The sequence below is a fragment of the Puma concolor genome, chromosome B4, assembly GCF_028749965.1.
Source record: "Puma concolor isolate L17-30 chromosome B4, mPumCon1.1.hap2, whole genome shotgun sequence".
Classification (NCBI taxonomy): Eukaryota; Metazoa; Chordata; class Mammalia; order Carnivora; family Felidae; genus Puma; species Puma concolor.
This window is the reverse complement of record NC_141673.1, coordinates 63,641,937-63,709,121: the sequence shown is the minus strand read 5'-3', so window position 1 is coordinate 63,709,121 and position 67,185 is coordinate 63,641,937. Positions and strand designations below refer to the sequence as shown.

The 67,185-nt window shown below is 49.6% G+C and overlaps 3 protein-coding genes across 3 annotated transcripts; all 3 read right to left on the bottom strand.

Moving 5' to 3' along the window:
• Positions 1-12,552: 12,552 nt before the first annotated feature.
• On the bottom strand, positions 12,553-19,642 carry KRT2 (keratin 2). The gene is made up of 9 exons (XM_086713303.1): positions 18,953-19,642; positions 17,747-17,961; positions 17,340-17,400; positions 17,005-17,100; positions 16,169-16,333; positions 15,743-15,868; positions 14,712-14,932; positions 13,471-13,505; positions 12,553-13,376 (listed from the first exon to the last, which is right to left on the bottom strand). Exons 1-9 carry the CDS (start codon positions 19,565-19,567, stop codon positions 13,018-13,020), a joined length of 1,893 nt encoding a protein of 630 aa, XP_086569429.1. The 5' UTR covers positions 19,568-19,642; the 3' UTR covers positions 12,553-13,017.
• A 20,701-nt stretch (positions 19,643-40,343) lies between these two features.
• Positions 40,344-45,925, bottom strand: KRT1 (keratin 1). Its single transcript, XM_086713302.1, has 9 exons — positions 45,250-45,925; positions 44,103-44,317; positions 43,729-43,789; positions 43,212-43,307; positions 42,884-43,048; positions 42,626-42,751; positions 41,838-42,058; positions 41,288-41,322; positions 40,344-41,196 (listed from the first exon to the last, which is right to left on the bottom strand). The coding sequence occupies exons 1-9, from the start codon at positions 45,856-45,858 to the stop codon at positions 40,838-40,840; spliced, it is 1,887 nt and encodes a 628-aa protein (XP_086569428.1). The 5' UTR covers positions 45,859-45,925; the 3' UTR covers positions 40,344-40,837.
• Positions 45,926-54,168: 8,243 nt separating this feature from the next.
• KRT77 (keratin 77) lies at positions 54,169-66,553 on the bottom strand. Its single transcript, XM_086713301.1, has 9 exons — positions 65,897-66,553; positions 61,801-62,015; positions 60,624-60,684; positions 60,003-60,098; positions 58,883-59,047; positions 57,017-57,142; positions 56,681-56,901; positions 56,211-56,245; positions 54,169-55,734 (listed from the first exon to the last, which is right to left on the bottom strand). Exons 1-9 carry the CDS (start codon positions 66,455-66,457, stop codon positions 55,448-55,450), a joined length of 1,767 nt encoding a protein of 588 aa, XP_086569427.1. The 5' UTR covers positions 66,458-66,553; the 3' UTR covers positions 54,169-55,447.
• Positions 66,554-67,185: the final 632 nt, after the last annotated feature.

Genomic DNA, 67,185 nt, shown 5'->3' with positions numbered 1-67,185 from the left:
AGGTGTTTGCAGGGCAGCACTCTGCCAGGACCCATCAGCAGACAGTAAGTGGGACACGGAAGACCAGATACCTACCTCCTTGCTGGGCTTCTCTTTTGTCCACTTTCATAATTTATTATGGAAGATGTGCAAATATAGAAAAATAAAGAAATAAGACAATCTATCTTAACCCGACCCCCTCAAAAGCTACCACTGCCACGCTGGTGTCCCACCTGTTTCTTGAGGTTGGTGATTTCTGCTTGAAGTCTCTGGATGGCTGGGTTGACCTCCACCTTAATCACTTTGAGGTCATCACCCTTTCTCCCGGCAGCTGCCTGGAGCCCCTGACCCTAAAACCAGGAAAAGGCAGGAGTGAAAGGTAGCACAGGGAGAACCAAACCCAGGGCAATTCACCCCAGACCTCAAAGCTTCACCCAACCAGGACTCCTGTGCCCTGCTCCGTCTGGTCATTGTGGACGAAATCAACCCATAGAGGAGACATGTTCCTGTCTGCTGGTAATGCAGGGTCTAGCTGAGGAAAGAACATTCCTACCACCATAGATATGCAACTGCCAAAGATCACAGAGCCAAATCCTGGACAGGAACACATCTCTGGTCTGTCCTTCCCAGCCAGACTCTGATAGGGGAGTTGCAACAGGCAACCCACAATAGGAAGAAGGCAGCAACTATTTCATGTGTGGACCTGGAATTATTACTGATGTTAAGGAACTGCCTTCAACTATGTTCCACTAAGGGAGGTAGTCGGAAGATCAGGCTCCCTGAAGATGTGCTCCCACAAACATGTGGCAGGAAAGGCAGTGGGAGCATGTGCTGGTAGAAAGAAACCAGCCTGGGTGAGACACGGGCTACAACGATGCATGGATTGAAGAGCTGGCTGTGCAAGTTTGAAAGCCTTGGTGTCTCTAAAGCATCTGGGTCTGCAATGTTGGGTCAGCTCCCCCAACATAGGAATGGTAAGACCCCAGGAAGCCTAGAAACTTCCAGTGATGGCTGAGTCAGAGATTTCATGGGCTCCTTCCCCACTAATCTCCAGGACAGGACATATGAAGGCAAGTGGCCCTACCAACCACCAGGCCAATGGAGCAGGTCAATCTCTATTGTCAGGGATGAGGATCCTACATGCTCTCTGGGCATAACCCAGCACAGGACAGTTCTCCAGGTGGGCATCTTGGTCTGGTACAGTGCTGGGCCTTGACATCAGAGAGGATGCTGTCCAAGTCCAGGTGCTGGTTATTGTCACCACATTGGTACCATTAGACTGTCTGCTGTTCCTGGGCCAGTTCCTGTCCAGCAGAACAGGGATCAGTCCTCTGGAAAATCTCAGTACCCACATTAAGAGGTTCCCTGAGTGCCCTCGCCAGCAGCCATGTCCTCAGGGGAAGACCAGGGGAACTTTTCTCTCTTTCTAAGTTTTCCAACTATCCCAGGGGCTCCCAGGGAGCTCAGACCCCAAACTCATAGCAGCATAGAAGACTTGGAGGAATTCAGTTTCCTGCTGCAGGATGTCCACTTTGGCATTGAGGTCCACTCTGACCAAGCAGCCACTGTCCACATCCTGAAAGAAAGGAAGCAATGGGTCCAGTGGCCTCAAGATGCCAGAGGGAAAGTGACATTGACAGGGCAGGCACTGGGGGAGACTAACGAAGTGGAGACAATGCCAGGTGGATTTGATATCCTATGAAATTGAAAAACAAGACTTTGGAGCCAGAAATCAGGGTTGCCTTCATTCTTACTACTTCTGACAGTCTTGCCTGAAGCCCAGTGCTGACTTGGAGGTCATTTGCATTGGCCAGGGATGCTTCACAGCTGAGGAAAGTGAGCCCAGTACAGACAAGGTTGGAGAGCATAATGTTGCAAGAGCCCTGTCCCTCAAGACCTGAGGGACAAAGCCAGCTGCCTCTCACCTTCTTCAGCACCATGGAGTCACCCTCAGCCTTTGTCCTGCTGTTGACCTCTGCTTCACATCTGGCAGGAGTCTATAGAAGAGGAGACTGTTAGTCTCAAGACATTCCCTTTTCTCTGCTTTCCTACACTCTGAACCCACATCCACAAACAGATTCACAAGTTCCTGGAAGGAGAGGCCAATTCTATGCCCTAGCACTGCTCTCACACCAGACCTGGGATCCACACGCATTTTGGCCCAACACCAAGTGTCCCACCTTCCCCCCACCACTCACTTCTCATATTCTTCCATGGAACCCTGGGTGACCCTCAGCTCTGCTTCCTGCCTCATCTTCTCTGCTGTGAACTTGTCCACCTTGACTTAGCCCTCAAAGTTGGGCTCCAGGCTGGAGGTGCTGTAGCGGCACCCACCTGGTCTCCAGAATCTTGGTTTCACTGCTCAAGGAACCGCACCTGAAAACAGTGAGTCCAAGGGCTCAGCTCCACAGGACAGCCACAGTGGGCTTGGGCTTGGTGAGAGTGACAAGTGACTCCAGTTTGGTGTTAATCCCAACATGCTATGCTAGAGATTAGTTCACCCCATTATTTGTAGAGATTTCTGGTATGTTTACATAGAGGCCCAGGTTTCCTGATGTAGGATAAGGACTGAGCCTTTGGATGTTTACCAAGTTCCCTAGTTGATTCTTGTTTGCACCAAAGTTTGAGAACCACTGGCCTGCATCATTTGGAAGAGATGTCAGGAAAAGACTCATCAATGAGCCAGCAAAATAACTCACTTTCGGGAATATTTCCTTTTTCCCATGATTCTGTCTGTATTCCTGACATTGCAAGTGACAGCCACAATAAGTAGCAAAAGAGAAAAATTTCGCTGATAATCAGTATCTTGAATTTGAGCACCTTCTTGGTAAAGCTCACGAGACACTGTCTCCCTGCAGCAAACCTCCTCCCCTATTCATCCCTCAGTTTCTGCCCCTACCTCTCATCCCAGCAGCCCTTATCAGGCAATGAAGGAAGAACATAGTTTAGTTTAATGTTTTCCAAGATGGAGGTTTAATCACGCAGGAGCCCCATACAACTTATCACCTTTTTTTTCAACTTCACAGAGGTATAATTGAGATATAATAAATGGTAATATATTTAAAGTGTACAACATGATGATTTGATTTATGTATACATTGTGAGAGGATTTCCCACATTTGAGTTAATGAACACATCCTTCACCTCACATGTTTTCTTTGTGTGTGTGTGTGTGTGAGAGAGAGAGAGAGAGAGAGAGAATGAGAGAGAGACTTAAGTTTCACCTTCTTAGCAAATTTCAATTACACGACATACACAGTGTTACCAACTACAATCATCAGGATAGAACATAGCTCCTTACTGCACCATCTACGCTGGTAAGGCAGCCTTAAATCCAGAGCTCTGGGCACATTCACCAGTTCTACTTTACTTCTTACTGGCTTCTTCTTATGTTTTCCCAGCTCCCAGTCTATGCAGTAGTGCTAATCCATAGTTGTTCCTCCCTAAGAAAGAGCACCCAGAGAAGGGTGGGGCCAGGCAGAACCACAGCATTCTTCCCAGACAATCCTGAGCGTCCCATTGGCACAAACCCAAGATGCAACCTCCCTGCCTGCCTCATCTTTCCCAGGGCTATTCACAATAAACCTCAATCCAAGGTTGCTCTAGGAGCGCACTGTTTGGTGCAGTTAGTATAAGAAGTCTGACCTCCTTTTGGTGCTAAGACGAGATGAGATCTGAAGGTCAGGATTCCTCTGGGCTACGAATATAGTTCACCACTTACAGCCTGGCCAACAGAATTTGAAAAACACCTGGTCAAATCATTTGCAATGGCCCTGTGCTCCTTTTCCAAGAGCCCATTAACTGGACAACATCTGATTTTTTGTGGTCTCCACTCACTGGCTTTCAGAGTGGAAATGCCGGTCTGCAGAGAAAGAAACTCCAAGACCCAAAATCACGTGGCAACTTATGGGGAAGAAACCATTTGCCAAAGTCAATGTGTCCACTTACAAGATATCCATTGACTATTTTTGACTTCTTTAAAACTGAACCTTGGGGCGCCTGGGTGGCGCAGTCGGTTAAGCATCGGACTTCAGCCAGGTCACGATCTCGCGGTCCATGAGTCCGAGCCCCGCGTCAGGCTCTGGGCTGATGGCTCAGAGCCTGGAGCCTGTTTCCGATTCTGTGTCTCCCTCTCTCTCTGCCCCTCTCCCGTTCATGCTCTGTCTCTCTCTGTCCCAAAAAATAAATAAATAAACGTTGAAAAAAAAATTAAAAAAAAAAATAAATAAAACTGAACCTGTCAGCCTGTTCTGATTCAGTATACATGCAGAACAGATTTGCTTTATTTCAGGGTAACACCATAAGGCCCTAGTTTGATGGGGTGGTGACAAGTAGCTGAAGGTCAGATCCAACCTCTTAGGGAGGCTTGGAGAACATGAAGAATAAAGTAAACACCTTCCTCCAGGGCCAATTAAAAGAGACAGAAACTGGGCTATCTGACCTCAGATAATCTAGACCAGCACAGTCCAATATGGTAGTCACTAGCCCATTTCTGTCCTAGGAGAAAGATCTTTCTGCAGATCCCTGAAGCTATCAAGGGCTGCTTGTCTGACCCCCCAGGCATGAGCCCTCACCTTGTCAATGAAGGTAGTGAACTTGTCATTGACTTCCTTGATCTTCCCCTCTCCAGCTGCTCACCTCCTGGGCCTCAGGGGCAATTTGCACATCCAGTGATCCATTACAACTTCTTAGATGCTCCCAGGGCAGACTGTTGGACATAAAACCTCAGCCCCTCAAAACCACCACCAAAGCCAAACCCAACAACACCAAGGCTGCCCACCCCATAACGCCTATCCCCATAGCTCCCCAGACTGCGGCCATGGCCCAGACCTCCAGCTATACTGATGGAGATGCTCTTGCTCCCACCAAAGCTAACGAGATTCCAGCTACTGTAACCTTGCAGACTGGCATGGCCTTGGCAACAGCCACCACTCTTACAGATGGACAGTGAGCTTTCTGTCCCTCTCTAGCACCATCTTGGCAGGATGGCCAAGCCTCTGCCAAAGCTCCTGCTCTGACACTTCAAGGCATAGACCTGCCAGCTCATGGTGACACAAGGGACGTGAGTGGCACTGAAGAGGCAGGAAGAGGCTGCCTCAATGTTTCTCCACTAGGGTGCAGAGGGATCCCCTCATATATCTCCTCGAGTTGCCAGCTGGCCAAGGAAAAGTTCTTCGATTTGGTTCCCCTGAAGCTGAAAGTGACAAGAAAAAAACCGATACCCTCTACTTGGGGACAGTATGTCAGATAATTATCGCTTAGTGAGCAGGGGTTTCTTATTATTTAAGTATCAGCTATCTGTTGACCTATGCAATACAAGGGGTGTATGATTACATCCAAAAAGCTCTCAGATAAGGTGTTTTCTTAGACCATTGTGTTTCAACCTTTTAGTTTTTAGAAGAGTGGTATTGAAGCTCAAGGTACATCTTCTAGAGGTTTTAGACAGTGACACTGAATTAGAAACTGACCTGGGGCGCCTGGGTGGCGCAGTCGGTTAAGCGTCCGACTTCAGCCAGGTCACGATCTCGCGGTCCGGGAGTTCGAGCCCCGCGTCGGGCTCTGGGCTGATGGCTCAGAGCCTGGAGCCTGTTTCTGATTCTGTGTCTCCCTCTCTCTCTGCCCCTCCCCCGTTCATGCTCTGTCTCTCTCTGTCCCAAAAAAATAAATAAACGTTAAAAAAAAAAAAAATTTTAAAAAGAAACTGACCTGGAAAGAATGGTGATTCAGAGAGACCTATTCGATGGAGTTTTCGATAATTGGTGGGAATCACTTCTGCTTCTCCACCCACCCGGCCAGATGTGTGTGTGTGTGTGTGTGTGTGTGTGTGTTCCCAAAACAGATGTGTCCAAAACAGAATAGAAAGTAGTTAAATAAACTGCATCCATAAATGGAATATTATTTAGATAATTTAAATGATGGTTACAAGTTTTATGCAAAAGAATATTTTTTTTCTGTTTTATTGTTAACTGAGAAAAGGGGCAATCAAGATTGAATAATATTGGAATTAGACCTGGAATAAGATTGGAGATAGAGTCTGAGAGCAGCTATATATATATATATATATATATATTTTTTTTTTTTTTAACTAACTAAAGCTAAATACATTTATTATTTTTTTAATGTTTCTTCATTTATTTTTGAGAGAGAGTGTGTGTGAGTAGAGGAGAGACAGACAGAGATACACAGAATCCAAAGCAGGCCCCAGGCTCCGAGCCGTCAGCACAGAGCCTGACACGGGACTCGAACCCATGAACCGTGAGATCATGACCTGAGCCAAAGTCAGACAGACGCTTAACCAACTGAGCCACCAAGGCACCCCAAAGCTAAATACTTTAGAAAAATATGTTCAAAATATTATACCTATATTTCAAAGTCTCAACAATAGTTATTTCATGTAAAGGCTGGTTTAAAATTTCTTTCACCTTTTACATTTCTAAGTTTGAAATAATGAGCAGGTGTTATTTTTGTAATACAAAGTATCAAGCGCCGTGATGTTCCAAACCCCTCTGCCGGGAAATGAAACAGCTCTTCCTTTAGCAAATGCTCAGGCAGGCCAAGGACACTGGTCTCTTCTTTTGGTCACCCCGTAATTATGAGGGCAGCCACCCAAGGGCATATGTGGACTCAGGCTCCTCTTACTACCTGTCACCCAGGCCAGGAAAATGCAGGTTACCACACTGACCAGCGGCCCCATCTCAGGCCCTTAATTCCCCTCTCCCCCCCTGAATCTGCAGGTGTGACAGCAGGCACCTAGCACACGTGAGCATTCACACATGCACAGGCAGGGCTCAGCGATCTCTCCCAGTTGGCTTCCTCTCCAGACCCAGACTGAGAAGCTGAGATATCTCCCCCACCTTCTAACCCTGTACCCTCCCTGCTCGGCCAGGCCCCACCCATTGTACAAACAACCCTAATCTGATCACCGGGAGGAGATCCAGGCAAAGGAGGAAAACAGAGTGAGGTATAATGGAAGTGACGTGGGATGTAAGATCTATACCTCCGGTTTTTTATTCCACTGCCATTACTTCCCAGTGTCGTGTCTGTGGGCTTTTCGGCTTCGGTTTTGTCACCTGCCCAAATGGGGTGATAATAACATCTGTCCTTGCTACTTAACTAAGGTGTTACATAAACCATTCAAGAGAATGGATGGGGCACCAGGGTGGCTCAGTTGGTTGTCAGGTCATGATCTCATGGCTCATGTGTTCGAGCCTCACGTTGGGCTCTGTGCTGGCAGCTCAGAGCCTGGAGCCTGCTTCAGATTCTGTCTCCCTCTCTCTGCTCCTCCCCTGCTCGCGCTCTGTCTCTCTCTATTTCTCAAAAAATGAATAAACATTAAAAAAAAATTTTAAGATAAATGTTACGCCCACATGTTTCTCCAGCAGCAATAATAGCAGCACCCCAACACTTACTGCCTGATTATTGTGCTCCAGAGGGTGGTAAGCGCTTTACAAAGATAATTTCATTTAAGCTTCACAACAGAGCTCTATGGTAGATAGTACCATTATGTCCAATTTTTACAAGTAGAAACTAAGGTTCAAAAGATTAAGGGGTTTGCCAAATAATACAACTATTTAAGAGGCAAAGGCAGGATTTGACCAAGGCTGACTGACTCCAGAACTAAATATGTACATGTCAAACTGATTCAGATATTGAACCCATAAAACGCGAGGAGGCGAGGATTGGGAGCCCTGCTGGGAGGTGGTGCATTTTGACCAGCAGCCCAGCCCAGGCCCACTGGACGTGAGAACTGGAAACGAGGGGGTCTGCAGTGGAGGGACCGGGTTTCCCAGGCAGAGGCAGAACATGGTTGTGCAACCCCTTCTGTTTTGTCCTCTTCCCTCATAGACAAGGCCGGGATTCTAAAGGAAGTTCTTGAGCACTCCAGGTCCATTTGACCCTGCAGAGATCTCTGTGGAAGGTCATGAGCTGGAGAAAGTGCCCTCCCAGCCCTCAGGAAGTTTCTAGTCAAAAGAGTCAAAGAAAGAGCCAACTGCAGTGGGTGCCCAAACTCTCTTCTGCTCCCAGCCTCTCCCCATGCACCTTAAAGCGCCCTCCTCTGGACCTCCCAGGCTGAAATCCCATCCCTGGTCCAGCCCTTTCCCTGCGGCTACTGGCTTCGTCTCCCTTCAGACCCTGCACAGAGTCCTGCATGTTCCTCATGCTCTCCTGCGATGGGTATTTGGAGAAAAAGTAGATCTTCTTGGCTTTTTTTTAATTATGAAAGAAATGTATGCTTTGAGCAAAAACTCAAACAATGGGACAAAGTATAAAGTACAGAGTAAAAGTTAACCCTCTTCACACCCTTTCACTCTCTCCTGTCACAGGGTCACTACTAGCCCTTAGAGCATACTATGAAAATTAGACACCCCTCCTGCCACACGGATGCAAAAATACTCAGCAATCTGGCAAACCAAATCCAGTAGTATATAAAAAAAGGCTAACATAGCATAACCAAGGGGAGTTAATTCCAGGAACACAAGCTTGGTTTAACATCTGAAAGTCAGGCACCTGGATGGCTCAGTCGGTTAAGCATCCAACTTCAGCTCCGGTCTGATCTCATGGTCTGTGGGTTCCAGCCCTGCGTCGGGCTCTGTGCTGACAGCTCAGAGCCTGGAGCCTGCTTCAGGTTCTGTCTCCCTCTCTCTGTTCCTCCCCTGCTCACACTCTCAAGAATAAATAAACATTTTAAAAAAAAAAACCTCTAAAAAATTAAAAAAGAAAAATCTGAAAATCAATCAGTATAATTCACCGTATGAAGAAAAAGGAAGAAAAATTATATGATCATTTGAAAAATTTCAAAAAAACACTAAACAAAATTCAACTCTCATTCAAGATTTAAAAAAAAAAAACCCACATTTAATATTATAGATAATGGGGAACACATAAAAGCTTCCCTGTAAGATTGGGAACAAGGTAAAAATGTCCACTTTGCTACTTTATTCAACATTATACTGTTGTACCGAAGGTTCCAGCCATCGCAATGAAGCAAGAAAAAGAAATAATACCAAACAGTCTGAAAAAGAGGAGACAAAAATCTTTATTCATAGACAACGTAACTGTGTACATCTAAAATCTTAAGGAATCTACAAAAAAGCCACTAGAACTAATATATGAATTTAGCAAGGTCAGGGTCAATATATTTTTTATTGTATTTCTGTATACTAGCAACAAATAATAAATTGAAAAGTTTAAATGTTATCTGCAACAGCATAAAAACATGAAATACTTGGGGATAAATGTAACACAATATGTGTAAGACCCATACCGTGAAAACTACAAATTGTTGCTGAGGAAAATTGAAGAAGATGTATTAATCACGTGTTTTATTTTCTGTGTTGTATTATGTTTCAACATCTTCAGGCTGAGGAGAGCCTGTTTTCCTGGGCTTGGCCCAGAACAAGTCTTTCATATGCAAACCAACCAATCCTGAGTCTGTAGCCTCTACTACATCCTTATCAAACTCTCCCATCCCAGAGCCAACATTTCCTTTGCCCTAAATCATCCCAGGGCCAGATACCAGGGAGCTAGAGACCACCACTATGCCCCAAAGCCCACGGAGTCATTCAAATTAGCCAGTCCTAAACGGTTTCATCTGCCCTGCCTTGCCTCGCCCTGCCCATGGAAACTGCGATCCCATGGCCTTGATGTTGCCCTCCTATCTGTTTCCTGATTGACACTGTGACTTCCCCCGTGACCCTATGTGGTCTGCAGTGACCCTGCCTCTGGGACCTGGGAGTATAATAGCCCTTTGCCTTCCAAGCTCCAGTCTTATTTCCTCCCAGCCTAGTGGGAGGCCAACTCAACAGCACAGATGGGGCTCTTTTATCCTGAGCTGGAGAGATATGCAGAGATCATCTCATTCTATCTCCTTGGAAGGAGAAATGACCAGTCTGATACAGCATAGCAATTCCCCCCAAGGTGAAGGTCAGCATTAAAGTCTCCCAACTACTGGGGCGCCTGAGTGGCTCCGTCGGTTAAGCGTCCGACTTTGGCTCAGGTCGTGATCTCGCGGTCCGTGAGTTCAAGCCCCGCGTCAGGCTCTGTGCTGACAGCTCAGCTCAGAGCCTGGAGCCTGCTTCGGATTCTGTGTCTCCCTCTCTCTCTGACCCTCCCGCATTCATGCTCTGTCTCTCTCTGTCTCAAAAATAAATAAATGTTAAAAAAAAAATTAAAAAAAAAAAAAAAAGTCTCCCAACTGCCAGTCAAGGGCCTTCCCCTCCTCACAGCAAGTAGGAGCATGAATGTCCTGCTCAAGTGGCTTTTCTGGAGGTGGTGAGCTGTCCAAGGACTGTCATTTGAGTGGACAAGGAAGGAGTGTGGTAAAGGGGTAAAAGAAGGAAAGAAGTTCATCTGAATTCATACGAGGACTCACAGGTAGAGAAAAGGAGGGAACCACAGGCGGGAAGGTGTCCTAAATTGTCTGCCACATCATCAGGATGTAAATATTTAGCCCAGTTCCCTATGGAAATAGAGCTTGTAAAACCCTTCTGCCTGTGCCCATCTCCCTTTTGTAGCCCAGGACCTGATAAGTCAGCTACCAGACCCGGTGGAAGACGGGCAGAGGCCCTGGTAGGAGGGGTGTGACCCAGATTCTAGACTCTCCTAGATACTAAACTCTCCTAGATTCTCTCCTCCTGTGACACTTAGAAGGAAAGGAGAATCTGTCCCCCAAAGCTGGTCACTCATTCCATTACCTGCTTAGAGCCAGACTTTGTTCAGGCTTCAGGCCTGTGTCCCCTGAGCTCATCTACACAGCTCATTTTGCTATTGGAGTCCAACATGAAAGTAACCTGTGTTTGCGTGGATCTGAAAAGAAGGGCTACGTCTCAGATAGAGTAGAAGCGAGGAGAGTGAACCATAGAAGGGGCTGGAAATTCACGGCACCGATAATCTGAGCAATTAAAGTAGCTGGGAATAAAAGCTGTCGCCTTATCTGCTTCACCTTCTTTCCCCTCAGAAAGTTATCAGAACAGCTCACCATTCCCAAAGCCTTGAAACAATACAAGAACTGGGAAGCAGAGGCCAAGTTTCTATGCCCACCCTGGACTTTATCTGTTTCCTTCCCTAAACTGACGATTCAGAATCACAGCCCTAAATGGGTGGGACACTAGACCCTGTTTAGGGCCTTGTTCATGCCTGCATAGTAAATATACCCTAAAACAGCCAGGTCCCCACATTTCTCCTTCCTAGTAGGCACCCTCACCTCCACAGACCTCTCCCACCTAACCAAGCTCCGGGAGCTCTCAGGGTCCATCTCCGAGCAGCACATCAGCCATGACTGGCCATCCTCATGTATTATCACCTTGCCCCCTTCAGCCTTCAGACCTCTTCCTGTCTCGTACCCTCAAACCTGGGGCCAGCTGGTCTGGGATCAGGAAAAAACATCTATTCACTATTAACGCCTCCCCTACGTTGTTCAAAGCCATCTCGACAGCCTCTAGGGATGCGGAAGAGTCTCACAGACTCAACCAAGGCCTCACCAAGGTTTTGGAGCTAAAGTAAAAATGAGAGAGAAAAGAATCCCCCCAGGATTTTTTTTTTTATTTGAGTTATTTTAAGACACATCTGCTACATCTGAATACCCACACGTATATCTCGACCTGACCCAATCAAAGACACCAACTCCCATTTTGGCAACTCTGACTAGTCTAATACCAACCCCAAGAGCCCAGCCCTTCCTGAGTTCCCAGGAAGCTGCAGTCAGATGACAAGGCCTTTGTGGGGAAGAGGCTGAAATCGTCTCCATGACCACAGGAGAAGGCTGCCCTGATTGGGGTGTCCAGGGGGAGGGGCTCCCAGAGGGCTATGGCATGGTTGGGGGCAGGGGTGAAGGGGGGACAAAAGGGCCCATTATCTGCTGAATGCGTTGGAGAACTTCTCTGGTGGTAGTGGAGAAATGTTCTGTGAACAAAAGCAGTTTTTTGTTTTGGAGATCACTTTATAGTCCTCCAGAGACTTCCCCAGGTCCTCTCCTTCAGCCTTTGTTGAGAACTCCCACTGGGTACTTAGGTCTGGGTACTGGGTACGTAGAGCACCCAGTGACCTAGGTTGAGCTAAGAAAATACTAATTCCGCCTTGGAAGCTTAGAGCTGCAGACAGCCTGGCTGGAACTCAGGGGGGCCAGCTGATTTGTCCTGAGGAGCAGGGACATCAGCTCGGAACTCTTGTCAGAAGGTGGGGGTTGGGGGTGGCATCTGTGGGAAAATGCTTTTAAGAAGAGTGGCTTTTTCTGGGGAAGAGAATTTTCCACAAATCCCCCTGTCACCCTCCTGGCAATATCCCAGTCCCCAGATCTCACACTTTTCTAAGAACATCATATCCACACCCTGACTCCAGGGCTAGTCCCTCCAGTCTCTGTTCTTCAAGACTTCCAGAAAAAAAAGAAAATACACTGCCCTTGGCTTCTCCCAGCCACACTGCCTCAGGGCCATATGTCCCTGCCCCAGGAAGCTTCGCTTTTATATATTTCCCAATCTCTCCCTTTTCCGGTGTCTTAAATTAGACAGCAATGAGTAATAACAGCTCCTGACTGCCCATTTCTGCCAAGGCTTGACATTAAACGCACATCACATGTTATAAATTGCAGATGAAGTTTATTGTGCAGACACCCAGACCACAGCACTTTAGATGCAAAGCCAACAAGACGGGCTATATACACAGAAACATGTTTCCCTGGGGGGCAGGCCCACGAGAAAGACGCAGGCTTTGAGATGGGGCCTTCAACAGAGTAGTCCTCAGGAGGAGGACCACCAAAGGGGCAATGCAAGGAGGGACCAGGCAAGGGGGCATGGCTGGAAGTACAAGCCTGGGCGATGCAGCTCCTTCCCGGGGGGTGGGGGGGGGGGCGGGGGGCAGAGGGTGTCACTGGCTCCAATCAACTGGTTCGGAGAGAAGATATTTCAAAAACCATATGTGAGCAACCCTTTCCCCCAAAATGTCATCAGGGGTGGAGGACAAGGTTTGATTTGCTGCCAATGGGATGTACAGAGACAGGCTTCTACATTCTAAAGCGGCAGAATCGAGAGTAGGACTCCATCTTTATCTAAAAGAGAAGGTCACGCTGGAACTATAACCTTCACCTGAGCCAGTACCACCCTTTTCAGAGCCGGAGCCCCCTCTGGAGCCGCCTCCAGAGCCATAGCCCCCTCCAGAGCTGGATCCGCCTCTGGAGCCCCCTCCAGAGCCATAGCCCCCTCCAGAGCTGGATCCGCCTCTGGAGCCCCCTCCAGAGCCATACCCCCCTCCACTGCCCCCTCGGGAGCTTGATCCTCTGCCTCCAGAGCTGTAACTGCCACTTCCAGAGCTGTATCCTCCTCCTCTAGAACCGGATCCTCTGCCTCCAGAGCCAAAGCCGGCCTTAGATGTCATGCTCGAAGACACGGTGCTGCTTGTCACAGCTGCGGGGAGAGATGGCATCCCCGTGGAGAGTCTGAGTGCCTCGGCATCCTCCCGACACACCACCCACAGGGCAGGAACACCCCCACTACTTACACACAGTCACGTTGCTACTGAGGTCTCCAGACATCCTGTCAGAAAGAGAGAAAATAGCTTATGGCAGAGCCCTTGGGTTCTGGGTGGCTCAGTCCGTGAAGCGTCCGACTTCGGCTCAGGTCATGACCTCATGGTTCGTGAGTTCGAGCCCCGTGTCGGGCTCTGTGCTAACAGCTCGGAGCCTGGAGCCCGCTTCTGATTCTGTGCCTCCCTCTCTCTCTGCCTTTCCCTCACTCACGCTCTGTGTGTGTGTGTGTGTGTGTGTGTGTGTGTGTGTCTCAAAAATAAACAAATATTAAAAAAGAATTTTTTTAAAGAAAGCAAATTCCCTTCTGATTTGCAACCCGTGTTTGTATTTAAATCCATCTGAGGGAGTCCGCTATTCAGAATCCCAACCACGCTAGAAATTTTGAAACAAGGCTGCACTGTGAACATTCAACTGGGAAAGAACTGTAACCCTGTACAGCCTCCCTATTCTCCCCTCCTGCCCCGCCCTCCTCTGCTTCGTCTGAAATCTGTCCCGCTTCTTCTTGAAGGGCATGGCCTCGAAGACAAGTCCAGAGCAACACCCTGAGCAAAGCGGCTCCTTCCCCACATACTGGCTTGCTGCTGGCCTGGGGTAGCTTGTCCCCTTCCAGCTGCTTCAGCCAAATAAAACCACTGGGGACGCTGGTGACACTGACAGAGGGCTCAGACAGCATCGTCAAACAGAGGAAGAAAAGTTCCCTTTGGCGGGTTAGCAAAGGGTTCAGTCTGTCACTCCAGAAATCTGCAAAGAATCGGGTCTGGCACCTGCTGCAGGGGAGCTGTCAGCCAGTCAGCATGGTCCAACACGTGATCCCCCTGTTCTGGGTCGCAAGGTGGAGGCAGACAAGGCCATCCACCCAGCAGACCCATAAACCAATGTCTCGTACTCTCTAGGACCAACATGATTTCACAGCATTTTAGTTTCTCTTTCAGAAAAGACCAAGATTAATGTACTGCTTAATCTACTTTGATTTAATTTCACTTAACTGGGTGTAATTTAATCTGACTTGTTAGTCATGCCATATTGATAAATCTACAACTGTACGTTAATGCTTTGGGTCCTGAATGGCTGCTTGGGGAATGTGGTGACATCAGCTCTCACCTGTCAGAGGTCCTGGCCCACCCCTGCTTTCCCTGCCTTTGCCTCCAGCCCCGGTTCCAGGAGAGAGGGGAGGGTGGACCACGTGACCCTCCTGCTTCCCAAGTGTCCCCACCTGCACTCCTCGCCCTCCAGCAGCTTGCGGTAGGTGGCGATCTCCACGTCCAGGGCCAGCTTCACGTTCATCAGCTCCTGGTAATCCTTCAGCAGCCGGGCCAGGTCCTCCTTGGCCTGCTGCAGGGCATCCTCAAGGTCAGAGAGCTTGCCCTGAGCATCTTTGAGGGCATGCTCTCCTTTCTGCTCCGCATCCGCAATGGCTTCTTGCACACTCTTACACTGGGAGAGAAGGAGAAAAGGTTTCTGTTAGTCTGGAGAGCTGAGTCTGCCTGGCAGAGGGGGAGGGGAGCAGATGTGTTTAGGGCGTGAGAAGCCAGACTCACTGGCCCCGGAAGTGTTGGGTCCCCCTGGAGCTGACGCAAGTCGCAAACAAGGATGCTGAGACTTGCTGCCATCTCTGGGGCATCGCCTTCCAGCTGCCTCTGACTGGACCCTGATGCGTTGCCCATAATGACCCTTACTTCACAGCACAGGGCCAGAGGCACTGTCCCAGTCTATAGTCGCAAATGAAAACATCCCATGTGGACAACTTCACAGAACCCCTGCTGCCTCTGGAGTCCATTCTCTGCCCCACGTTATCTCTCCCAAGCCACCATCCACCCCCCGGCCAGCTCCCTGCCACGGCTGCTGCCCCACCACCGCACCGCCACTGGTGTTTCAGGACAGTGCCAAGCATGGAGGGCAGGCTCTGTCTGCCACCCCCACCCCCCTGCCACCGGCCAGATGACTTCTTGCCTTATTTATTATCACTCCCTTCCGCTCATGGAAGCAATCCAAAAGGTAGCACAATTCTTTCCCTGCACTAATCCTCACTTTGGAATGTCTCTTATACCACCGTAAAAATTGTGATAAGCCTTAAATTTTGTTACACTCAAGGTGGTTGGGATCGACATATGCTAGATCCGAATTCCTCAGTTTCTCCTCTCTCTCACACACACGCAGTCGCACACACTCACCCGTACACAACCTCCCACCCACCCGAACCTCACTTGACCCCCAGAGGCGCACAGCCTTGGGGGTCACGCCCACCTGCTTCTTCACATGGGCGATCTCCCCTTGCAGCCTCTGGATCATGCGGTTCAGCTCACTGATCTCCATCTTGACCTCCTTCAGGCTGTCTCCGTGTTTCCCTGCAGTAATCTGGAGCTCCTCGTACTGTACGGGAAGAGGGCAGTGGCAGCGTGGAGGAAGCTTGGCCCAAGCCAAGGTAAGTCTGATGCAGGCTGGGTCAACCAAGCTGCATTTGTGGGAGGTGGGGGACCGTCTCACGTCCCCTCAAGGACTTGGTGCCATTGTCAGTTGAGGGCAGTTGAGGCACTATGGACACTTGCTTGGGAATGATGCCCAACTTCCATTAGACAAAAGCACCAGTAATCTCACGGGACACGTTCCGGCCGGGGTGAAGCCCAGCTTGTTAGACAGAGCTGAGGCTCTCTGTGCTGTCCTTGCACTTGCCTTGCTGTGGTACAGGGCCTCGGCCTCTGCCTTGCTCTTCTGGGCGATCTCCTCATACTGGGCACGGACCTCGGAGATGATGCTGTCCAGGTCCAGGCTGCGGTTGTTGTCCATGGACAGGACAACGCTGGTGTCGGTGATACTCTGCTGCATCTGGGACAGCTCCTGCAACACACGGGGAGGTCTGGCCATGGCTTCCCTGCCCACAGCCAAAGGCGGTGAGGAGACATTCCCCTCCCCGGTGTTGAGGACATATGGGTTCTCAGACTAAGCTGGGTGGGATACACTGGGTGAGATTAAAGCAAACATAAACACCAATCCCAAGCTTCTGCCGAGGGTGACCAGAGAATTATGGGAGTCGGCATTTGTGAGCCTCCTAGTTTATAGCTTTGATCACTTACGCAATGTTGATAAGTTTGATGCCCCCAGAAGGAAGCCTGTGGATGATAAATGTCTTACATTTTACTTCCTGTTTCAGAAGATATGTGTGCGCCTGGGCAGGGAGGGAAGGTCTGCTGCATTTTGATCTCTGAAGTACATTAGACGTAGGGATGGGGACAGGATAGATCTCTTCCTAAGGGGAGCTGGACACTTGAGGAATGGAGTGAGGGAAGTTGTCCTCTGTTTCCTGAGCCTTACTTCTTGTGACATCAGAGGAGAAAGCTCCTCTCTTCCAAGACCTACGTCACCGAAACCCCCTTAGTGGCTTGCAGTGATGGCAGGTTGAAGTCAGCCAGTCCACAGACCCCACTCATCCCACATTTTCACAAATTGGGAAGGGCTTCCTTGGTGGGAAGGGTGGGAAGCCAGGGTGTCTCCAGGAGCAGCCTCCTTACCGCATCAAAAAGGAATTTCATGAACTCGAGCTCCTGATTCAGCACATCTGTCTTGGCCTGCAGCTCCACCTTGGTCATGTAGACATTGTCCACGTCCTGCAGAAAATGTGAGGGGCCTCTGGTGAAACTCATGCACTGCTCAGTGTGCGGGCCCCACGCCCTCTCTCTGACCCTCTCTTCTACCCAGTCCCTGCTAACTGCTCTCCCACATCCCAGGCACCTCAGATGAGTCTTGTCTCCACGGGAGCTCATTTGTTCTCCAGCCTGTCTGCTTGGACCCAGCGGGCTTCCGAAGCCCCCTCATTCCCACCCAGCCATGACATGCTCTGGCTCACCTTTTTAAGTGTCACAAAATCATTCTCAGCAGCTGTGCGCTTGTTGATTTCATCCTCGTACCTGTGGGGACCCGGGGACACGGCTGTTAGATTAGTTCCAGCTTGTTTACTTTTCTCTTTCTCTTTTCCGACTGGACCCACCCTGAATTCTCCATTCTCTGAGAATATTAAACACTCTTTTAACGATCTAAATTGTAACTATGATGTCCCAAATAAGGGTGCTCTTCTACAAATTAACTTGCAAACATGGGGGAAAAGTCACGATCTCTAAAGCCCTACATGTCTTCCTCACAAATGATCGACACACGAATCGACCCCACCGATGCAGTGGGGAGAGGCGTGGCCTCCTGGGGGATGACTGGACAGCTATGATCAATATTGATCTCCATTCGGAGTTTGCCACCTACTTCTTCTTAAAATCCTCAACAAGATCCTGCATGTTGTTCAGCTCTGAATCTTGTGATGTTCTCTCTGCAGAGAGCGTATCCACATATTTCTTCAGTTTGGCAATGTACATTTGAAAGATGGGCTCCAGGTTGGTGGTGCGGGTGCTGACGTCCATTTGCTGTAGCAGCTCCCATTTGGTCTGCAGTACCTGGTTCTGCTGCTCCAGGAACCGCACCTACAGGGTGACCAGAAGGAGAGCACATGAGCTCCGGATCACCCTTCCCCCCAGCGGGCCACACTTGCCGGAGTCCGTTCTGATCCTGCTTCGGGACTTAGAGAAGTTTCCACAGCTTTGTGCTCACTAGCCGGATGCTGGATCCGGCTTGAGCTCCCTGCCTCCACACTTGGAAGGTTCTACAGACTCCTAATGTTATAGCTGGCACTTTCCACGCAGAGAACTCTTTTTCCTACTTCACCGCCCACTGTTTTGTTTGTGGCTGCTCCCAAGACTCCAGGCCATTTCTCTCTCCCATCCTAGTTGAATTTCCGGCAAAAGTCCCATAAGGTCCTGGGCAAACCAAAAATAGGCATCCCCTGGCACTGATCCTAAAGGTGCTGAGTGTGAGAGCACCGGAGGGCAGGGCTCCTCGGTCTGATTTTTACAAGCCTCATAAATTTCTTAGGCAAGTTCATCTGCCTTGAAATAGGGCAAAACCCTGTAATGCTCAAAAGTGACACCAATAAAGACTTTCTGGGTCACAAAACTGAGAATGCTTCTCTTAAAGGCAGGAATCTCTTTCATCCCCAAACAGATGTTTCGGGTGCAGCTTCCCAGAACATAATGGACTAATAGCTTTTCGGGAAGGAAAGACTGTCTCAGAAGACGTCTTACCAATTCCTTCCAAAATCGGCTGGCACGTGGCCTGAACTTCTCAGTCCATTTTACTGGCCTCTATCAGTGTTTCCACGATTTTCAGAATTTTCCATAAATATTACTTATTTGGGCTGAAGCCATAAAGCCAAGGATGCAAATAATTCCTAACTGCAGACTGTCTCAGAAGATGTGGCCCATGAAGCCCGCACGTTGCCCATTTGGGAAATACACCAGGCTATTTGACTACACCAATGGCTCCTGGAAGAAATGAATCTGTGCCGTTGGCTCGTCAGGTAGAAGTGGAAGTAGGGCATCCTGAGCATCAAGAGAGAGCCAGCTTCTCATGACTCACCTTGTCAATGAAAGAGGCAAATTTGTTGTTGAGAGTTTTGATCTGCTCCCGCTCCCGAGACTTCACATTCTGGATCTCTGGGTCAACTTTCACGTTGAGAGGCTGCAGGAGGCTCTGGTTGACAGAGACTTCGTGGATGCCTCCACCAGGGAATCCTCCAGGCCCCATGCCACCAGGACCCCCAAAACCTCCAAAGCCACCGCCACCTCCAAAGCGGCCGCCGCCGAAGCCGCCTCCACCGAAACCGCCGCCTCCAAAGCCGCTGCCTCCACCAAAGCCACTGCCGCCACCAAAGCCACCGCCGCCTCCAAAGCCGCTGCCGCCTCCAAAGCCACCTCCTCTGCCACCAAATCCACCACCGGAGCCGAAGCTTCCACCTCCTCCAGCCACACTAATGGAGATGCTCTTGGTGCCTCCAAGACCAACAAGGCTCCGACTGCCAAAGCCGCCTCCACCGAAGCCCCCTCCGCCACCGCCATGGCGGCTCAAGCAGGAGAAGCTAGTGGCCGATCTCCGGCTCCCACCGGAGACCACGGCTGAGCCACTGCTGAAGCCCCGGAATCTTCCTCCACCTCCTCCTCCTCTTCGAGATTTGCACGAGATCTGACAACTCATGATGCCTTAGCCCAGTGAGGGAAAGTGAAGGTTCCCAGACGAGTTAAGGCTGGAGACTCCGCTCTGCTACTGGGAGACTGTCAGGGCCCCCTTTTATACCTGCCAATGAGGTATTGATGTGCATGGGCGTGGGCAGACTGATGCACAGGTTTGGTCTGTGGCCTGGAAGCTACGCCTGGTTACTATTATCAAGCTAATAGCCATTAAAAATCTACTAATCAGCTCCATCCCAAAACTTGCTTCGACTGCAAACTTCTCCTGTTTATCTGGGCATCTGTCATGCAATTCGATTTTTGTGAAATCATCAAAAGAGGAGATCAGGATGTGGGTTTCTCAATCTGAAAAGAGACCTTCTGCAGAATGCTGTTCCCTGCTCTGGACCAACCCAAGGGAGGGCAACTGCCACTGGGCCTGTGCAGGCTTGCCACCCAGTGAGGCTGATGAAAGAGGTGACAGATTTAGAGACTGAAGGGGCCCCTCAATAGCAGCCTTCGAGTCCTCGCTTTTCCCTCTGCTCCAGGAAGAGTTTCAACCAGTGCTTTTGTAGAGTACAAATGTGACGCGAAGAACTATACATACTCTCATAGAAAGAAGTCAGCCAAGGGTGTGTCAAAAGAGTTGTTGTTTTGACTCTTTCCCATGCCATACCAGGAATGCACAATAGCCAGTCATTGAGGAGAGGACAGTTTTCTTTCCTGTAACCAGAAGTCCTCATGGCCATCAACTCTGTCATCTTTCGACATGAAAACCCAGAAGTTGAGGGGCTTACAGAAAGTGTCTCTTTTCCTGGGTCTGACTCTGGGCACCCAACAAAAGGTTGCAATCAAAAGCCTTACATAACTCCAAGGTCCAAGTGTATTTTGATTTAACCAGTCAGTGATCACATATCGTCAAGTGATTCTGCTAACCAGTCAGGAAGTCCAACTCCACAATGAGCACCAGGGACGGATGAATATCAGAAAACCCATCGAGCCACCAAATGCACAGAGCATCCTAAACTCCTAAACTCCTAAACTCCTAACTCCTAAACTCAATCATAGTCCTTCCTTGGCGTGTGTGGCCGGACACTGTGAGTACTGGAATCGAACGTCCATCTGGGTTTGAGTCCCAGTTTGTGATTTCCTGGCTCTGTGACTTTGAATTAAATGTTGAGGCTCTGTACTCTTAGCTAGAAAATGGAAAATTCACCCCAAGTGTTTTGAAGATCATGACAGGACACAAAGGTTAGGTATCACTATTGTTTTGTATGAAGCAAAGGTATCTCCTCTTATCTTGTGCTAAGACGATGCATTCCGCATAAGCCCCATGAGTCAGAGAACTAGGATTTCCCAGGTCCGAACATAAATTTTGAGTTTAAGTCTCAGTTTCATTGTATTTTAGTTAAGTAACGCCGGATGATTCATAATCCTCAAGCCTCAGTTTCCTCATTTATAAAGAGAACTATTTGTCTGTTGTAAAAACAGAACAAGTCACATACACATGTGCTAAACACAGTTCCTAGTTAATAGCAGAAACTCCAGAAATGTTATTTCCCTTCTCGCATCCCCTCCACCCAAATCTCTAATCCTGTGTCTTCACTACACGGCCGCAGTGGGAAATGAGGGTGAGGAACAGGGAACCAGCTCTTCATGATACTTGATGTGCAGTAAGAGAACGCTGAAGGAAGCAAACCCGTGTGTCTCCTTGATTTTTTTCCCCCAATCTGGTTTATATAATTATAATCATGCAAATAAATCATAAAGCTAAAAGCTTTGGAGAGAGCCCCAATCCAAAGTCAAACGTGTCACTATCTATGGATATCTGAGCAACGCCCTAGTTGGCCATTACTCCACCATGACCGTGCCCAGGCCACGCCAGCTTCAGGAGCAGCTTGGTCCGTCTGTGAAGGAAAGGGATGAACATTTATGGAGCATCTGCTATGCCCCAGGCTGGTGCCGGGCACACAATCTGCATGATTCATCTCTCTTTGGTTCTGCTTTCACACCAAATCTCCCTTCTGATTCTCTCCACTGGGCCCCTTCCCTTTCTAGACTCATTTTGCCAGTTTCTGAAAGGCAAGTCGAAGAAGGAGAGTCATCCTCTTCTCTTGAGATGGGGAGGGTAGAATTAATGCAACTTAGATGTTATATAACGTTTTATTTCCATAGCTTTACCTTTTACATAATCTCCATGTGCTTAAATATTATGTAACATTTTATTTCCATATTTTTAAACTTTACCTCAACCTGCTCGTCCAGACAACATGCTCTGCATTTTTTAAGGGAATGAAATGGGACTTCAGACTAGTTCTGGCTGTGATTTTGCTGCTGACCTCCACTGTGGTCCTCGATTTCTTCACCTATAAAACGGGAACATTGGGGCACTTAGGTGGCTCGTCAGTTAAGCATCCGACTCCTGATTTTGGCTCAGGTCATGATCTCGCGGTTCATGAGTTTGAGCTCCGTGATGGGCTCCACGCTGTCAGTGAGTCACACCTGCTTGGGATTCTCTCTCTCTCTTTCTCTCTCTCTCTCTCTCTCTTTCTCTCTCTCTCTCTCTCTCTCTCTCTCTCTCTCTCCCCTTCCCCTGCTTGTACACACATGAGTGCTCTCTCTCTCTAAATAAATAAATAAACATTAAAAAAATAAAATGGGAACATTTACCCTGGATCCCCACTGTCCCATCAGGATATTAACCTGTTGGTGTCATGAGTCTCTGATAACAGAACAGGGATCCTATAGGACAAAATCCTTCTTTCAACAAGCTGCTGGCAAGCCCAGACCCCTAAATGCTTTTCCTCATCAGGTTTCAAAAGCATCTAGGTTGGCCAGTGGAGAAGAAAAGCAAACCCCAGTGTTATGTGAACTGTTCAGCCAGCGAGACATACATATGGATGCTGACATCAGATTCTCCTGGTAGAAGTGAATCCCCCAGACCCATACTCCCTTGACAGCCTGTGTACCTCCCTCACAGCCTATTGTGGTCCTCTTGTGTTGTAATGAGCCATGTCCCTGGACTCCTGCAGGGCAGAGCCAGACTCACATACATCTTTACCCCATACCCCCAACCCATCACTCAGAGAACAAGCCTAGGACCCAAAAATCATTTTAGGGTTTGGGATGTGGAACTGCCAGTCTTCCCTGACATGGGAATGTGATGCTAGCAGTGTTGGAGCCTTCACTGCCTCCCATGCACCTGTTCCCTAAAGATCCCACCTGGACCTTGTCTCAGGTTTCTGACTCCATCAGGGAGGGGCTTCCCTCCAGAGGCCAGACAGCTTAGTCTCCCCTTCCAAGGACTCAAAGCATCCCTGAACCAAGCTGCTGAAACCAAGTGTTTGGATTTCAAAAACAAAAACAAAACAAACAAACATCAAACCCTCCTCTTCCAGCCCCTGCCGCTGAGTTCAGGGTGCCCTAGGGGCTAATAGCCGTACAGAGACCAATAACATCGAAAAGTTCAGGAACCCCACAGGCCAGAAACAAGCCGTCTACAGGCCAGCCTGCAGCCGAGACCTCTAAGAGGAGCGGATGCCTAATCCTGGTCCCCTTACTGGCTGCTAAGTCAGGCACACTCCATCAGAGCGCCTAGACGCTGCTCCAGAGAGCTCTCTGGTGGCTCCCGGGGCCAAGGGAAGGTGGGACAGGAGACTTCCAGGCTCCCAACAGGAGCCACCTGCTCAGTATCTCCCCTGGGGCACTTCATTGTCAATGATTATCTTAACACTCCTCACTCAGTCTCTAGTCCCAGGGTCGTCCATTGCAGCCCAGGAGCCCACCTTTCTTACCTGATGTGTCCTGTTTTTTGTTTTTTGACTCCTTTTTTTTTTTTTTTTTTTTTTCACTGAGAACCCTACAGCTATTGATTGTAAGGTGTCCTGGCCAAACTGGTTGTAATTGAGAAGCAGGGCTGGTGACCATCCAGGCACTCACAACACTCTGCTGTGTGGACTCCATTTGGAATGTGGAGTCTCTGGAACATACTATGTAACCAGCATATCAGGAGATCGGGGTGTGCCCACCGCTCAGAAACAGCACAGACCCCAGAAACAGAAGAGGGACAAGGGCAGGAACACTGCCCAGGACACAGCAGGGCCTCGACACATGTTGGTTGAACCAACGAAGCAATCCAGCAATCCAGCAATGAAGCCTCCAACACCGTGCCTGACACACAGCAGACACTCAACAAGTCACTTCCTTTCTCACTGCTGCAGCCACAGATGTCACATGCAGTTCTAATTTCCTAAGTGGGAATGTTCTTTTCTTTTTTTAAATTTTTTTAATGTTTATTTATTTTTTAGAGAGAGCGCGCAAGCAGAGGAGGGGCAGAGAGAGAGGGAGACACAGAAGCAGGCTCCAGGCCCTGAGCTGTCAGCACAGAGCCAGATGCGGGACTCAAAGTCACGAACCATGAGATCATAACCTGAGCTGAAGTTGGACGCTCAGCCGACTGAGCCACCCAGGCGCCCTGGGAATTTTCTAATTCCAGTAGATCTGTGGCAGTGGGAAGCTACACATCCCTGCTCTGTTCTCCATGGGGTCGGTCCACAGCTGAATGAACTCGGTCTGTCATGGCTCCTACAACCCACTGGGGCAGGGACCTGAGTGCTTCCATGTGGTCTAGTTAACGATATCACTCCAACATTTCTGCTTCCATGTTCTCACCTGCAACACGCCTTCACTCACACAGAGAGAGCTGAAAACGGGTCTTTGTGGAAAGTTCTTGCCCTTCCCAGCCTCATCCCTTCCTCATTCCAGTCTGTTTCCCAGACCAAGTTTTCCTCTCACACTGGCACCAATATTCTAACTCTTGCCCATTGACCATAAAGCCACCCCAACATGGAAAGACAAGACAGCCAACACAGATATTCATCCCATCTTGGTAGTGATTTCAGAAAAATGGGGGTGTCATAATTATACCACTCAAGCCTTCCTCACAGATCAAAGATGCCTCCAGGCTTCCCCAGATTTAATGCTGCCTCTTTCTTCCCCTACCCCTCACTCTTGGGGTGTCTTCCGGCTGATTCTGTATTACACTGCTGTCATTCACAGCTATCACTCACCCTCAGTGCCTCTACCCGGGCACTTGCCATTTCTTCAGTAGTGCCTCTGTGCCAAGTTTTCAGCCCACACCTTTCCTTCCACCCTCAGCACCCCCCCCACCCTTCCCCATCATTTAAATCTGCCCCCCATGTGACCTCTTTTATTTCTTTCAAGGCTTCCTGTGTTGGGCTGCCTGGGGATAATGGTGAGAGGAGGCAGGTGAAGAAACATGTCCCCCCCAAAAAAGGAGAGAGACAGGAGTGCCTTGGTGGCTCAGTTGGTTAAGCATCTGACTTCAGCTCAGGTCATGATCTCGCAGTCCGTGGGTTCGAGCCCCACATCGGGCTCTGTGCTATCAGTTCAGAGCTTGGAGCCTGCTTTGGATTCTGTGTCTCCCTCTCTCTCTGCCCCTCCCCCATTCATGCTCTCTGTCTCTCAAAAAAATGAATAAACGTTTAAAAAAAATTTTAAGGAGAGAGAGAAAAGCATGAAAACAAATGGAATCGTAGAAGACCAAACAAATCTCCTCTCATTTCAAGAGATTCCCACTCCTTTAAGATGCCTTCAGACCTGTGGCTCAAGGATGCCTCAGTTGGGAGGAATAGCCAAAGGGATTGATTCTGGATAACATGCTAGCCACAGGAAATTTTATTAAGAAAAAAGGATAATTGTTCAAAATTTTCAGGCCAGCTTTTTTTTTTCCACGTCAAAAATCATGAGCCTTTCAAACTCTTCTTTATTTTTTTTAATGTTTTATTTATTTCTGAGAGAGAGAGAGAGAGCGCGCACGCTCATATGTGCAAGTTGGGTAGGGACAGAGAGAGAGGGAGACACAGAATGCAAAGCAGTCTCCAGGCTCTGAGCTACGGGGCTCAAACCCATGAACCAGGAGATCATGACCTGAGCCAAAGTCAGACACTTAACCGACTGAGCCACCCAGGTGTCCCTCAAACTCTTCTTTAAAAACCTTTTAAACCTAGGGGTGCCTGGGTGGTTCAGTCAGATGAGCTTCTGACTCAGTCTCAGGGTCGTGAGTTCGGGGCCCTCATTAGACTCTGCACTAGGCGTGAAGCCTACTTAAAAAAAAAAAAAAAAAAAACTTTTAAACTTAAAAAAAAAAGCAAATGAAATCACTGCTAATTAAACAGTGAATGTTTAATAGGACTAGTGCCATCATTCTGGATGCATTACATTCATGACATGAATTATAATTTTATGAGCTAGAGGCACTCTCCATAGTGTGTCAGATATTCAAAGTCAGTGTATTTGTTTCTATTTAGCAGTACTTTTATAAAGGAAGCTTTGTGATAAACTGAGAAAAGCATGGTTAGTTGTAAAGGTCGAGTCCCCCTGCCAGAAAGTAACTGTGTGACCTTGGCTTGTCACCCCTCTTGCCAGGCTTACCTTTCCTGTGGACGAAAGTGCTTGGAAACCAACAAGAATGGGAAAAACATTGGAAGTGGAGTCAAGGGATCTACATCCTCTTTGCAGCCCTGTGACCGACTGACTCTAGAACCTAGGGGCAGCCCTCCGCCTTTCTGAGCCTTGGTTTTCTCATCTGCAAAATGGAGGCATTGAAAACCAGTCCCAGAAGAATCACTTCAGTTCAGAAGTCAGCTCGTGCTTTGAGCAGACATGAAGAAGTAATGCCCTGGGAGAGGAAGCAAACCCTGGGAGAACCTGGAGAGCAAAACGTGCAGACCCAGACCCCGATTTTGTTTATTTTCTCCCTGAAAATAAAGAAATGTCAGGAGGGAAGGGGGGGAAATGGCAGCAGCAAGGCAGACAGAGGGAAACCGTAGAGGAAGGAGAAGGTCAGACAGGTGTGGCTTCAGCTGAGGGAGAGCTTGGCCAGTGGGCAGGAACTGAGATGCCCCTGCAGGCTTGGGCAGCTAGGATCTGAGAGGCACGATTTCATTACATCTTGGGTACCCAGCCATAAGTTCCTCCAAAGCTTGTGTCTCTGTTTTTCAAAGATGCCTAGAAATAGAGTTGATAATAAATAGTTGTCTCCTAGAACTTTGTTATTTTTTAAGTTTATTTATTTTTGAGAAAAAGAGAGGGGAGGGGCAGAGAGAGAGAGGGAGAGAGAGAGAATCCCAAGCAGGCTCCGCACTGTCAGTGGGGAGCCCATGGCGGGGCTCAAACTCACAAACCCTGGGATCATGACCTGCGCCAAAATCAAGAGTCGGACGCTCAACACCTTGAGCCACCCAGGAGCCCCAATAATTGTCTCTTTGAAATAGCATTTCTCCAGACGCTGACCACAGCAGCTAAAACCCAGGTCTGCTGCTTCTCCATTCATCTCCACTCTTGGGCCTCACAGTTCACTAGCACCACTGGGAGCAACAGAGAACTTTGCCTCTTGCTTCTGGGGCTCCACATTAGCCAGTCAGAAACATTTTAAGTAATGCCTATCTGGCCAGGATTTGGAGCCCCTGGGATGTGAAGTCTCCAGACTCTCTCCCCTCCCTAGGGTGGAAGTAACTTTGCTGTTTCTGGCATTTGTCTAAACCCGGATTGGCTTGGGTTTGCATGTTTTTGTGCTGTGTCTCTCCCACACAGAGCAAGATCCAGAGACGGAAATGTCATGGGGCTTCTCAGTGAAATTCCTTGCAGGAGGAGGTGAGGATGGAGAGTCTGTATGGGCCCCGCCCTCCCCACCAGTTCTCCAAGTCAGCATTTCAGCCCGTAGACACCAGAGGGTCATATGCTGAGAGTTTCCCGGGCATCTTTCAGGGAGGATCCCAGGCAGCCATGCCCTCTGCTCAAGGCCTGTCCTCTGGAGACCCTTTACTATATCCATGGAGTTGGCTCCCTGTCCATAGAGTGGAAGTCCCCAGAAGACCAGGATGATGTCCATGCTTCTCTCGGTAGGCTTAGCTCCACGCCGTTCACTATTAAGCAGAAATACCGCTTCTCTGGTAAGGAGAGATGGGAATGATAGGATTTTATGATGGGGATGCTGTGGTAGAGTTCTCTAAGCAAACCCGTGACACTTCCTGTTGTCCTGTGCCGTGCGGATGCTAGCCAGGCACAAGCCACCCTACCCAGAGATGGCAGAAAGGAGGGCAGCAGTCACCAAGCAGGGCTTCCGCAGGGGACACAGCGGCTGGAGGCACTGACCCATGGAGGGCACAGGAGTAAGGTGTCTACCTTGTTTGGCCTCCTGGGCAGGACCTTAAATATTTCCCTTGTCTGTCCTTTCCTGTGTGTGTGTTTCCCGTTCCTCATCCTGTTCCCCAGGGGTATGGTATGAGATGAGGAAACCGAGGCATGGAAGGGTTTGCTATAGTGACACAGAACCGGCGCCCAGGACACATGTGGTCCGCTCATCACAAGGATTCCCAGAGTCTCTCCAGACACCAGGGGGCCGAGAGTCTGGAAGGGCCACCCTCCCAGCTCCTCTCCACACATCCCCCTCCCCCAAGGAGACCCTGCTCCGAATCCCCCTCTGCTAGAAAGCTTTTTCTGATTGACCCCAGGGGTGCCTGCTCCCCCTCCGCACCTGTGCACCCTCACATCCGTGCAATAAGTAGCACCCCTGCCTCAAGTGGTCAAGCCACGTTGCCCGTCTCAGCCCACAACTCCCGAGCCGGGTTCTGAAACATGAGTCTGTGGAGCTGTCCACAAAGAGACCATAGCTGGGCTCTGGGCAGTTCTTGCAAAACCGTGTTCTTACAAAATCTTCGTATGGGGCTGTGCAGTTTCACTGAAGAGATGGAGTAAAGCTCTCCCAGAGTCTCCCCCGGGGGCCCGTGACCCAAATATGTTGACACACCGCTGTCCTGAATTGATCTCCCGCCTTTGTGTCGCCTGTTGCCTGCCCCGGGCCTTGACTCCCAGAACTGGCTTTGGCACACGATGTTGCCTCAAATGTGCCGACTGGCTCGTCTCTGTTGGGCCACTGCTTCCCAGCTGCACACAGGGGTCCGGGGAAGAGGCCTTTGCCAGGTCAGGATGGTCAGGGTTTCTGTTCACATTCAAGATGGTGGAGATGGTGGACAGGAACGGGGAGGAGGGAGTGTGGATGTGGGCTGAGGGGTGTTGCGGGGAGAGGGAGCATGATAGATTATCAGACAGTGTGAGAAAGAGGCCTGGTCTCATCCCTCCTCCCGCGTCCCAGAAAATGGGTATGTCACAAGCTAGAAAGGACAGGACAAGTCTCAGCATCCTTCTCCTCCCTTCCCAGAGTGTGAATTCAGCTCACAGCCCCTGTGGTATGTTGTTGCAGGAGACAGCAGGGGAAGACCAGGGGTGTCGCTAAGAACAAGTCTCAGACGCCCTCCAGCTGCTCTCTTTGGGCACGGAGATGTCACACAGCAGCGTTCCCTGTGCACTGCTCCAGGGACGGCAGGGAATGAGGAGTAAATCGAGCTTGCATCTGGGGAAGTTGCCGCCTGCCCCGTACAGGGGCCGTCAACCACCCTGAGGGACTGGATCTTAGCACTTGTAGGGAGGCAGGGAGCTACAGAGTGTCCTGGGGTGCTGGAGGGCCGGTAGGGGCAGCCGCTGGGGTGGATGTGACTCAGTGGGTAAATCCCCCCCTGAGAGGAGTAGAGTGAAGCCTCAAGAGAGCAGGGAGTGAGGAGCCCGTCCTGCTGCTAATCTCAGCGCTGTTGAAAGAAGTGCCAGGCTGTCTGTCTACACAGTATTTAATAGCTCCCACACCCTTGGGGTTTATCTCTTACTCACCAACCACCCCCTCTCCGGTATTTTCCACTTCCCTTCTTCCCAAGAGCAGCAGCTGGGCGATTGGGTTTAGTTTGACCCCCAGGATTACCCTGCTCCTTCCTAACCCTTGCCCTTGCAGCCAGTTCCTACAACCCCAGTCCCCCCACGGACCTTGGTGTGGGTCTGGTGTCCTGGCTCTCCTAGGGGCAACTGCTTTCCAGGCAGCAACCTGGAGGATATTGTAGTCCAGCAATCTGGGCTGCTTTGATGGTCGTGGAAAAGCAAGCTTTCCCTTTGCCCTAAACTCAGACAACCACCTGCCGGGGGGGCGCAGTCTCCACCAGCTTCTCTTGGGAGCCGGGCAATGAGCAATCCGAGGCAGCGAAGGGGAGGGATTTCGGCTATGCTACGGAGGAGGCTGGGAGTGGCCAGAGGAGGTGAACTCACTGGGCTTTAGCAGTAGAACCCGGGTCTCAAGCAGCCTCCCCCATTCCTCGGGCAGACCAGGCCCCCTTCAAAGGACTGGGAGGGCACAGCTCCTCATCCACCTTTGTGAGGCTCCCGGTGGGGAAACAGTACGAGAGGGAGCTTCTGAGACCCGGTCCACGGCTGAGCTGCCCTGCTCTCACCGGGTGGCAGAAACACAGGCTTCCAGAACTGGGCCTTTGGGGACTCTTCCTGTCCCCTTTGGTCTTTTCCTTGCCCTCTTTTCCAGTGTCTCAGTGGAAAAAGTGACCGCAGTCTCCCAACAGAAAAAATTCCGAGGGATTCTGTGTTTAGTGGGAGAAAAGCTATGACAATAAATGGCCCTCACACTGTGCCTTGGAATACACAAAGGCCACGTGGCATGCTGGTTAAGGACATGGATTGGTGTCACAAGCCTGGGTTGAATCCCAGCCCCACCATCCGCTAGTTTCGTGACTTTAAAAGGGTTACCTACCTTTTCGTGGCCTCTAGTCCCTCATCTGTAAAGGAAGCATAATGACAGTATTTACTTCAGAGAGTTGATACAAAAATAAATGAAATAATTGAAATAAAATAAATGCAACAATATGCGTAGCACTTGGCACGATTTCCAGAAGAAAGCAAACGTTTCTATTTTTCCATTGTCTGCAGAAGTTGCAGACAATGTCTAGAAATGTCAACATGGTGGTAATAACATAGAAACAACATCACCTCCTAGGCTGCATGTTGTCACCCGACATCGCACCCCTGCCTGAGGCTCTCAAGCCCACCTCCCTGTCCCCCTGCTCCCTGGAGCTCCTGTCCCTTGCCCAGTAGGGTCCCCGCAGCAGTCAGCTCAGCCCTGCTCAGTTATTAACCAGCCTCTCAGAGCTAGAGGTAACGGTGCTAGGATATGAAACTTCCCCCCTGAATGAGTATTTCATTCTTTTTCTTTCCAAGATTTTACTTAAATCCTAGTTAGTTAACATATAGTGTAGTATTCGGTTCAAGAGTAGAATTCGCTGAGTCATCATTTACATATGACACCCCATGCTCATCCCAACAAGTGCCCTCCTTAATACCCATCACCCACCTAGCCCATTCCCCATGCACATCCCTCCATCGACCCTCAGTTTATCGTCTATCATTGATTCTACTCTGGTTTGCCTCCCTGTCTGTTTTTATCTTATTTTCTTTTTCTTTCCCTTTTCCTATGTTCATCTGTTCTGTTTCTTTAAAATTACACATGCGTGAGGGGCGCCTGGGTGGCGCAGTCGGTTAAGCGTCCGGCTTCAGCCAGGTCACGATCTCGCGGTCCGTGAGTTCGAGCCCCGCGTCGGGCTCTGGGCTGATGGCTCAGAGCCTGGAGCCTGTTTCTGATTCTGTGTCTCCCTCTCTCTCTGCCCCTCCCCTGTTCATGCTCTGTCTCTCTCTGTCCCAAAAATAAATAAACGTTGAAAAAAAAAATTTAAAAAAAAAAAAAATTACACATGCGTGAAATCATATGGTATCTGTCTTTCTCTGACTGGCTTATTTCGCTTAGCATAACAACTTTTTAAAAGGAAGACGCTTGAATGCTCCAAGACCCGCAAGAATGAAGCCATGGGGAGGAATGAGGGACAAGACTGCGCCTTGTTCCCCAAAGGAGGAGCCTTTCCCAGGAACCCCCAGTTATGTGGCTACGCACTGGCCCCGCCCGCATTCAAGCACGTTCTCCAGGAAGAAGGACAGTGGTAATGATGTGCCTTTTGTGTAACATTTCAGATCACCCTCACAGAGGGCATTTCATTTTCACAGCCTCCTTCTGAAGGAGGTCGGGCAGGTATCATTATGCCCATTTCACACATGAGCACACTGAGCCTATGAGGTAGTAGGAGAATTGCCTGAGATCACCAGGTGAGTAATGTGGCAGACCTCCCTCTGTGAGCCCCACTCCCGCTCACTCCACCTTCTTCTGCCTAGTGCCTGCTCCCCACACATGTTTGAGAGGGGGTGCTCTGCCTCCCTGAAATTCTCTCTGCTGCATTCTAATATCTGGATTGGCAACTCAGAAACATGTTAGAGACCACCCCAACTGCTATTTGTAAGAAGACACAGAGTTCCATGGCTTGTCAAGGTCGCTTGACAGAGGAGGAAGGAGCCCAGCCCAGCAGCTCTGCCTCCTGACAGCATGGAATTTCCAGCCAGAAAAGGTAAACCAACTGCAAGGGCTTAATAAATACCACAATCAACGCTCAATTACCCACAATTATGGAACACAGGAAGTAAACAGGAGTTGTGTCCTTTCCAGGCTGTTACATCTTTCATTGCAACACTTCCCCCCAGGCTGTTAAGCCACCAGACTGATTGCTCCTTCCTATCACACCTCTGTGGATGGCCAGGGCAGAGGCTAATAGGTTGGGTCCATGGGCAGTATCATCCAATGCTCTCTCCATCAGACCTTCAATCACCACAGATTGGTGATTGTCCTGCCATGGGATGGACTGCATTTCTTGCCCTGGTCCTGCCAGGTACACACCTCTCCATGGTGACATGTGGCAGGTCACAAGTACCAGTGAGGTGGCATGAGACTCCTACCACACTGCCTTACCTCAAAGGCTGATGTCCTCACCATGGAAACCTTGTTTATGCATTGTCAAACCAAGAGAGAAGATTATTGAGGAGAAGGCAGCCCAAACTGGGGAGCATCCCCTGGAGCCTAGGGGAGTTTCTTCCATCCCAAGCTCACCCTAGCAGTGATCACAGTGTGAGTGAAGACATTCAAATGTCAACCTGTAAAGAAGGTTGATTAAGAATGGTTTCAACTGCAGGAACATCTCAAGCTTTCTTCAGGGACACAGAGGTAGCACATTCTGATTTCCACTTGCCCAGAATGTTCTTCCACCTCCACCAGTCATAGGACAAAAGGGAATCAACTGTGCTCACAACAGGTGAAACTTAAGGCTGGTCATAAAAGGGACTAGTCAACTACCCTGTTGCATACAGAGTAGGAATGAGGAGAGTAGAAATGTGTAGGTTGCTGGATCCAGAAACCTAAGCCAGAGGCCTGCCCCTCCCCACACCCCTTCTCATCTTCCAAATAACTGAAATTAATTAAGGACTTATATGTAGATAGAGGAGGGGAAAGATGGTTTCACCTCAGTCCTTGCCTCATGTACACCCATCATGAACCACCGATGCGCAAGGATCGAATTTCAGCATTTTCTCAACTGAACAAACAAAAATGTTCTCCACATCACCTATCTGATCAGTTCAAACCAAGATGACACTTTTATACTTTTTAAAATAATGAGTCAAAATATCTGGAAGTTGATTCTGAGACTTGGAGAAGGAAAAGAGAGGAAGAAGAATATGGGAGATTTGGGAAGATTATGGGAGAAGGAGGTAGGAGGTCTCAAGGATGGAAGTGCGTCCATTCACAGTTGACTCTCTCCTGCAGTACCACAGCCTCGGGAAAGGCCAGCCTACTCATATGCGTCTGGTGGAGATTAACTTTACATTTCATCAGACAACTGGATGGGGGTGAAAGATCTTCAGAGAGACCCCTGTCACTGCCAAGCAAGAACAGGCCTCACCCTCTTCCTTACAACAATGATGCGGTCCATCTTCAGTGGAAGTGACCATCATGCCCACCCTTGGTCATCTTTGATCCCCTCTTAAGTCCTACTTTTGCCCCAGTTCTTGCCCTCGAGTTCACACTAGGTTTTCAGGGGGTCATTCAGACTTTCCAAATGTTCAGGATTGAGCTCAACACGCAGGGAGGGAGACCTTTTCCCACTTCCAGAGACTCTCTGTACCAAGAAGGATTTAGCTGCTTCCTTATGTCTTTACAACTAACAGAACAGAACCAAAAAAAAAAAAAAAAGTCTTTTTATCATTCTCAAGAACTTTCTGATAATACTCAAATTACATGAGCTTCACCCTCACTGTCCCCGGGAACAATTGCCTTGAGGTGACCAATACAGGTCCCACCGTCATGTGTAAAGGAGCCTTTGTACCAGCAGAGGACACTCTGTACTGCTTAGAACAGAACCTATTGACAGATTGGAAACTGGGTGTGGGCATGAGGGAGGGATGGGAATAACCCAAGGTGCACCTGGGAAGGTCATAAGTTGACTAAGACTGTTCTATTTTTCTGATAATGGATGGCAGGGAGTGCCACATTCCCTCCAGCAGATATGGGAGGGGCAACACAGTGACACAGAGCATCCCAGGGCAGCTTGGGTATCCATCCTTCCAACAAACACCAAAAATTGGTGGAGCCACCCAAATGTCTCGTGGGCATCTTTACCCTGTCTTTCATCTGGTCAGCACATTGTGGCTCCAGGAGGCAACTTTATAGACACTTCTCTGGCCTCCCACCATCACCAGCCTATTAGCTGCATCCTCTTCACAAGAGAAGGGGCTGGTAGTGCCCGCTTCACCCCTTTCACCTGACCAAATCCTGACCATATTTCTAGGCTCTTCTCAACTTGCAGCTCCTCCAGGAATCTTCTGCTCGCTCTTAGCTTCTATTCCTGGCTGTTTTTTGAAATGTGCTCCAAGAGGGACTTGGTTTCCATGACATCATGCTCCCATCCGGCTCCAGTACACTCTACTGATTTCTCTTTCTTTGTCTGGTCCTTAGGAAGAATGGTCTAGTGGGTCTGTTCTCGGTTCTCCCCTTTCTCTCCTTTTTTTTAAGGGAGTACGTTTCTTTAATTGCAAATGAAACAGAAACTAATGGAAACAGTTACACAATTCAGGGGGTCCATCTCTGAGATGAAGATAGAGACTTTCCACAACTCCTCTCCTGCAACATGCGCACCCATGCATGCACGCTTACACACACACACACACACACACACACACACACACACAGTTCAGTTGAATATCCATGCCTCCTATTCTCCCCTGGATGCTCTAAAAATATTCCAGCCAAAAAGTATCCTAAAGCAAGAGTACTGCCCTAGAAATCCTTTGGAAATCTGTGGAGTCATTTTTTGCTTGTCACTGTGGTTTAGGGGGCTGTCACTGACATTTCCTGAGCACAATCCAGATTATGCTAGACCTCTTGAACAACTTTCGAATGCCCCACCATTTATGTGGCTCAGCCCAGAACCCAACTCCATATCACACACACATGCCAAGTGGTTTTCCTCAGTTTTCTGTTCTCAACAACTGAGTAGTTGAGGAATGCAACAGCTGTGTAAAGAGAAGACTATATTTCCTTTTCATTAGAAAGCTTACAGGAATTTTCACCTTTTAGGAAAACTGTGTTGGTCATATGGCAAAGCTGCTCATAGTCTTTAGATTACCAGTACAGCAGACCTGCATTGACCTGCATTTGTAGCTGGTTCAACACTTGGCAATTCCACCTGTCAGTGCAAACATCTGATGTGTCTTTGTGTTTTCTAATACAGTCCTGCCTGAGAAGTTACAAAGTGAAATACAGAGGATATTGCTACCAGTTCTTTTTTCCTTTTTGTGTTTCCTTTGTATTGCAGTCAAGTCACTGTGTTGATTTGTTTTAATTATATGTGATTGTTGCAAGGTTTACCATCTATGCTTTCCTTTTTCCTATGGCAAAAGGGTATTATTTTGATTTTTGTTATAAAACAAAGGGCAATGAGACTGATATCTTTACAACAACTGACCTAAAGAAAGAATATTCTTTTTCAAAATAAACTTTTATCAGTGTCCATAAAGCACCTGTCAAAGTTTCCACACACATTTTTGATAGAACAGAGTAGTTATATGAGACTTCCTCATAGTCCCTCCAAAGGACCAACAGAAGGTCCCCATTCCAATGAACAATGTCTGGGAGGTTATGGTTCCCAAAATTCCATACAAAGCCATAGGCTCTAGCTCAAGATCATCTTTTGAATTTTCTCTCCCAAAGGCGTGTGCACAGCCCCTGAGGCTAGTGAAGACCGTCCCCCAGGGAAAGGAGTCGAGATGGCAGACTTGAGCTAAGCTCAATGAGGACCTGAGAGGTTGCAGGCAGAATTACTGGGTTCTGCTGTTTCCCCAGGGGCACTAGATGGTTGTCTGAGGACTGGAATTGTAGGAGAAGAGGCACTTAGTGTGTGGGGATGGGAGAAGGTGGGAAGGCCATTCTTCTTCAGAGTTAGATGAATCTCAGAACTCTGTTAGGGACTTGGCTATGTTCAAGCCACACAGTTATGGAAAGAAACTGGCCAGTTATGGAAGGAAGACTGGCCACTGAAATGACTTCTACAACACTGTGACCATACTAGGAAGGAAAATTGCCCAAAGGGAGCCCCAAGAGTGAAGGAAAGAATTCTGTCCCTCCAGCTGAGACACTAGGGGTGAGACATATGAATCTAGACCCAGGGAGAGTAGTTGCGTGCAGGCAACTTAACATAGGGCAAAATGCTGAAATTGGCTCATATGCTGTGGTATATAGGCAGAAGTCACAGCCAGCCTCCAAAAGGCTTATATGCTGAAGAACATGCAGTTCAAATCCCAATGGAGACAATCAAGTCTACTGGGTGTTTGGAGGGAGGCCGGGGTGGCAGGACCTCTGAGAAAGAATAAATATATATGCATATTTTTGCTTGCGTGTGCATACATACCTTTGGAAAGATGCCTAAGCAACTATGGTTGCCACAGAGAAAAGGAACTCAGTGGTGGGAGATGGGAGAATTTTTATCATACGGTTGTTTTTATAGATTTCCATCTTTCTGAGTATTATTAATTGCATAAGCACCAAGCATCAAATTAGCACTGGGCCTACCCAAGGATGAAATGTGGGAGTCTAAGATTTTGAGAGGTCATCACTAGATCTGGGAGACCTTGCTGTCTTGGTTAGACAGCTCCTGAAGAATTATGTCTGCTCTCGTGGACTTTACATTTTCTCCTTTTGAGCAAGCTTCTCCTGTATATATATATATATATATATATATATATATATATATACACACATACTTTAAAAATAAATTAAAAAAACATTAATATATATATATATACACACATATATATATGTGTGTATGTGTATATATATATATTAATGTTTTTTTAATTTATTTTAAAAAAAATTTTTTTTTCAACGTTTATTTATTTTTGGGACAGAGAGAGACAGAGCATGAACGGGGGAGGGGCAGAGAGAGAGGGAGACACAGAATCCGAAGCAGGCTCCAGGCTCTGAGTTGTCAGCACAGAGCCCGATGCGGGGCTTGAACTCACCAACTGAGAGATCATGACCTGAGCCGAAGTCAGACGCTTAACTGACTGAGCCACCCAGGCGCCCCTCCTGTATATTTTTTACTTTCTTCCCTACTGTGTGTTCTCAGCAATTCTCCCTCTACCCCTTCTTCCTGAGTTCTCTCATAGTTTACTCTTTCAAATTTTGATAAAGTTCAGTTTATACCTCCAGCCCCAGTAATTACATGGAGAGAGTAGAGGCTCCTCAAAAGACCTAAGTCATCATTTCTCCACACTAACCCTCTTGCTACATTATCTGTTATTACCCAAGCCAGAACCGTGGAGCCATCCTCAACTCTTCCCTTTGCGTCACCCATCCCCAACCCGCATACCAATCCATCACCAAGTCCTGATGATTTGAATCCCAACTACCTGTGAAATTCAGATCTTCACCCTTATTTCTGGCCACCCACCCACCTCTAAGGACCTGAACTTAAGGTGTAAGACTTTTTTGTCTGCACCTTTGCCATCATTCCCTATCAAGTCTTCCTATTCCAGTATGGTCCCCTCTAATCTGGCCTGAGTTATTCCTTTAAAATACCCATCTGGCCATGCCAGTCTCCTATTAAATCCCTTCACTGGCTCCTTCTCACCTATCATAGCAGTTTCAGCCCCTAAATACCTGGGGGGAAAAATGGCATTTCCATGAGCAGGCCTCTCACAAGCAGAGCAGATTTCTTACGGGATGTTCAAGTACAAGACAAACTGTGGCTCATGCTCAATTCTTATTCCGCCAGCAGTAAAACAGCCCCTTTGTCTCCCATTATCCCTGTACATAATAGGCTGCAATAAGTCAATAGGTCCAAAACTCCACCTGAGAACTTCTGACTTACAAACTAGAGTCCAGACTCCTTTGAATGCCTACAAGGATGGTCCTTTCTGAGTGAATCTGATGAACTTGTCACCCTCCTTTCTCGTCACCAACTTCAAGTTCCTTCAGATGATCAAATACTTCATGTAATTTCATTCTTCCACACTTAACCCATAGTATCTCTTCTCTCTGGAGTGTCCTTCTCTGCCTTAAATGTCTTTGTCTGTCTTGTCTGCCTGACAAACTCCTGTTTGTCCTCTAAAACCCTGCCATGCACCACTCCCATATGTACCATTTCTATACCTTTTATATTACAATGCACATGGGCTGTGTGCATTGTAATGGCACATTTGCATACATCCCATCACCCAAGTCTCTAAGCTCTATGACAGCAAGAACCGTTTCTCGTTCATCATAGCCTCCCCAGTGTTTGGCCTTGTCCCTGACACATACTACGTGTGCAGGAACTGTTTGTTGAACCGAATGGAATCCATATTTTTCCTCTGCTGTCTCTCTAGTACTAATGAACGTTGGCACTTCATACTATACAATTTATTTCCCCATTACATACTGACCTACACATGAGTTTCATTTAGTCTGGTGACCTTACAAGTTTTGATAAGTTTCACCGTAAATTGTAGGGTCTCTGTTTCATGTCTGACCTTGCCAAGAAAACTCAAGTCCAAACAAGATGAACAAGGGTGTTACCAATGTAAAATGTAACTAAAGAAAGTTGTAATGTAATAAAGGAATTAGAAAATGTGTGCCAGAGTACTAGAACACTCTCACTGGTTCATTCACTCAGTAGTCTCCCAGGTGCTGCATCTGGTGGCGCCAGAAGTCTTCTTTCCTTTGGAGGAAAGTAAACCATCTCCTTCAAAGCCACTCAACTCCTATTTCTCTAAATCAACAAGCACCAAGCCACTTATTATGATTAACTCAATTTCCCAGGTATCTTGGTAACAGGATGGGGAGGCTCTGGTATTTCAGTCTCTGAAAATGTAACAAGCAAATACATGGACATTATGGCTCATGCATCCATGACTTACGTGTTTGGTTCACAAATATTAGTCCTTAGGAGCAGATTCAAATTGGATACATTAACAAAATCAATTCTATGTCACTACAGAGCTGTCACTGGGCCACCGTGACCATGCCAAGGTACTTCCCTCCTTGGTGGCTTTGACTGCCTGCTATCTTCTTCTACTTCTGAGTCACTCCCTTCTAATTTCATTTAACTACCTCTGGATAACATATCCACAGTTCCCAAACATTTCACACTATTTATTTTATCCTCTTGATGTCCCCAAGCAAATATTCTCATCCCCATTTCACCTATAAGACAACTGAAGCTCCGAATGACCAAGTGATTTGTCCAAGGATCCACACATGCAGTAGGCTGTGGTTATTTTCCTTAGCCTGCCCCTTAAACACCACAGTGGCTTAAACCCAGTCTCTCTGAATTGAAGCTTGTTATTTTTATCCACCATAAGGCTTCTCTTTCACATCAGTCCAGACAGGTAGCACCTCTAGTGAAGGAGTGATTAGGGAGGAGAGATAGAGCTCATCAAGTTGTATTTACGTAGTACTCTTGTTGACTTTTATCCTCTATTCCCCTCAGTTCTGCTTGAGACTGGAGCTAGGAAGACTTTTCCTAATTGAAAGCTAAGAAAATTGAACTTCAGGAAAGTTGACTGACTTTTTCATGGTCATAGAACCCCTGGGAATCTGATGTTCATTGGTCTTTAGAGTAAGCATCTACGGAGCTATCTAGAGACCAACAAACAATGCTATAATAGCCAGGTCATCAACAACAGCAGCATTATTATCAAAAATGGCATCCACCAAGTTCTTACCATGTGCTAAACCATGTTCATTCATTATCTCATTCAATCCTTACATGATTCCCACAAGGAAGGCATTGTTACCCCCTTTTTAGAGATAATAAAACTGAGGTACAGAGAGACCTGTAACTTGCACATTATCACAGAGCTAGTAAATGGTGGTGGTAAGATCTAGCTCCAAGCATATCTGAGTCCAAATGCCCATGCTTCTGATCACTATTGTACCCCATTGTACAACTTTACGAGTACAAGCTATATGTGCACGAATGAACTTAGATTAAAGAGCTCTTAGATTCAGTGGCCTGACAGAGGAAAAATGGATATCTGGCTCTCCATCACCACTCTTGGTTCTTGAGCTACCTAGCCAAAGTCTGCACTCTGGCTATAGTAGCTGCTGACCCTGTGTTACCCACACCGCCCTCATCACTGTTCCACGTGAAAAATTACTTTTCCATGCAATACTTTCCTCTCTTCTCCATGCCAGACTCCTCTTTCCCAAACTGCTTGCTCCCTGCCCTTTCCATGAAAGACTTCTCAAATGAACAAAAGCTTCCATTTCTCCACGACATATGTACACTCTGGGAAAGAGCGCATTGTGTTTAAATGTCAAATGCTTAAAGTTAAATGGTGCCTGACAGGCCTCCGCATCTTGCCCATCATTTGCATGTGTCCCAACTCCCCCATAGACCATGTGGCTCTAAGGTCTTCTTTCCCTCCCACAAAGCACCCATCCAGGACAGACAGTGCCATGAACAAAGGAAATTGAGACTCAGAGAGAATTTCAAATGCGGTTTATTGCAGCAATACAGGGAAGCGGGGAATTTAAGGCCTCTCCACAAAAGACAATCAACTTGCTCACACCTTATATACAAAACCAAAGCAGCACAGAGCTTGCTCCAAGAAATAGGATACTAAGGAAGTGTCCAGAGCATGTGCTCCATGCACAGCAAAGAAGCCGTGGTTCTAACCAGCCCTCCTCTGGCCGACTTAAGGAGGTGCTTTGAAATGTAATGTGTGCAGTGGTGATTGCTGAACTGTTTCTCAGGCAAAGCACACAGCAGGGTCATAGCCAGGGGGACTGAGATTGCCACTGGTCTAAAAACTTCTTTGGGAAGCAGAGAAGAAAGGAAAGAGCCTGGGAACTAGGGTGAATCAGTGTAACTCATGATAGCTCTTTTCTCCAGTAAGGCCGGGGGCAACTGACCTTGGTCTTGCCAAGCGTGTTTGGTAGTGATGGAGAGGGAGCGCTAACAGGACAGAGGACGCCTCTTTATCTGATCACTCTGGAATAGCTGGAGGAAACAAACTTCACACTGGAACTGCCACCAGAGGTCTTAGTACCCCCAGAGCTGGATCCCCGGCCTCCAGACGAACTGAAACTGCCTCCAGAGCTCCCGCCGGAACCCCGGCCGCCCCCTCCAGAGCCGCCTCGGTGGCCCCCACTGCTGCTACCGGAACCGAAGCCGCCGCCACCTCCAGAGCTGTAGCCGCCACCTCCAGAGCCGTAACTGCCACCTCCGGAGCCATAGCCGCCTCCAGAGCCATAGCCGCCGCCTCCGCCACCGGAGCCGAAACCTCCGCCTCCTCGGCCACCACCTCCACTGATGGTGGTGTGGCTGGTGTTCACCGCTGCAAAGGGACACGCGGTTATCACCACCCCAACTCCTTTTCCAACCGGGCAAAACCTGCACGCGCCCCTAAGAAAGCAGCTTGTACTTACACACGCTCACATTCGGGGAACACTCTCCAGACATCCTGTAGGAGAAAGAAAAGAACATCCCTCAGGACCCTCTGGCCGCACAAACCCTCTCAGCCATCTTCAAGATTCTCCCCATTTGGGGCTCCTCCTACCCACCTGATCTGAAACCTGATCCAGTCCCCTTGGCCTCCCAAACCTCTGCCATTTTCCCAGCATAAACACAAACAGGGAGACATGTCCGTATAAAGTAGACAAGAGTCTTGCCGTGAACGCAGGTTAACGTTAACAGTGCCATTGACTTCTAGGCCAGATGACACCTGAGCCAGCCCAGATGGAGAATAAACTGTGCCATCTCGAAGCACTTCATAGAGATACCACAACCTTCCGAAAGAAGTTGGGCACCCTGGGTCCCAAAGCAAAGCCAAGCCTTTCCTCCTGCACCCTGTAGCGTTCCCCCTTCCCCATACCCAGGACCAGCTGCAGTCACATGGCTGCGTGTCCAACAGCAATCAGTCTACCAGGGAGGAAGCACCAACAGAAGTGGCCAAGCCACCCGGGGTTCTGTCCTCACCTGCTTTCCTCTCCTTCCAGAAGGGTTCTGTAGGTGGCGATCTCCATATCCAGGGCCAGCTTGACATTCAGCAGCTCCTGGTAGTCACGCAGCAGCCGGGCCATGTCCTCCTTGGCCTGTTGCAGGGCATCCTCCAGCTCGGCCAGCTTGTTCTGGGCATCTTTGAGGGCGTTCTCACCACGCTGCTCGGCATCGCTGATGGATTGCTGCAGCGCAGAGATCTGAGAAAGAGAAGCTCACACATTACACACTCTGCTGTCACCTAATCCCACCCTGGCCTTCTTATCTCACATCCAACTGTCCATCTCCATGAGGCTGGTACTCTGGGTCCAAGAGAATGACAGCAAGCTCTGGATAACCCATCACTGCTTCCGGATAGCACGTCACTGTGTTGACTTCCTTGAAAGCCCTTAAAGGGGATGCAGGAGCCTCTCTTGGCCCTGAGCTGAGGCTTCTCCACCCCTTACAGACCTGACATTCTCTACACTGAAACCTCCTGACTGCCTTTCCTCTCACTCACCACGTCTGTGCATCAGGGGCTAGGTCACTCATGACCATCACGTCCATTTCTCTACTAGGTCGTTGTCACAAGTTTCCCTAAAGAGAACCCAGCATGGTAGCTGCATTGTGGAAACCAGAATAATCACCAGAGGAACTAGGGACAGTAATATAACCTTGGAGTGGATTGCAAGATTCAAAACGAGGAACATGTCCTCCAGTTACCCGAGACCCTCACCCCACACCAATTCCATATAGCTGAACAGTAAGGAGAAGGAAAGAGCATGTACCTGCTTCTTGACACTATCGATCTCAGATCGCAGTCTCTGGACCATCCGATTCAGTTCAGAAATCTCCATCTTTGTACTTTTCAGGCTGTCCCCATGTTTGCCAGCAGTGATCTGGAGCTCTTCATACTGAAGATGGTGGATCAAGTCAATTAGATGTGGCAGAGCATACCGTGGTTCACGCATACACACATAAGAGAAAACACAGGACAGGAAGACAAGACATTTCAGGACAACTGGCTAGACATTCAGTTTATTCACCTTGGTCTGGTAGAGCGCCTCGGCCTCGGCCTTGCTCTTCTGGGCAATCTCCTCGTACTGAGCTTTGACCTCAGAGATGATGCTGTCCAGGTCCAGGTTCCTGTTGTTGTCCATGGACAGGATGACATTGGTTTCGCTGATATGAGTCTGCATCTGGGCCAACTCCTGCAAGATATAATAGTTCAATGGCTCTTACAGTGTTAACACAAAAAACAGTTTAGACAGAGGGAGGAGTCAGGAGATGGAAGGTGTATCTTTGTTCTCCTGGTTAGTGATGGGCTCAGGCTCCAAGCTCTCCATCTGGGTAAATGTTGAAAGCAGGACTTACTGCTTCATAGAGTGCTCTGTAGAAATCAGTCTCCTGCTGCAAGTTGTCAACTTTGGCCTGAAGATCCACCTTGGCCATATAAGCAGCATCCACATCCTAGAGGAACAATGGACATCATGAAATCATGTTCTTTCCAGGGCAAGTCCCTCTCACTGGTTGTCAGGGGCTTCTCCAAGTAGGACCAGTGTTTGGAATCTCCTCCACACCTTTCTACCCAGGCAGATCACAATCCTTAAACTGCACCACCCCTCAGAATCACAATCACAAGAGAGCTTGCCTGAGTGGCTGAGAACTTGCCCCCCCGCCCCCCCCCCCCCCGCCACCCTCCTACATGAAGTGTGAGAGAGCTGGAGAAGCAAAGTGTGCCTGGGTAAGCCCAGGTCCATGATAATGTGGCCGAGAGGCTATTCATCAGGCCCATCACCTGGCTCTCCACATCATGCCTTCCCTCTGCTTAGTAATTGGAGACCTTCTTCTACTATTTATTTCAGATGTGAGGTCCTACAGCTTTGCTCACCTTCTTAATGGTCACAAATTCATTTTCTGCATTTGTCCGCTTGTTGATCTCATCCTCATACCTGCAAGGAAATCAGAGGGATTCAGATGTTTGGCGCAGGTGACACCCTAAGTTCAGCTTCCTGGACTGAAATTGGCATCGCCCATCATGGCCTCTTACTAGTAGCCTGGGACGGTGTGGCCATCCCTTTCTTCTGAGCAATAAAACTGCTAAACTATTTCCAGCTGCTGAGAAAATGAATTCTGGAAATGCCAAATTAATTGGCCTCTAACCTAAGAAAAGATATTGGCACGTACTGTTCATGTATGTAGCTTGCCACTTTCTGGAAATATCTTAGAACGAAAGTCATGAATTTCCCGGCCAGTGTTCCTTACTTGTTTCGGTAGTCTTCCACCAGGTCCTGCATATTCTTCAATTCCGAATCCATCCGAGACTGGTCATTCTTCAGCTGGTCCACTCTATTTCTAAGACTGCTGATGTAGGACTCAAAGTAGGGCTCTAAGCTGTGGGTCCGCGTGGAGGTATCAACCTGCTGCAGCAGCTCCCATTTTGTTTGCAGCACCTGGTTCTGTTGCTCCAGGAACCTCACCTAAGAACACACCCCATGACCCACTGGTGCAGAAAGGGAGTCCCCTGGCCCCTGGGTGCCATGGACTACCACACAGTAAGACCTGTGCCTCATTTGGAAAAAAAAAAAAAAAAAAAAGAAAGCTTGTTCTTTCTGTTTTCCTGGCCATGAGGGAGTGACCAAATACCAAACAGCAATGCCCGTGCAAAATTATTGCAACTACACTTTGAAATAGATACATTATACTTAAAAGATCCACCTTCCAATTTTTTTAAGGTAGATTACCATAAACATTGGTATGCAGTCCCTGAGCACACACATGTTCCAAAGGATGGTGGAGAAACCCAAACTTGAATTTGAAATCTCTTCTGGAAACTTTGAGTTGACATTATTGATGATTAAGCAGTAATTAGACATGGTTTACATGTTTTTCCAGAGCGGATGCTTGGAATATAAGTATAAAAAAAAAAAACCTCTACCCTGATCTGGTACCATTGTAAATTTCTCAGAAGGCAAAGCTCCCCTTCTGACAGCAAAAGATGTTTGAGACTGGCTTATTACATCCTCTCTGCTACAACATCACAGTGCACTCTGTTCACCCTCAACTCCCTTTTTAAGGTTAGGAAGACCTTTCCGGAATTCTCATTTGCACCCTGGAAAGCTGAGTTAGCCCCATTTCTATTGTCTTTGTCCACCATATGTAAGTCTCAATTTAGCTCAAGGACTGAATAAAAAACCATTTCAAGGTGATGTCACACTGACTCACATCTCTGTAGACCACCGACCTCTTGGTCCAAGAGAGAGTGTAGTCATTTGAACCACCCACAAAAATACTTATAACATATCTCCTGGGAGACAAGTCCACAAAATACCCAAACAGCCACTTGAGGCAGAAGGCCAATCTCAAATGGACCAAGAGCAACTCTCCCACTGCACTGAGCAGATAAACTCACCTTGTCAATGAAGGAGGCAAATTGGTTGTTGAGTGTCTTGATTTGCTCCCTTTCTCGAGACTTTACTTTTTGAATCTCAGGGTCAATCTCCACATTGAGCGGCTGCAGAAGACTCTGGTTGATGGTGACTTCCTGGATGCCACCGGGGGGGCAGACAGGCCCAAAACTCCCTCCACCAAAACCACCTCCACCGAAACCACTGCCACCAAAGCCACCTCCACCGAAACCACCTCCACCGAAACCACTGCCACCAAAACCACCTCCACCGAAACCACTGCCACCAAAACCACCTCCACCGAAACCACCTCCACTGCCAAAACCACCCCCAAAGCCACCACCACCAAAACCACCACGTCCTCCTCCGGCCACGCTTATGGAGATGCTTTTACTGCCACCAAGGTTAACAAGGCTTCGACTTCCAAAACCACCACCACCAGCACCCCCACTGCCACCACCACATCTTCCCCCTGAAAATCTCCCGCCACCTCCCCCACCATGGCGGACGGAGCTGCTAGTCATCCTGCGCCGGAAGCTGACCACTCCGGCAGAGCCAGAGCTGAAGCCCCCTCCACTCCGGAACCCAGACCTAGAGCTAAACTGTCGACTCATGTTGACTAGGAGAGAGTTGGAGCCAAGTCAGGAGAGGAAAGGAGCCCACACTCCTCTACCCCAAGCACAGAGACTGTCCCTTTTATACAGAGAGCACATTTGGGCTTGGTCCTCAAGTCAGCGGGACGCAGAGCCATGCAAGGGTTTGGCTTGCCTGCAGCCATACAAGATTTTTACGAGCCTCAGCAATGCTATAAACAATACACACCTAGCTCCCAGGATGGCTCTCAAAATTGCTGTGAGTGCAAGATCGCCTGTGTAGCAATCATTTTATCAGACCAAATCTCTCTTCAAGTGCTTGTGACTTTGGGAAAATAGGACCCTGCATCTGCCTCCTGGTGTTTCTTGGGAGGATTTCATCACCTCCTGTCACAAAGATATGTATGTTTCCATTCTCGCCTTGCCCATGTAAGCTGCTAAGCACACTGTCCCCTCAGGCCCGGCAAGTGCAATGCCCCACTCTTGAATCGGGGGAAGAATTCTCTGGCCTGCTTCTGAGCTTGCTCTCTAGAGCCCAGGGCTCAGCAAGTCATATCTCCGGGCACAGAACAAAAGCTTTAATAAGTGAAAAAGTAAAAGAACGTGTTTTCATTAAATGGAAGCTTTACAAACGTGTGTGTTAATATTAAAGGAAGAGACACCGGCAGAGAACAGGATGGATGGGTAGGTGTTCTGGAAGGACCAGAGGGAAAGACAGGTTCTTCTAAGTTTACCAGCTGTTCCTTTTCCTCAAAGACAGGCCAAGACAGGAGACAGAGGCACCAGCAAAAGAAAACTGGTGGAAACGGAGGGCATGACTACACTCTCTCTGGACAAAGAGGTCTGTGGTCCACATAAGGGTGGGTAAAGTGATATCACCTTGAAGTATTTTTTTATTCAGCTCTTGAGCTGAATTGGGACTTACATAGGGTCAGTGAATACAATAGAAATGGGGCTAACTCAGGGGCGCCTGGGTGGCTCAGTCGGTTAGGCGTCCGACTTCGGCTCAGGTCATGATCTCACGGTTCGTGAGTTCAAGCCCCGCGTCGGGCTCTGTGCTGATGGCTCAGAGCCTGGAGCCTGTTACGGATTCTGTGTCTCCCTCTCTCTCTGCCCCTCCCCTGCTCATGCTCTGTCTCTCTCTGTCTCAAAAATAAATAAACGTTAAAAAAAAAATTAAAAAAAAAAAGAAAAAAAAAAGAAATGGGGCTAACTCAGCTTTCTAGGATATACAAATGCCAGCGGGAAAGGCCTACAGAGCAGGGGGGTAAGAGGTCCAACCTACTTTGTACATTTTGCAAAGCAAAAGGGTGAACATGAGGCTTCACAGGGGCTTCGAGCCTCACAGCAGATGGTATGGACAGATGAATATAGACTTGGCAGGGAAGACAGGATGCAAGTCTGAAAAGCCTGACCCGAGAAGATAAAATGGTTTCTGGACAATACTAGCAGTAATAGCAACAACAATAATAATAGCTAAGATGTATCAAAACCTGACATGCGCCAGACGCTGTTCTGCATATTTTATATGTAGTAACCTACTTCGTTTCACAAATCTGAGATAGAGGCTATTAGGCTACCCCTTTTTAAAACAAGAAAACTGAGGCAACAAAGCTCAAGTTTACAGGGATGGTGAGTGGCATGGCTGGGATTTGAACAGAGGATGCTGAGTTATAACGTGTGAGGTCCTAACCAGCGACCTGCATGAGAGTACAGCACTGAATGCAGGGTGTGCTGCCCACGGTGTGTAAAGCCAGACGATGTAAGCAGCCAGGTGCCGCAGAGAGGTCCAAAGGCAGGAAGCTTTGAATTGTATCCCTTTAAATCCTTGGTCCCAGACATGCGCAGGTGCCCGGAAAAGGTTTCTTCAACTCACTCTGAGAAGGGGAGAAGGCAGGCACGGAGTTCAGGGGGCAGATTTTGCTTCCATCGGGTGCAATAGTGTCTAAACTGCATGGCGACTGGCCAGGAAGCCCCAGGGGCCCTTCTGGAGAGTACCGCTTGATAGATATTCATGGACAGAAGTGGCGTTGAGATCCAGAAAGACCTGAACCCCACATAGGCTTTCCTGCTGAGACTTCTTAGAAGCCGGGCCTGCTCCCCACACCTGTACATGAACACAGAACTTAAGAGTCCGTGGGAAACCAATGCTAACAGCTGGCTCTGAGCAGCTCGCCTATGTGTGGGGGTCTCCACTGGTGGATACAAGGCACACGAGAGAAGGGCGACCAGTGACGATCATCCCACCCTGTCGCCGTGTGCTCCTGAAGCATCATAGCCCTGGTCAGCCCTCCCTGGTCCAGGCCTCACCACTGAGCCCTGCCCCTCCTCTTCTCCCAGGGTTTTTGTACACACCCTCCTCCAGAAGTACCCCTCACCCCTCCACTGATCCCCCTCTCACCCCCTCGTCTTCATAACACAGTTGTCCAGGACCCTGTCCTAACACTAACATCTTTGGGCTGCTAAGCCAGCCATCTCTTGGGGGATGAGTAATTCAGATCTTGTTCCTAGCAAGGAATAATGGGACCTGGGACGGTCTTGGCATGGTAATGACTGTTGCCTAATCATCTTCTGACAGGCAATCAAAATGCTTTTAGTTCAGCATACTCCCTTGTGAGACCTGTCGCTCTGCACAATTGATTCCTTCTAGCAGTTTGGAGGGGTGTGCGTATGGGTACGCACACATGTGTGTGTACATGTGTGTTTATTATCTCACCTCTGCCAGCCAACAACAGCTCTATCAGGGACGCAGGCTTCTATTCCCAAACTGAGAAACTGACAGAAAAAGCAAAGAGGTGGACAGTCGGACAATTGGTGGACCATTTACAGAGCTGCAAAACTTACTATAGCTGCTACCATGAGGAGGGAGGGTCACCCGGAAAAGAAGAAACAAGGAAGCATAAAAATCACCTTCGGCTGACATGTACGCACTTGACCTGACCGAGAGCCTACACGACACTCCCCACGCAGGACCCCTGAGAACTAAGGAATCAAACTGTTTCAACCCGTTTTACAAAATGGAAAACTGAGGCCCAGGGAGATTAGGTGACTTGCTTAGAACTTCCAGCTAGGAAAACACACATCTGGAACACACATATGGTTTCAGTTCAAGTATTCTTGTAAACTGGAGAGGAGGATCAAGGACAGGCAAGTGGAACTGGTTCCAGTACATGAGAGTGCAGAGAATCACAGAATATTCCCATCTACAGGGACTCAAAGACCACACCTATCCAAAGATCACACACATCCCATCAATGCCGGATAGCAGTTAGACACCGTCTAACCTGCCGATCGAACCAGTGAGAAGACAGACGCAGAGAAGTAAAAAAAATGTGTCCAAGAATCTTCCAGTTTCTGAATCAAACTCCTATTCTGTGCCCCCTGCTCACTTTTGAGGGATCCCAGTGGGGCCAGCCATCCGATCTCATACTTCCCTGTGAGGGCCCCAGGACTGTGGTGAGGATGCGGGGTGGGGGACACAGGCATGAGCCACACACCCTTCTTCCTGGCTTCCTCGCATGTCCTGCATTTGTAAAGGCATCATGAAAGAGAGAGACGCTAACATCCCCAGGCACCGACTACGTGCCAGGAGCCGTCTCTCATCCAAACATCTCCCGAAGTCCACACAGTGGTGAGGTCTATTTCTGTTAAAAGATGTGCCCCCAGCTGGTAACTGGCAAGCCAAGCCTCTCAAACTGCAAGAATGTGCCTGCCTTCACCCCAAAGGCCTCCTCTTGTCAAGGGACTGCCCCTGTCGCCTACAGCTTTTTTGCCACCCACTCATCCAGCCTGACACCTTGACCTTTCTGCTCTCATGGTTTGCCCTAACTATTCAACCCCCTTCCCTTTTCCTGTATTCCTTTCCATCTTCCCAGCCCACTCATATTCTTCTCTCCCTGACAGGCCTTCTAGTTGCCTTGGTGACTCACTTCAAACTTCTACTCCTCATCAAGCTCTGGGGCACCCAAAGATCTCAATCCCTGCGCATTTGGACCTGAATCTGGATTTGGTCCCTCAGGCCTCGAGCAACCTCAGTTGAGGCCAGATTCAAGTGCATATTCACATGTGTGTGTGTGTGTGTGTGTGTGTGTGTGTGTGTGTGTGTCTGCGTTTTCCAGTCCCTCAATTGCTCTGTAAGCCCTTTGAAAGCAAAACTAAGTCCTCTGTGTCTTTGGGTGCTCTCCTAGTACCCTCACTTTCCACAGCCTCTCACGCAGTCCCCTGCACCTGAGGGGTACCCCCATCAATGCTGGAGAGCAGAGCGCCAGAGCACCTCCTGTCCCAACGACCCCCCCGACACACACACTGGAACTGATCACTGAGGTGAAGCTGTCACAGGCAGGCCGTGGGCACGGGCAGGCGTGGTGAGGTTTTGAGAACTTTTTGCGGGATGGGACTGAGCAAAACAGCTGGAGAGAGACGTGCAGAGACAAGCCACCCAAGCCTGTGGGACTCCACCAGGGACATAAGAGAAGGTAATTCAAGGAGAGTGGGGAAAGCTGAAGCCTGGGGGGCATAAAAGAGAATCACCGACAATGGGGAGGCGGGTGAGATGTGGAAAGCCCGCAGCCAGCAGGGGAGGGGCCAAGGCTTTTCATGCAGGAGGGAGAGGTGCCCCACTGGGACAGCCTGTCAGAAAATAGCAGGGAAGGAAGCCCCCAGCAGCTTGCTGGCAGTGCTGGAGCAGAGTAGAGGCCAGGAAGGAGGAAGCCAAAGATGAGTGTGGAGGACAGGGGAGGTGGAGGTTGTCTGAGCCATGGAGTCATCCAGAGGCCCACTCGTGACTGCAGATGTCTAGCCGCGTGACTCTGGGAAGGTCACTTACCCTCTCTGAGCCTGAGTTTCCTTGTCTAAAACAGGGACTGCATCTGCCTTAAAGGGAAACTGAAATGGAGTTGATGCTATCTAGAGGGGGCAGGAGGGATTCTGTCCCACCCTTGCCTATGGAAGGACCTAGAAGATGATATAACAATCAGGAGAAGCTTGGGAACAGGCCCCTGTTTGATTGGAAACTGAAAAGACCTGGAAAGGCAGCCTAAGTTCCTGCGATGAGGTCATCCTGTGGGCGAAAGCCTTGCGGGGGAGGTGGGTGCAGTCCTTAAATCTAGAACAGGGAAGCTGGGGCCCCATCACATACAGGAGGGAGTGCTGAGTGCACCTGCAGCTGAAGGGGCTAGACTAGACTGGGGATTACTGTCATTGCAGAATACCTGCTCTGCAGGGTGGGGACAGTTCCCAAGGCTTAGCACACTGGGACAGGTGTCCCCACAAGCCCTTCAGGCCCAGCACCGGGATGTTCAGAACCAATCCTCCCATGCTCAAGCACCTCCCCACATGCCGAGTTCCCAGCTCAGCCTTCAACAGAGTGTTGATCAACCCAAAGACACACAGTTTCCTGGACTGATCAGAAAGCTGATAAAACCAGGGCAGCAAGTCCAACCCAAGAATGGGAGTTACGAGCTTAAAGAGGGACTATCGGAGCACATGGCTCAGAAGTTGAAGAAGCACCCTGGGCCAAAGGTCCAGTAATTGACGGTGAAGAAACCTTCTCGACAGACTTCCTTACATCGAGGACTTTCCTAGCCCAGAAACGTACACCTTGTCCAAGATCAGACACGGTTAGGATTTTACTGAGCCAAAGGTTGCTCCTGCTGTCACCGTGTTCCTAGATGAAAATTGATGTAGATGAGAAGCTGGCGGAATTAAATTTAGATTCCCAGAGTGCCCTGCCCTGCCCCAGCCTCTCAGAGGGAGGAGCAGCTGGCAAATTCTCCCAGGGAGTTGCCTCCAGCCCTCCTCCGTGCTCCCTCCCGCCCGCCCCTCTGTTGCTTGATGGATGGGCCTGCTTGACTCTCCCTGTGAATATCAGCCCTGTGGTAATAGCACTGACCACAAGCAGGGATGGAATGCTTCCTGGTCTCTGGAAGGACCACAGGTGTTCTCCCCACACCCTCCCCCGGGGCCAGTGAGAATCACATGTATGCATGTATACCGCATGTGACAGCATTTTGTACACGGTAGAGGGCCATAGAATTACTCTTTGTTGTCACTGGGGTGAATTAAAGTGACAGGCATTTATTTGCTCTTGATGGGATTTCATTGTCTCGAACAGGAGTATCGTTTATACCAGGAAGCCTCTTCCAGAGGCTGGAATATCATATCCAGGCCTCTCCTTGGGGTCTGAGATCCTCCTCGGCTAACTCCGCTCTCCTTGCACTAGCTTTCTCATGCCCCTGCCCTGCAAAATCTCTGTTCCAATATTCTAGGATTTAGGCACAGGCTTCCCTCCTTCTGTTCCCCAGTTCTCCATGATTGAGAAGGTCAAGGCTTCTGAAGAGAAAAAGCAGGGCGGTGTTTTCTGGGACAATCGCGATTCCTGCCCATAAGGGGAAGGATGGGTAAGATGACTTCTGATCGGCCTTGCCCTTGTTGTTTTTTTCTCCAGAGCCAACTTGGATTCCCTAAGAACATCTTATGCATATGCACACTCCCAGGGATAATCAAATCCACACCCTGGAATAGGTCTGATGGCGTCAGAAAACTCAGGTTCGTTTTACAATCCTTGGCCCTCAGACCCTCGGCCTCTCCGTGACTTTGACCCTTCCTTGGCATCTGACCCTAATTTTTCCAAATATAAAAATAGAGAGTAAAATTCCTTTTTTCTCAGGCTCCATCCTGTGAACTCTTAAGACAGCAAAGAGATGAATCACTGCCCTACACATATTCCCACACACCCTACACTCCCTCCCTTTACCTCCTGCCAGGGGGTTCACCAACCTCTGCTCGAAATGTGCCAATGCCTCACGTGTCTCCCGTCTCAGGATCAATCAAAAGCTGCTACTTATACTGACCTGAATCTGCTGTGGCTCCCATCTGCCCATCTGGGTATCAGCTGGGCAACCTTTCTTTGCCAAGGAAGCACTTCAGACCTATGCATTTAGCTGTCACATCCCCCCCCCAATCCAAACACTTCCAGGATGTCTCATGGTCAGATTTCTGATTGCCCCCCACCTCCATCCTCGCCACTGTCCTCTGCACGGACTCCTACTTAGTAATGTCCTCAGAGTGGTCTGCTACAGAAGAGCCAAAGCAGACTCAGTACCCTACTGTCTTCCTGGTCCCCATGCCTGTCCCCAGTGGCCACCAACCGCTGTTGGCTCACGTGCTGTCACTGTCAGCTGAACACTCTAAATCATGTTTATACCCACTGCCATTTTCTGTCTTCCCATCCTTGTCCCATACTCGGGTTTTTTACTTCAAGAATGACACGGTTTCTGTGTGCACCCTCTCTCTTTGCCTTTGGGCAGCCCGTCTACCCACCTTTCCTTTCCCAGCCCCATCCCACTCCGATCCCAGTGGCCAAGGTGAGACAGAAACTTCTCAGAGAGAGGGTAGGCGTGTGCATGGGAACAGGCTGTCTTATCAATATGGGCTGCAGTCATATGTGAATGAATCCCATATCCAATTACCATCTGTATTCCCTCAGGGAGTGAGAAAGTAGGTCACATCTTTTAGGTGACTCCTTTACACAGGCTCAGAAATATCATGTAGGATAAGATGATGGCTAACCTTGTTGTATTCTTGAATTTCTGCATCTGTGTGTCCCCAGGGGCATCGCCTAAAGACACCCTGCCAGGACCCCTACAGGGTTAATGGGCTCAGTCTCTTGTCTCCCCAGCTCATATCTCCTGGGGGGCTGTCCCTCTCACTCACACATTCACTCCACTCTCTCTTATCTTTCCATCTCCAGCAGGCTACTTGCTTGTCTGAGTTCCAGTCCACATCTACTTCCACTCTGTTCCCCAGTCCTGTTCCTCTTGCCAGCCCTCTAGGAGGGCCAAGCTTTGGGGCCACGCTTCCCTTCCCCAGCATTGGCACCTGCTGCAGGTACCACTGTGCCTACAATGGAGGGTCTGCCTGTGTCCACAGGATAGGCCTTGTTTCCACCCCCAGGCTACAAGATCCACAGGGACACTTCCTTTGAATTCTCCTCCCTCTGGACGTTCCCCTCCCCTATAATCTATCATTTGGGTTGTGAGTGCCTTAAGATTCAGAAATGTGTTCATTCCACATTGCATTCCCCGTGCCTAGACCACTGCCCACACACAGTAGGAGCTACATAAATGCTTGCTGAACAGATGTGTGACTGACTTTGGAATGATTGGCTGCTTTCAGGACTAATAAGATTATGTCTGCAAGGTTTTTTTAGGTCATGTATGACTCATGCAATAAAAAAGAATAAAAATAATAAACCTTACTTCCCAAATACGAATAATTTCAGAGGCCTACAGAAATTTCAAAGGAAATAACTCATCTCTGACCAAACAGCAGTTTGAGATCACAGAAAATTTTATTGTAGAAACACCAAAAATGTCAAGCCCTTCAAGGTACAAGCTTCAACCAGGAAATGATAAAGTCAGAGCACTCCCCAAGGGACCCACGCTGAGCCCATCAGATGCCCCAAGAGAATCATGGACTTGGAGGTTGTATTAGGACACTCAACAAACAAGTGCAGGTGACTTCCAGAAGTAAAGCCACCTTCCCCCTCTCAAGGCCCACTAGGTGGCCGATAGTTTCCCCTTCCTGTCCCCTGCGGCACATTTCAAGCATCAGATTCTCACAAAGTGCTCAGTCACAGAGAACAGGAGGCAGAAGGGACTTTGAGACCTAGGAGAGGGCACTAAGCTTCCTTATAAATAACAGGCAGCTTCCAAACTGGTTCAGGACTGAACCCTCCCAAGACCCATGTCTGACCCTCAAACTCTCCAGGGCCTGGACACAGCCTCCTAGACAATTCTCAGGAGGGCCATTATGGAGCAGAGTTGAGGGAGGGCCAGGCTCCCAAAGAATGGAGCTTTCAGAAGGGCAAGACAGGACAGAACTGGGTTGTTGTCCATCGACTCCTCCATTTAGGGATCATTAGTCCTTCCCGGGGACAAGGACGAATGCCTTCTGAAATACTCCCACCTTGGGCTGTTCACCCAGAAGATAATGCTTCTTAAGACAGAGATTCAGAATCAAGATCAGACATCACTTGCAGGCATCTGATGAGGACCGCAAACCCACACTCTCCAGGGATGGAGAAAATGAAAGTATCAGGCTACCAGACCAACAGGCAGTAACGGGCCCCAGACACAGAGGTTCCCCTTGCCAAGCTACTCGCCCGGAGGCCTCATTCTGTGGGTCCCCTAAGGGGTGGATTATTGCTCACAGAGCAGCCCAGGTGCAGGAAAGGGAGCCTGGGAGTGAAGTACCTGGGGTCCTTGACATTAACTATTATCCGCTTCGTAGATACACTTCGAGGCTCTTTTTCCTCCATCTCTAAACTGGGGCCCTTGGGTGTCCCCAGGGGCAGGGGCAGGGCCAGCTGAGTGGAGTCTGAGTTGAGTGTGCCTGGCTGTGACTCTGCCGCCTGCCAGCCAGCACCCTCCGAAGATAGATCTGCTATTGGGGGTGACCCACTATCCACCTGCTTCCCCAGCTAGAGTGGAACGAATGTATTGGCAAAACTGCTGCGACCCATAAGAAAAAGGTGAGAGGGGTTCAGGAAGGGCGTGGGGGGAGGGGATAGGCGAGAGCCCTGCCGCTGCGGGGCGTGTGAGCCTTCCCTCTACTCCAGGATTCGCCTGTGGGAGGTGTTGGTGGAGGTTTGGATGATCTGCACGCGGGAGGAGCCCCCGCCCCCTCTGCCTCCGTATTTGCTGCTGCCCCTGCTGCTTCCTCCATAGCTCCCGCTGCTGCCGCCCGAATAACCACCTCCACCGCCCCCTCGGGAGCCCCCGCTGTAGCCGCTGCCTCTGAGGGAGCTGCCGCCACTGTAGCCACCGCCGTAAGCTCCAGAGCCTCGGCCACCGCCGCCTCCGCCGCCGCTGACGGTAGTCTGGCTGCTCTGCACCGCTGTGGGGAGAGGGCAGCCCGAAGGAACAGGGGTCAGAAGGACTGGGGCTGGGGGAGGGGGAGGGGGCTACCTGCGGGCACCAGCCTGCACCGCCCGCACCGCCCTGGGACATCCGTAATTGCTGGCAGCATCTGACTTGCAAAACGATACATCGGATGAAAGGCTTCCCGTTTTTTCAAGTATCCCTCCCAGGACAGAGTGACGTCCGGACCCGTTTTCATCATCGCTATACCTTAAAGGGTTCCAAGCGGCTACGGATGATTGTATCATAAAAATTGAAATGAATAAGGGCTAGAACCATAACCGCTTATTTCAGCGAAGTTCCCCAGGCCCTGCAGCTTGTCTGCTCACTCCCGCGGCGCAGAACCCGAAACCACAAGGCTGAAACCTCACCAGTGCCTGCAGCTCAGCCCTCCGGGGCCCTCCCCCCACCCGGCTCCACCCGGCCCGCCGGGGCCTGGGCTCTGCTACTCACAGATGCTGACGTGGCTCTGCAGCTCCCCTGACATCCTGCAAAACCAAAGCACAAACATCAGCCAGACCCCCGAAGCCCAAGCCCGACGAAGCCCGACGGAAGGCGGGTCACAGCCCGCAGACATCAGGAGCAGAGACACCCGCGCGAAGTGACAGCTGTCTCCAGGCTTTGGGGAAAGGTGGGCGCGCAGGCCCAGGCGGTTGGGGAGTACGGGGCTAGAGTGGGGGGGGGGGGGTTAAACAGTTTCTTGGAGGCATTTCGCATTGGCTGCAATGGCTTAGATTGGGGTAGAGGGGCATTCTGTTTGGAGGCAGGGGAATGATGGCAATGACCCTGCCGACACACATCCTCTGCTTCTGACTTGAATGTTTCTGCTCGGCCCGGGGTTCCGGTCTTCCCAGAGAAGCTGGGGTCGTCCTCCCACTGCTCCAGGGGTGCAGCCCGCACTTGTCCCCAGAAGCATGGCCCACCTGCTCTCCTCGCCCTCCAGCAGCTTCCGGTAGGTGGCGATCTCCACATCCAGGGACAGCTTGGCCCCCAGCAGCGCCTGGTAGTCCCGTAGCAGCCGGGCCAGCTCCTCCTTGGCCTGCTGCAGGGCGGCCTCCATGCCTTGGAGCTTCTGCTGCGCGTCCTGAAGGGCCTGCTCTCCTCTCTCCTCGGCATCCGAAATGGCCACGTGCATCTGGTCGATCTGCTCAGGAGACGGTCACCAGGGTGGGGGTTGAAGTTTCAGGAGCCCCTTCTGCCAGGGCCTTGTGGGAGGCAGCAGGCACGTCCGCTCAGCCCGCCCTGAGCCTCCTTCTCACCTGCTTCTTGATGTTGCTGATCTCTGCTTGCAGCCGCTGGATGGTTCGGTTCAGCTCAGCAATCTCCATCTTGCTGCTCTTCAGCTCGTCTCCGTGCCTGCCCGCCGAGATCTGGAGCTCCTGGTACTGAGGGGCAGGGGCAGCGTCATAGTCAGCCAGGAGGCCCTCCAAGACGGCGTGAGTCTGCCCTCCCAGACCCTGCCCCAAACTACTCTCCCCGGGACAGTTCCCAGAGTACGCCCCCACCCCCGCCTGCCACCAGAGGGGTGATACCCCCATACACCCGCTCCTGTGCTATAGCTCCCTCACCTGAGCTGTGACGTCTCACACACACACACACACACACACACACACAATCTTGTTCAAGCCGCCCTCCTTCTCACCAGTCTCTGGGCCAGACTCACATCCCGCACAGATAAATCTGCTCCCGGATACACTTTTTCACCCCCTTTTCCCTCGCCTAAGCCTTACCATTGGCCCTTCCCCACACTGGGACCCCTTCACGTTTGCCAACACATCATAGTCCTCCTACCCTTTTCCAGGATGATTTCCCTGGCAGCCAGGACCCCATTTCCTCAAGGCCCTCAGCACGTTCCTTGTTTATTCCCATTATCCTCCCTATCTCATTTCTGTGTCTCCGTGGCCCCATCTGTAGGAACCCACAGGCAGGGCTCTGGAGGAAGCAAGGGGGAGAGTAGGCGCAGGGGACTCTCTGAATTCCGATGCTGTCACTGTTGACCATCTCCCTCCCCAGTCTGGTGCTGACATGTGTGCCACTCAGAACGACTTGTCTGCAAGACGGCGGGTCACAGGCCCGCCAGGATTGGAGTCAAGAAGGCAGATCTCAAGTGCCAGGAGTTTAAAATGTAGCGAGTGGCCTTTGACCCTTAACTACAATCGTCATCCTCCAAAAAGGTCTGTATTAAAGAAGTGATCAAAGATGTGCCCAAAGACGTGGCCACAAAGATGTTTATTTGATGAGGGCATATTCTTCCCACGGAATACCACGCTGCTATTAAAAATGATGTAGAATATTTAATGACACAGAACGGAATTCATAAATAATAAGTGAAAGAGAAAAGTGCAAAACTATAGGTTAGAAGATGTCATTATGGGGGCACCTGAGTGGCTCAGTTGGTTAAGCGTCCAACTCTTGATTTTGGCTCATGATCATGAGATTGAGTCCTGCACCGGGCTCTGTGCTGAGCCTGGGAGCCTGCTTAAGATTCTCTCTCCTTTACTCTCAAAAAAAAAAAAAAAAAAAAAAAAAAGAGAGGCACCTGGGTGGCTCAGTCGGTTAAGCGTCCAACTTCAGCTCAAGTCACAATCTTGTGGTCTGTGAGTTCAAGCCCCTCGTCAGGCTCTGTGTTGACAGCCCTGAGCCTGGAGCCTGCTTTGGATTCTGTGTCTCCCTCTCTCTCTGCCCCTCCCCCACTTGTGCTCTCTCTCTCTCTCTCTCTCTCTCTCTCTCTCTCTCTCTCTCAAAAATAAATAAATGTTAAAGAAAATCTTTTTGAAGATATCATTATGAAAAAATAAGAATAAAAACATTACAGTGCTTTAGGGCATGGGTTTGTAGACAGGACACCTACATTTACACTCTGCCTTTGCCACTTACCACCCATCAGACCCAAGGGAAAGTCGGAGATCTCAGACTCTATTATCTTCAAACTAGGGATAGTCAAATCCTTACCTCACAGGGTTGTTGTAAGGAGTAAATGAAATTGTATATATGTGTATAAAATGTATATAGATACATATACATATGCATCTATTACCTCCAAAGTAAGAGAAAGACGATACAAGTTCAGGGGGATATGTTTGGTTTGGGTTCCAAGTCTGGGGGGAGGGGAGCAGCATGCTCACCTTGGTCTGGTACAGCGCCTCGGCCTCGTCCTTGCTCTTCTGTGCGATTAGCTCATACTGGGCCCGCACTGCGTCTATGATGCTGTCCAGATCCAGGGAGCGGTTGTTGTCCATAGACAAGATGACATTGGTGTCACTGATGTGTGTCTGCATCTGGGACAGCTCCTGCGAGGCATGGACCACAGGCTGACTCTTTTCACTCTCCTCCCAGGGCCTCAGTTTCCCTCTACTGTCCCCTCAAGCCTCTATGGGGAAGCCAGAAGCCTGGGCCAGATGGGAGTCTTGGGGAAAGCTCTGTGAATGGTTGTGCACCGAGAGGTGACTTAACTAAAGGTAATGGTCCCCAGACCTAGCCCTGGGGAAAAGAAAGGAGCCTAAACTCAGAGCCCCTGTAGGCACCGCCTGCCCATCTTCCCTCTCCTGTGCCCTCTCTCCCACCTAACTCGGCTTGACTGCCATCTTGGATTGGGCCCTCTGACGGGCAGACTTGCTCCCTAAAAACTACATGAGTTCTCAGAGGCAGTAGAAAGGACACCACTTGTGTAACCCGCTCACTCACTTGGGAGCCTGGGCTCTACCAGCAACCAGCTGAGTCACTGAGCTAGAGATTGAGTCTCTTGGCCCCTCAGCTCTCTCATCTGCCAAATGGAGAGACCCAAGACAGGGCAGGCGCCCACAACTTAGACATGAGCCACCACTGGGCCAGAGGTGGCAGGAGCATATTATCCCTCACCCCTGCAGGTGTCGTCTTTGTTCCTTTTAGGATCCACACTGTCCTCTCCTACAGAATTCCCAGTAGCCCTGTTGGCTTCCCAGCACTGATGCTTTCTGGCCGACTTTGCCCCTGTATGTCCCAGGTATTAACCTCATTTCCGGGTAGAATCAAGGGCTGCTCCATTTCCTCTCTCGGGACTCTCCCTGCCTCCCACCTCCAGCACCCCCACCCAGGAATCTAAGCACTGGGGCTTGGGAGGCTAACTCCCATTGCACAGAGTTGAGGTGACTGGGGAGAGGAATCCCTAAGTGGGTCATGTTGGATTTCAGGCCTCCCCCTCTAACAGCCCACACCCCTTGTGAGATGTGAGGAAAGAAAAGGCTTTCTCGTGAGGACTGAACTCACCATCTCAAATAAATACTTCAGGAAATTGACCTCCCCAAACAGAGCATCCGCCTTGGACTGTAGGTCCACCTTGCCCATGTAAGCAGCATCCACGTCCTGAACAGCAAGCAAAGATAGTCTGACTTTATTGCTCAGGTGTTGCCTGCCACCAGCTCACTGGGTGACCCGGACAAGTGGCAAAGCGTCTCTGGGTTCATTTCCTTGTCTGCAAATTTCCACACCTCGCTCCAGTGAGGGATCTGCAAAAACCCTGGCTTTCCTGGCCAGAAGGAAATGTGCCACCAAGGCTCTCATCCTAGTCAGTCACACACAGCACCCCAGGCCCTCCTCAGGTCCCAAGGCTGCACGTAACTGGCACTCAAAAGGGGTCAGTTGATTGAACCTCACTTTCAGGACTGTGGACAGATAAACACTAAAAGAGGCCTCAAGATTCCTACCAACATCACTTTGCAGACTTAAGCCTTTAGTGCAAAGGCTTGGCATTCAGGCCACACCCTCAACGAGCTGTCTGCAGTGGTCACCCTGTCCACCCCTTGGTCACACAGCACCCCACAAGATTTCTTCACTCTGCTCAGCCTCCGGGGCCCACAACGCCCCCCTTGGACCACTCCCATCCCTCACCTTCTTCAAGACGACAAAGTCATTCTCAGTGCTGGTCCTCCGGTTGATTTCTTCCTCATATCTGTGGGGGAAGGTAAGAACCATAGACAGGCTGCAGAGGCTGACCTTGACTCCTTGAGATTTCTCCTCACGGCAGGAGGCTTGGAATTTCCCAAACTTTTACTGTCCTGGACTTGGGCTACCCCCGCCGGGGCCTGCCACTCTCACTGGCAAGCAGCCAGAGCCAGCTCCTGGCCTTCCAGATCAACGAAAGGAACAACAACCCAACGTGGAAAGTGCAGAGCCACACAGAACACTCCCAGAAGTTCCGTTTTTCTTTTGTAAATTTGTCACACTCACTCATTTTTTTTTTGCAGTTGAGAACATAAATATGTTTATTAAATTATTTTAAAGAGAAAAACTATCACCTACATTTTTGCCCCACACACACACACACACCTTGAGGCTGAGTTTTGTCTTTCCCTATTTGAGTCACACACTCTTGACTCTCTGATCGGCATGCCAGGATGATGTCAAGAGTAGCACCCCGCACCCCGAGCATGGGGAGGGCGAGGACACTGCTGTCTGCATGACACAGAAGCCGCTGATCTGGAATCAGACACGTCCCCACCGTTACGATGAATAATAGCTAGTGCTTATATGTGCAGACGCAGTCTAGGAATTTGTTAAGCATAATGTCATCTACACAAGTGGTTCTCAAAGTGTGGTCCCCAGTCCACCAGCACCAGCATCACGTGGGAGCGCACTAGAAACGCAAATACCCCGCCGCATTCCAGCCTCCTCAACCAGCCTACCACACACCAGAGTCGGAGAGCCCAGACGCACCTGTCACGGCAACCCAACAGGAAGAGGGCTTACCATCCCTACTTTACGAAGGCGAAAACTAAAGGCTTAGAAAGACAGGCTTGTAAGCAGCTCAGAAAGGCCAAACCCACTGGAACTTGGCTCCTCGGGGTCCAGCACCACGAGGAGAGTCTGCCCCTCCTCACCCAACACAATTGAGAGCTGCCTGGCAGGACCATCCTACCAGACCTGCCATAAGCAAGATGGTGCCCTCTGTACCTGAGGACCCCGGTCCACCCCTCGCACATGAACACCAATGTTAAGAACGTCTTGCCCCTGAACCAGTTCCCTGCCATGCTTCTCCCTGACCCCCTCGGCCTGCCTGGGGTCTCACTTGCTCTTGTAGTCCTCCACGATGTCCTGCATACTCCTGATTTCCGTGTTCTGGCGCATCTGCTCTGCATTGAGAAAATCCACCTGCCTCTGTAGCTCGCCGATGTAGCCCTCCAAGACGGGCTCCAGGTTATTGGTCCGAGTAGAGGTGTTCACCTGTTGCAGCAGCTCCCATTTGGTTTGTAGCACCTGATTCTGCTGCTCCAGGAATCGCACCTAAGAGCAAGAGACGTCCAAGTTCACACCAGGCAGAAGCACCCCCACGGGTAGGAAGATGGGCAACCGCACAGCGTATCCAGGGCTCGGAGAATCAAGATGGCCCCTCTAGAGAAAGGCAAGGAGCTCACACAAGTTGTCTCAGCTGGAAACACCCCCGTGGAAATGCCAGCCGCCTGGCCTAGTTTGCTCCACAGCGGCTCTGCCGGGAGGCGGAGAAATCAGTCGGACACGGGGTCTCAGCCCTGTGCTCAGTATTGTGGGGACTGAAAGGAAACAGTCTCATGGGCCCATGAGGAATCTCCCCATCAAACAGAGCTGTAGCATCCTCTCCCCCCACGCACACGGTACCTCGGGAGCACACCAGCAAAAGAAACCGTGCCACCCAACCTGCACGGGCTGCAGGGAGTACCAGGCAGTTTTAATGGGATTTAATCATTTGAAAAATCACTGAGAGCTGTTGTGATTTTTTCCCAGTATCCGCCCCCCCCCCCGCCCCGCCTGCCACACAAACCCTCCGGGGCTGTGTCCCATCAGCACAGATGAAACTTAGCATCATGCTAAGCTGAACTTGCTGGAAAAAGCATACCCCCTTGGCCTGTCATGGCCCTCTCCCTCCTGCTCGTGACACTCCAGCCACAGGGACCTCTCACTGCCTCCGGCAGCCCAGCTCTCCCCAACTCTTTGCCTGGCTAACTCCCATGTACCCTTCTGAACTCAATGAAGGTAGCATCTCCCTGGGGTCTCGCCTTCATAGCCCACCCTTCCTTCCCCTTAGCATCCATCGTGATTTGTCATCACCTGGTGCTGTTTGAGCACATCCCTCCCCTGCTGGGGGGAGCCTAAGGAAGGCAGGCCTATGTCTGCCTTATTATCCTGTGGACACAAGGCAATCAGACCCATGAATACACAGTACCCAACACAGGGAAGACAGCTCATAAGTGTCATGGGCTAACGAAATGCTAAGGAATTTGGAATTACCTCTGAGTGTGGACAGCTGTCTCTCTGAATAGAATGGAAACTCCTGGAAGGCAGGGACTTTGTTTTGTTTATAATTGAATCTCCAACACCCAGAAGAGTCCCTGGCACATGATAAGTACTCAAAAAAATACAGGTTGAAATACAAGTCAGCCATTCAGGTGTCAGGCTTGGGCCCTCCCAGAGTGGAAATGGAGACAAAGTCTGTTGTAGAATCAATGACAAGGAAAGGGGACCTCGGGAAGGAAAGGAGTGAGGTCCATCTCTTCCCATGGGAATACCATCCTGGCTTTGTTCATCTGAGCTTGAATCCTCTATGCCAGGGTGGACAGTCTATACTCAGAGTCATGTGAACTATATAGTGTGTCAAATGGCCTGAGGCGCAATGGAGAAAAGTAACACAGGGATGTTGGATAAGGATGCTAGTATGAAGGGGCTACTTCAAAAAGGGAGATCAGGGGCCCCAGGTGGCTAGGTTGGTTGGGTGTCCGACTCTTGATTTCAGCTCAGGTCATGAGATCGAGCTCCACACTGAATGCAGTTCTGCTTGAGATTCTCTCTCTCCCTCTCTCTCTCTCTCTGCCCCTCCGCCACTCACACTGGTATTCTCTCTCTCCCTCTCTCTCAAAATAAATAAATAAACATTAAAAAGGGGGGTAGGGGGGATCAGGGAAACCTTGCTAAGATAGTGGCATCTGAGGAAAGACCTGACAGAGATGAGGGAGGAGGCCAGACCACTCTCGGGAAGCAGGAGTTCAAAGCAGAAGGAATGGTGAGAGCAAAGGCCCTGAGGCAGGCTTGCGGTGCTGGAGGATGCAAAAATGAAATCGTGTGCTGGAAAGCAAGAGAGAAACAGGAAAGGAGGCAGGGAGAGAGTGTAGGGTCACTGCAGACAATGAGTGTGTACCCTGGGGAGCAAAGCTCCAGCCCTCATTCTGTTCACTAACACTTGTAGCTTAACTCCTGTTCCACCCAGTGGTGGCAATGTTGCCTAATTCTCACAAATGCAAGCCAGGGGTTAGCAGCAGCTGTGGGTTGGAGGGCCAGGCCACATAGGGCCTTGTAGGAGCTTGGCTTTTATTCCAAATGAGACAAACATCCAGTGGAGGATTCAAGCAGAGAAGTGATGTGATGGGGTTTTTTTAATGTTTATTGTTTTTTGAGAAAGAGAGAGAAAGAGTGCGAGCAGGGGAGGGGCAGAGAGAGAGGGAGACAGAGGATCTGAAGTGGGCTCCATGCTGTCAACAGAGAGCCCGATGCAGGGCTCATACCCACGAACTGTGAGACCATGACCTGAGCTGAAGTCAGATGCTTAACCTACTGAGCCACCCAGGTGACCCATGATGTGATGTTTTTAAAAGATGGCTCTCCTGTGGTTCTGAGAATGGGCCAAATAGGATTAAGGGTGAGAGCAAAAAAGACCAGATCAGAAACTAGAGTCAGAATCCACTGCAGTAGAATCCTTCTCCCTTTCAGCCAAGCCAGAGCCCTCCTGGATGAGGGCTCTTTCCTCATGGTCATGACAAGCCATCCCCGTAAGGAAGGACAGGTTGCCACGGTCTCCTGCAACTTGGCCTCTGCCCACAGCCCCATGCCATAGAATGAAATAAATGTCATCTTAGTGGCAGGAACCACAATCAAATGAGTCCTAGGGTATCAGTTGCCAATAGCCCATGGCCATCTCATTGACCTCCAGCCCTCTCTCTCCCTGCTCCTCCTTTGTCCTAGTCTTGATCTCCAGTGGTGTCTCCTTCACCTGTTGCTTCCTTGCTCTAGCCAAGCCCTCCCAGTCCCTGCCCATGCCTGAGGTGTGGTGATATGCAGTCAAATTTCCCGTCCAAGGTGATCAGAAGTAGCCAGAAGCACTTTGCTCTGTTGAACTCCTGTGTGGCCATCTTTGGGCCTCACCTCTCTTACCCTTCTTCCCTCCGCTCACACATTCCATCCTGTCCCCAGCATTTGCCCAGATATCAGAGGCTGGGCATACAGCACAATGGTAGACTTTGGCCATGATTACTCTACATTCAGACCACAGGTCAGGCTCTGGCCTCAACACTGAATTCCTCTGGGACTAAGGGAAAGTCACTGAGCATCCAGGGGCCTTTGTGCCCTAGGGTTCTTCCCACTACATCCCCAAGAGCAAAGAACGTTCTGAGGGAGCCTCCAGTGGCTGCTGTGCCTCCACCTGTGGACACAAGGAAATGCTGCAGGAAGATCTTCACCATAGACCTTCTACCAGCTTCTGCTTGCTGCTTTGGGTCTGGACTAGCTCTACTCTGAGATTTAATTAGGGAACTAGGGAGAGGAACTTCAATGGCTCCATCTGGCTCATCCTTGGCCTTAGATGAGCTAAAACAAGGAACTCTGACAGAATCCTACTTAGTATGCTATCACTTTAATCCCCAGTGATACCCCTCCCCAAGGCATTCACCTAGGCTGTGAATGGCTCCTTGAGGACAGGACCCATGTCCTAGTCACCCTGTAGCACCTGGCACTGTATCTGACATATAGTAGAGGTTTAGTAAATGTTTGTGGGATGAATGGATGAATCGGTGAGTGGGTGGATGGATGGATGGATGGATGCATGGACGGATGAGCAGGTGGATGGAAAGTGAATAATGATGAATAACATTGAAGTTACTATACCATGTATTTTGTCTGTGGGTATTTTCACACTTCTTACCTGCTTTCCCATCAAAAGGAAAAAATAAAAATAAATTGCTTCAATAAGTCAAACTGAGGCCTAGTGAGGTAAATGCTTTCCTTTCTCAGCACATATACTTCTGGAAGTGATTGTCACCACCGAACTGAGACAGCACAAGGTGGTAAGAGGCGACAGGGCACAAGGCCCTCTCAGTTACTTGATCAGGGACCGGAGACCCGCCTGCCCCTGAGGTACTCACCTTGTCGATGAAGGAGGCAAACTTGTTGTTGAGGGCCATGATCTGCTCCCGCTCCCGGGTCTTGACTTTCTGAATTTCAGGGTCCACCTCCAAGTGAAGTGGCTGCAGGAGGCTCTGGTTAATAGTCACCTCTTGGATGCCCCCTGGGGGACAGGAAGGACCAAAGCCCCCAAGCCCAAAACTGCTACCCCCAAAAGCACCTCCTCCATAGCCACCACCTCCAAAGCCACCACCCCCAAAGCCACCACCTCCGAAGCCACCGCCCCCAAAGCTTCTGCCCCCTCCAAGTCCCCCTCCCACTCCCCCACCCTGGCAGAAACCACTGGCACTTCTCCCCACTAGGCTAATGGAGATGCTTTTGCTGCCTCCCAGATTGTAGAGGCTCCTAGAACCAAACCCCCTGGCGTGGCCCCCATACCCACCACCACCACACCTGCCTCGGGCCTGACACACAGACCCCACAGCCCGACTCCCACCACCAGAGCCCGCGGAAGAGCTAATGTTGTAAAACCGCCTGCTCCTGGAGCTAAATGCTGACCGAGAGCTAAATTGGCGGCTCATGGTTACTAGAGCATCAAGAGAAGCAGCCAGAAGAGAAGGCCCAGCTGGAAGGAGGCAGAGACCCGGGAGGGAAGGAGCTATGACCTCCTTTGACAAGCCATCTGGCTCAGTCCCTATATATATGTGCATTGGCTGGGCTGGGCACCTTGCGAGTCCTGGGAGGGGAATATTTATGTTTAGTTTGCCTGCCAACAACATCTGTTTAAAACCTCACACCTATGAGTTGCAGAAATTGCACTGTAGATAAACTTGCCTGAATTGATCATTTATCATTCATCTCTTGCCATTTTGAGATCAGAGTGCAAAATAATGTCTCAGGATCGAGTTGCTGGAAACTCCTATACACTTTCCCCCCAAATCAGTAGCTGCTATCTTCCTAAGAAACTCCCACCATTGAGCTGTTTGTCTTAGGGTGTGACCAGGAGATCTGGGACAAAGCAAGGGGTTGTCTAGCTGCCTTGCAACCACAGCGGGGACAAGGGTGGAGACATCTGCTCCCATAGCATTACCCTGGTTGGGATGAAAGAGTTGTTCTGACCTCCCTTCACCCTGCTTCTGCTCCCCACTGTTATCACCACCGTGCACACCCCAAATTTTAATCACATGAAAACATGGTACTGTGGTCATTGAGTGTAAGTGAAAGCCGGGGCACTCTGCCCAAGGCTGTTCACATCTTGCTGGGTGTGTCGTGTGCTGCTCTACGGGTCTCAGTCTCCTCCGCCACAAAG

Excerpts from the sequence above, each read along its gene's own strand:
- KRT2 (XM_086713303.1), bottom strand. The coding sequence starts at position 19,567 with ATGAGTTGTCAGATCTCGTGCAAATCTCGAAGAGGAGGAGGAGGTGGA. Across the intron at positions 15,869-16,168 it reads AGGCCCTGTACCACAGCAAG|TACGAGGAGCTCCAGATTAC; the intron begins GCAAGTGCAAGG and ends CTTCCCGTACAG. Across the intron at positions 13,377-13,470 it reads CAGTAGCAACGTGACTGTGT|CTGTGACAAGCAGCACCGTG; the intron begins GTAAGTAGTGGG and ends CTCTCCCCGCAG.
- KRT1 (XM_086713302.1), bottom strand. The coding sequence starts at position 45,858 with ATGAGTCGACAGTTTAGCTCTAGGTCTGGGTTCCGGAGTGGAGGGGGC. Across the intron at positions 44,318-45,249 it reads TTGCCTCCTTCATTGACAAG|GTGAGGTTCCTGGAGCAACA; the intron begins GTGAGTTTATCT and ends GTGTGTTCTTAG. Across the intron at positions 42,752-42,883 it reads AGGCGCTCTACCAGACCAAG|TATGAAGAGCTCCAGATCAC; the intron begins GTGAATAAACTG and ends CACCATCTTCAG.
- KRT77 (XM_086713301.1), bottom strand. The coding sequence starts at position 66,457 with ATGAGCCGCCAATTTAGCTCTCGGTCAGCATTTAGCTCCAGGAGCAGG. Across the intron at positions 59,048-60,002 it reads TGAAGTATTTATTTGAGATG|GAGCTGTCCCAGATGCAGAC; the intron begins GTGAGTTCAGTC and ends CATGCCTCGCAG. Across the intron at positions 55,735-56,210 it reads GCAGAGCCACGTCAGCATCT|CGGTGCAGAGCAGCCAGACT; the intron begins GTGAGTAGCAGA and ends CTCTCCCCACAG.